Source organism: Zingiber officinale, chromosome 5A (genome assembly GCF_018446385.1).
Source record: "Zingiber officinale cultivar Zhangliang chromosome 5A, Zo_v1.1, whole genome shotgun sequence".
Lineage (NCBI taxonomy): Eukaryota > Viridiplantae > Streptophyta > Magnoliopsida > Zingiberales > Zingiberaceae > Zingiber > Zingiber officinale.
The window spans coordinates 129,552,161-129,624,249 of record NC_055994.1 but is presented as its reverse complement, the minus strand read 5'-3'; the positions used below and the strand labels follow the sequence as shown (position 1 = coordinate 129,624,249).

Sequence of the window (72,089 nt, the reverse complement as noted above, 5' to 3'; positions counted from 1 at the left end):
TTCGGAAGAAACTCATTTACAAGTTAATAGATATAGCAGTGCTTCCCACAAATCGTATCAAACCAAGGAGGAAGCGGTGAGAGCTTTTAATGCTTATAGAGAGAAACAACATGCTTCCTGTTAGAGTGTATACTAAAAGCCTAGTTTTTCTATTAATATTTATTTAGAAATAACGCAATGGTCAAATACCTACATTTATTTGTTAAGTGTAGTTGTTCAATTAATTTATATTGTAGATAACATGGTGTGTGGTGTCACACACAGAAGATCATGTTATCAGTTCTTTATAAATTATAAACAGTTGCTCACGACTAAGATGGAAAGGAACAAACCATTGGAATAGTCGTAGTGTAATTAGGTATTAGTTTATCTTGACTAATAAATTACACTAGTACACTCTAAGTGTATTGAGTAGGACCATTTTAGGTAAGTTCTTTTTATACTGACTTGATAAAAGAACTAAACCTTAGTTATTATGGAAGTGTGTGCTCTTAATCCTAATATAATAACAAACACATATATTTAGTATTTATTTCTTTTACTTATCAATGGATGAGATTTAGCTCGATAAATCAATAAGCCCGATAAGTTGGAAAATGATATTACTTATAGTGTGTGTTGTTGATTATAGAAGGAAACCGTGTCCTAGTAATCTAGGTTGATAATGGCCCTAAGAGGAGCTCATAAGGATTGTCATGTTAAACCCTGCAGGTGGACTTAGTCTGACATGACGATAAGGTTGAGTGGTACTACTCTTGGACTAAGATATTAATTAAGTGAGTTGTCAGTAACTCATTTAATTGGTGGGCATTCATTATCTTAAACACAGGGAGACTAACACACTCATAATAAGAAGGAGCCCAAAATGTAATTTGGGATTGGTGCGGTAGTTCAATAATAGTTCTTTAGTAGAATGAATTATTATTGATGAAATTAAGTTATGTGTTCGGGGCGAACACGGGATGATTAATTTCATCGGGAGACCAAAACCAATTCCTCCTCTTGGTCCCTATCGTAGCCTCTTAATTATAGAGTACTATACCCACCTTCTTACCCATCCTATAGGGGCTGACCAAGCTAGCTTGGAGTCCAAGCTAGGGTCGGCCAAAGGCATGGTTCATGGGTTCAAGAGGTGGTTGGCCCTAGCTTGAACCCAAGCTTAGGTGGCCGGCCCTATTAAAATAAAAAGTAATTTTATTGTTTAAATTTTTCTGATGTGGATTCCATGGTTTTAAAAGAGAGTTTAAAATTTAAATATTTCCTTTTATAGTTTTCTACAAAAGATTAAGAAAAGATTTGAAATATTTCCTTATTTGTAGATTGAAAGGTAGATTTTAATTTTGAGAAAACTTTCCTTTTTAACCATGTTCATGATTTAAAAGAGAGTTTAAAAATTAAATACTCTCTTTTATTAGTTTCTACAAAAGATTAAGAAAAGATTTGATATCTTTCCTTATTTGTAGATTAAAAAGAAGATTTTAATTTTTAGAGATAACTTTCCTTTTGGAAATCATCCACATGTTTAAAAGAAAGATTTTAATTTATAAAATTTCCTTTTTACAAACCACCATGAAGGAAAAAATTATTGGAGAATTTTTTTTTATAAATTTCTGGAAACAAATTAGGAAGTTTTAATTCTTGTGTGAATTAAATTTTCCTTGATTGGGATTAGAATAGTGGTCGACCATATAGTTTGAGAAAAGGAAATTGATTTTTAAATCAATTAAATTTTCTTTTTCATCGCAAAGGAATTAAGGAAGTTTTTATTAAAATTTCCTTATTTGCCAAGACCAAGGAATATAAAAGAGGGGGAAGAGGTGCCTTCATGGGTGATGACCTCTATTCTATTTTTCTCCTTGGGTGTGGTCGGCCCCTCCTCTTTCTCTCTTCCCTTTCTTGTGGTCGAAACCTCTTCATTGGTGGAGTTGCTTTGGTGGCCGGATCAAGCAAGGAGAAGGAGAGAAAGGAAGCCTAGTCTCTAGCATCCCTTGGGCATTGGTGGTGGCCGAATCTATCCATCAAGAAGGACTCTTGGTGGCCGAAACCTAGAAGGAAGAAGAAGGTGCTTGGTGGTTCTCATCTCGAAAGATCGTTGCCCACACAACGTCCGAGGTTAGAAGAGGAATACGGTAGAAGATCAAGAGGTCATTAAAGTTCACAAAGAAAGGTATTACTAGTAATTAATTTTCGCATCATACTAGTTATTTTTCTTTGTATGAATTCTAAACACAAGAGGCATTAGATCTAGTTTTTCGAATTTATTTTTCGAGTTAGTGTTTTCTTTGTTTTTCGAATTTGTGATTCGATTGTTCTTTTTAGTTAACCTAGAGTTATTTAAGGAAATTAAATATTAGCTTTCCTTAAAAGGCTTTGTCTAGGCGGTGGTGGTTGCTCCCATATCCAAGAAGGTCATGTGCCTCGCCATACAGTCCTGGAAGCTAATTTTGGAAATTAATATTTAATGGAATTAATAACATAAGTGGATTTGAATCAATAGTGTTAAGTTCCGCTTGCGATTCAAATCTAAATCATTAAGAACAGATAAGTTAAATTTGGAATCAATGATGTTAAGTTCTGTCTGCGATTCCTAATTTAACTTCTAAAGAACACAATAGGTTATTTAAGGAAAGGTTCGACACTTATACACAAAAAATTTGTACAGTGGAACCGGTACGTTTTCCTAAGATAAACCAACACTTCCTTCACCCCTAGAAGCCAAGATAGTTTGAGCTCAAGTTCAGGATCAACTTTAGCTGCCACTTCAAGTTCTAGTCAAAAACTGAAGCAAAGCGAAGAACTAGCCACGTTAATAGATGCTCAGTTACATTTAGCTAATGAGTATCATAATAATGCATAAAAGAGATCTCAGATTGATGAAGATATGAAAAAGAAATTAGATTCTCTTCATGTTGATGATTAGTAGACTTATTTTAGTTGGATGAATGTAATGAATTGAAAGTATTAGTTATTTTTCTGCTATGGAATTGTTCTTAGAATTGAATGGATCAGTCTAAACTTTACAGTACTAGTAGATTTATTTGAAATTTTTTTGTTGGATGATAGAATTTGTTTACAACATTGAAAGGACTATTCCTAATTTTAAAGTATTTGGTTGGGATGAGTGGATGCTGGTTTTTTTTTGTATGTCATTGAATGAATCAACACTCATATGTTCGAGATTGAATAAGGTCTTCACATTACCTTGTTTTCGAGCGCTTTTGCTTTTATGGGATGGATAAGTTATATACATCATTCTTAAAGTTGCATTAATCGAAAACGATGAGAAGCCCTTCTAATAATGAGATGGATTAATTAAATGGAGGTCCATTAAATAGTCCACTCCATAAGCTGTATCTCTGATTTTTCCTTCCAAAACAGTTACATTTCCATTGTTTTCGTGGGATGGATGGATACTCTTCCAAGAACTGCTTTCAGAATCAACTTTTTTAGAAGGGTTTGATATATTTCTTCGGCTTTTCATATGAAGAATTAGTTGTTAATGAGGGATATGGTTCAACCCACAAACATAAAATGTCAGCACTCTTTTTTCTTACATTCGAAAAAAAATGCAGCAACAATACACATCCATGTTATCAATAAAAATTGAAAAAAAAAAATACAGCAACAATAAACACCCATGTTAAAACAGTAGGATGCATACATCAAAAACAAGTATCTTACACCAAAATAAAAATACAAAATGAAATCCAAATCCAGTCACATATGGCAATCCAATACCATAGTTATCCAACAGTAGCCACATGTGTGAAGAGAAAGACATTATGTTATGCTTAGAAATTCACATGTGCAATCAATAAGACCAAATGCATGCTAAACCAAGCGCCAGTTATTCATCGAAGCTTGTGAAGTTGATCTTGTACTCTCTCTTGGTACTGGAATATCCCTTGCATTTCCTTGGACTGGAGTTGAATAACTCTGCTTTCTTTGATTATGTACGCATTCTCTTAGTTTGGAAATTGTGACAAAGTTTTTCCCTCCTTTCACGATTACAGGATTATTCATAAGCTGCAAAACGAAATTATATACATTGGATTTAAATCAATGACAGTGTATGCAAGTTATGCTAGAAATTGACTAACTATACTATTAAATTACATACATTTATGGTGACCGGCGTGCCTTGTGCTCTAGTTTGCATACCACCATGTGAGGCTAGCCTTCTCACCTATATTCCAATGAATGAAATTTATAATCATAGTAGAAATGAGATTTCAATCCTCCATGCAGTTGATTAGACAACAAAAATGAAAACCAATCTTATAAACCTGCGAAAGAATCTTAAGACATATTCTCAAAAGTATTTACACCATTCAATATGTCGCAAAAAGCAATCTTAAAAATGTCGCAACAAAGCAATCTTTATATATATGGAAAATTGGAAACTTAGTTACCCAAAGCTTTTTCCTTTGTGGTTTAGAAGCCATTGTCGCTCTTGATTGGCTTTGTTGTGTTGGAGGCTCATTCACACTCTCTCTTATTTCTTTGCACGTCCTTTTGTTATGCCCGTCCCCTCCACATTTCCTGCACTTAGTATTTCTTTTAGCTCCATGCAGATGTGTTCCACTAGGCACTTCATCTCTTTCCCTCCTTCTCAATTTAGCAAGTCTGCCCACTTTCTCTATGTACATCGGAGGTAGTGGAGGTGTCAATTCACATTCCGACCAAAGATCAAGACCAGTAATGGGCAAAATAGCATTCTCATAGCATCTCTTGTATGCCTCAATCCTATAATAAAGACTCACATATTGTAGTGGATCTTGATGCTTACACCAAAGAGCACACACCACATGTGGGCAAGGGATGCCAGTCAAGTCCCACTTTCTACAGTTGCAAGAGTTTGTACTGAAGTTGACAATGTACTGACCAGATGGTCCGTGGATCTGAAAGCGCATAGAATTAGCTTGTAGTGGGCTATGTTGTGCTGCCTCAATGTAGATATTTGCCAAAACATTTCTAATTTTAGGACAAATGTCCTTGTCCCATTTCTCAGCCTTGTCTCTATTAAGCTGAAAGCGTACCATCAACAAACTCCTTATATTTTCAAACATCGGAATTATAGGCTTCTCTCGAGCATCCAATATGAGGCTATTGAAACATTCACACATGTTATTCAAAAGTACGTCACACTTAGCAGTAGTGGTGAAATGTGACTTAGACCAATGCTCTACTAGTTTCTTGGACAACCAATCATAAGCCTTCTCATCCATCCGTTTCATCTCATCCATCCTTTGTCGAAAATCAGCAATTGTTGTTGCTTTTGCAGCTATCCAAAGTGCATTTTTAATAAATGTGCCTTTGAAACCATCTCTTTTCATGTTAGAGTGTAAATGTCTAACACAAAAACGATTCTCCGCATAAGGAAATAGACTTTCAAATGTTGGAATTAGACCTTTTTGTTTGTCTGACATGAAAGTCCAGCCATCTCCATCACTAAAGCCTATGTCTGACTCCAATATCTATAAGAATCACATCCAAGTATCCTTTGTCTCTCTTTCCACCATCGCATAATTAATAGGGAAGATATTATTGTTGGGATCTAGTCTAACTGTTGTTAACAATTGTCCCCCATAAGAAATCTTTAGAAAATATCCATCAACACCTATTAAAGGTCTACATGCTTTCTTAAAACCTTCTTTGCAAGCAGAAAAATAGATATATAAGCGCTGAAATCTCGGGCCATCGTCATCCTGAGTCAATTTTAAGATCACCGTGGCACTTGGATCAACAATTTTCAACTCAAGGCAATAATTTCTAATCTTACTAAATTGTTGGGCAATAGTTCCCTGCACTAGCTCAAGAGTTTTCCTCTTAGACAAATAAGCTTTCTTCCTTGAAATGCTTAATTTCAAGCTGGAGTAAACCTGGTCTTTGAATGGTATGACCCCCAACTTCGAGTTCACTTTAAGCTTTTTAACAAAAGTTTTTCCCAACCAATTGGAACTCGCAGTTCTATTACCGACATCCCAAAAACAGCCATTGTGTTCCGACTTAAAAGTCTTTATCTGCCAACAACTATCATGACCCATTGGTGACACATGAATCACCCAATCACATCCTTCATTTCTGCACCGACCCCTAAGCCTCTTCTTATCGACTTTAACGAATCGAACAGCTTTCCCTCGTCTAATACAGTGACTTTTGATGGCAAATTTAGCCTCATCTCTTGAGCTAAAAATCATTCCAACCTTCAAATCCGGATTCTTTGCATCCTTAATTGGGTTAAACAAGGGAAATTTCTGAGATTTATGATCATCACTATCAGAATCCAAATCACTATCTAATTCATCACTGTCAACACAATTATCATCACCTTCTTCATCCTGCATTTGAGCTAAAACATCATTAGGAATACCTCCATGTTCAACAATCATTGTATTATAATTCATTCCAACATCATGATCAACATGAGTATCAAAAATCCTATCATCTTCTTTACAATCATAATCACTATCATGAAAATCATCATCTTCCTCATAATCGACATCCTCATCTGATCCACTTGCTTCTTCATCTGTACCTATTTCACCATTGCTATCATTCTCATCATCAGACTCATATGCTATATAAATCTCCACTTCATGATTAGCTGGGATGTTATCTTTAATTGTTACTAAATCTGCATCAATTTCCAGATATATATAGTTGCTTGAATTAGACCTCATTTTGTGCCAAAACTTAACCCTTTCCAGCTCTTTGAAGCCTAATTCTTCACAATATCCATACAAATGGAGCATTCTGATTTTACTGCTATCTACCCCATCATAATACTCAATATTTCCTCCAATATATTCTTTGGATGTACTCGTGCCCTTCATTGTTCCATTATAATACATTTTCAAACTTACAAATAAATCTTCTCCAACATTACCTATAAATAAATACAAAAATTTAGTCCGGCAAACAATTAAACAACAAATATATAATTTTTTAATAAAAAATAAGTAATACCATAGCCCAGAGTGCAATTCAAGAAGCATCTACTTCGTCTAGCCATCAGAGGTCAATGCAGTATCTTTTCTTCACGTTACACTATAAGAAATAATAAAACTAGTATTAAATTATACCACTAGGCTTTACTAATACCGAGTAAAAAAAACATAACTAATGCATTATTTTAAACTAATCGTCTTCGATAAAGAAAATAGAAGTATAAGCATTATACTAAATTTTCTTGTATATGAGCCTATTACATGTTTATATTTCTAAATGATTAAAGCATAGGGCATACAATTCTCTACCATTAATTAAATCTTCTTAAAACTTTAGAGAAATAATAAATATATACTTCTTAAAAAATGATTGAACTATAAATATATGCCCATAAAACTAGTGTGGTGAACACGATCGTGAGAAGTGTGGCGAACGAGAGAAGCCTATAATGTTCACCACAGATTAAAATAACTAAATTTATCAAACAAGATGCTTCTCTCAAAGGAATTATAGCCTATGATATATACTCACGAACACACTAGAAGTCTGGTGAACACGATCATGAGAATGCAAATGATAAATGTTCGTCAGAAGCGTCAATTAAAGCAACGAAATTGATCTGGGAAAAATTTTCATCAACACTTACAGATAGAGGCCAAACGAGGTTGTCTCCTTCGATTCGTCGGTCGACCACTAGTGGAATTGGAGCGAAGGGGAAGAATCGATTTGGAGAGGAAAGCTAGGGTTTAACGAAGGGGAAGAATCGATTTGGAGAGGAGAGCTAGGGTTTAACGAAGGGGAAGAATAGATTTGGAGAGGAGTGTTAGGGTTTGCGTCGAATGAATGAGGAATCGGGATTTTTAGGGGATTTTTACAAGCACGTGCAGATCACGTGCCGATTTCGTCTCATATTCACGGACAAGTTAACGGCAGGGACATAAGTGGGAACGAAAACAATTTATGAGGGATATAAATGGGAACGAAAATATTTTAGGGATATAAGTGGGAAAACTCAGAAACAATAGGGACATAATAATGTATTCCCCCTCAAATTGACGAAGCCACAGTTGTAGCTTCTCAATTCCCTTTTAAATCTCATCATATCTGGATCAACGACTCTAATTAACTCAGATCTTATCTAACGGCTAGATCATATCAAATTTAGATTAATAGCTCCAAATCTTGATCAATGGCTCTAATCTACCCTCTCTTTAACTTGGATAGACTGGATCATGATGAATGACTCAAATCTCCTTAGATTTTGATTAGATGGTCCAAATTATTCTAGAACTTGATCTCCTTGTTTAAACTAAGATTTAAGCTCACATTAGTCCGATATGATTTAGATCCATGATCCTTTGATGCCTACAAAAAAATATATATCAAAAAATTAGCATCAAATACTGCAAGTATAATATAATTTGCACTTGAGTCTATAAATGAATACAACTCATGAAATATGATATTAACATGAAATTAACACATGAGAAGATTAAAAAGTATGCTTATATGAATTGAAATATCATGGCAAAATGATGATTATCAATGACCTAATACTTTTCAATAAGAATGATCATCCTGACCGTCCTCCTCTAGAATGTGTGACATTCTTCCAAAGTCACCTGCTAAGTGGATTACGCTTTCCTATTCGTACTTTCTTCACTAAGGTGTCTCGATATTTTTGTATTTCCTTGTCTCAGTTGGGGCCAAACTCATTCAGAATTTTAACTAGAGTTGTTATCGTGTTGTATCTATACCGAATTCATGTATCTGTTGTTATTCCATTGCTTCTTCTATCCAAAGAAAATGGAGGATAGAGTATTCTTTTTCTCTTCTTAAGTTGGCCAAGGTCTACTCAAGGGCCTTCCCGCATCACATAAGGGATGAAAACCACAGTTATTTTTTGTCTGACCCCCAGGTTCCGTGTCTTGTCCAACTCGCTGGTAACACGAATTACCCCCACCCAATCATCTAAAAGATTATCACTTGGAGTGGGGTTCTTTTCTTGCCTCAGAATGACTGTAATACCTAAAGTTTGGCAACACTACTTTCTTGGAGGAGGGATTGCTTCACATGTTTCGGCTAAGCCCTTTTTCGACTCTCCTTCCACTCCCTTTTGGTAAGTTCTTCTTACTCTTTTATGAATTTTGATTTCTAGTTAAAGGTTTATCTTTGTTTCTGCATCTGTCACTATGTGGAAAGCATTTCTGAGTTAGGTAATGAGGTTGTCAGACGCCAAATTGGAGGTCTGCTATACTGAAATTATTGACCCAGCCTGGGAGACAACCATTAATAGGAAAGATCCACTTGATCGAGCACCCATCTTGGTGGAAACAACACTCTAGCATCGGCAGGCACAACACCCACACTCTAGGGGGACTTTGGGGTCCCTTTATGAATGACCGAAAAAGGTCTCGATTGTTTGAGTGCAACCCCTCTCTACTGCGGAATCGGGACTCAATTCCCCCCCCCCCCCCAACTCACAAAATTCTTGTGCGAGAATCTTGTCCTGCGGTGGTCCTTCACCTTTGCATGTTCATCTCACGACTCCCCCTGCAGAAATGGTCGATGATCCAACAAATGTTAGTTTTCTGCATCCGCTTGTTCTGACTCCTCTCGAGGCCACACCCCCCACTTCCTTCTTGCAAAGAGACCAAGGGGCTATCTCCTCATGTTCCCATTGGAGCTCGATCTCCTGGCCCCTCAAGCCAGGATGACTACCACGCCCCCCAAGGACAAATAACCCTAGGAGAGTTTCACTTAGGTCTCACCCTTCTTGGCCTAGTAGCGATGATGTGGAAGGTTGGTAAAGCGGTTGTAGAAGGTCTTTCTCTTAAAGCTCTAGTAGAGGGGCTGATAGGATATGGGGCCGATCATATGTCCACGCTAATAGTCTTCAGCCAACAATTCTTGGAAGTATGGTAGCGTCATCGTGAAATGAGTGATCATATAGCCGAATTGGAGACTCAGTTGGATTCTCTGAAAACTAAAGCTTCCCTTGCATAAATAGAGCTGACCCATTTGAAGAACCCGAGGGATGATTTAGCTGTAGAGTAATGGAAAATTCTTCATTTAAGGAAGAGTATATCCAAGGGGAAGTCGTATAGTCTCCAAGTGAAGTATGAGATTGATCGGTTGAAAAGGGCGATAGATTCCTTGGAAACTCAGAATAAGAAGTTGAAGTCTGGGTGGAAAAAAGCAACAAGAGGAGATCAAGAAGCCGAAAACCATGGCAGAGGCACAAGAGGTGAAACTCAAGGCAGCTGAAGCAAGGAAGAATACAACCAAAGGCGTGTTGGGTGCCTGTCAAATAAGGCTTAATCTTTTGGAGGTGGAGTTAGGAGCTACTCAGAAAAAGACTGAGTCCAGCAAAACTTTTACAGAGGATTGGCTATGCAAGTTGGAGTCTTTTCATAGCGAGGCGGAAGCCGTTCTTATAGGAGTGGAGAATGAACTTGGGCAATGTTAGAGGCTACGCACTAAGAAACAAAATCTGCCCAACCATTACATGAGTCCCAACTTTGTGAGTTCGAGACTACCCATTCGCCAGACCATTCAAGTTGAGGCTGAAGCGCTGAAAGTTTCTAAGGTCGAACTACAAACAACTCTTGACCCCCAAAGATACTAGCTAGCAGGCACAACGACTGGACTCTCGAGATATCGCATTGGGAAAGACGCTCGCTGAGCCGCCAAAAAGAATGAATTCTTTCACTCCGAGGAATTTTATGGTATGACCTCCATCTAGTTGAAAAAATAGTCCATTTTTACCAGAAGGAACTTCTTTTGTTATCGCACGATAAGAAACAGACCAACGATATTCATGCCTCATTGATCAAAGGGATAGACCATGGTGGAACTTTTTAAGAACTTGGTTGGGTGATGAGAGATATTCTGATGTTTCTGACAATGAAGACACGCAGGGACAATCGAGTCATGTTCATCTGTAAAGTTGCTCCAAAGTACTCGATTAGCTGTAAGTTTCGAGCTAATGTTCTTCCTCCTATATGATTTCTACAAATGTCCACATAGATTTCTTACATAATATAGTCAACATCATCTAGGTTAAGACATTTTTTTTGGGGGGGGGGGGGGGGTCAAAAAAATAACCATCGATATAATACATTCTCAATCAAAGTAAATCAGGGAACTCTCCTCTTAAACAATCGGGCTTGTTCAGGGTCGATAGGAAGAGTTACTTACTCTAGATAGGCGGTGATAGGTACCCTCTAGTCGGCAAGTGTACTTTGGTTCAAGGTTTATTTAATTTGAGAAATCAATAGGGCCTTCGGTTCTCTAATTTAATAGTATATTGGCTAGTTTAACCAACTCATCTGCTTTCTAATTCTCTATCCGGTGGATATTTTAGAGACTAACATCTCAAAATTGGGACCAAAGTTTCTCAAAAGCATTGCCATAACATTGTAGCCGTTCATTTTTTGTTTCAAAATTTTTCAGTATTTATTGAGCCACTAGCTAGGAATCTGAATATACTATATATAACTTGAGAAGCCCCTACTTGTTTGGTTGCTTGAAGTCTTGTCAATAAGGCTTCATACTCTGTATTATTATTGGACGCTCGGAAGTTGAGTCAAATGGAAAGAGAGAGTACATCCTCTTGGAAGGATATTAATAGAATCCTTACTCCGCTACCTTACCGAGCAAATGAACCATCGACATAAATCTTCCACGTCTCCTCGACCACCCTGTCGGGTATTTCAGTGAGGAAATAAACAAAGGCTTGAGCTTTGATAACAGTTCTCGACTGATATTGAATATCATATTCACTTAATTTGATGGTCCATTTGATCAACCTCCCAGACTCCTCTAAGTTGGTTAGCACCCGACCCAAACTGCTATCTGTGAGGATTCAATTGGGTGAGGAAGAAAATACAATCTTAATCAACGAGTAGCCAAGGTCAACCCGAATGCTAACTTCTTCAGGTTGGTGGCCTATTTTCAGCATCTTTTAGTAAGTGACTAAAAAGTATATTGGGTGTTGTACCTTATCTTTTTGCCATAATAAGACCACAATGACTGCTCCATCAGAGACCGACAAGTATACCTACAACATTTTGTCCACTACTGGATTGGAGAGGAGTGGGAGTCGAGATAAATATTCCTTCAACTCTACAAAGGCTTGATCATAGTTTTCATCCCATTCGAATTTAACAGCATTCATCAATACCTAGGAAAGTAGACTCTGAGTGACTAAATGAAAAATGAAACAAGACAATGATGTGATGCGACCGACTAGTCGTTGTATCTCTCTAAGATTATGAGATGGTAACATATTTTGAAGAGCTTGAACTTTCTCAAGATTAGCTTCAATTCATCGTCCAATAATGATGTATCCTAGAAATTTTCCACGTTTGACCCCGAAGAGACATTTGTGGGGCTATACCTTGAGGCTGCACTGTCTTAGAGTGCAACAGGTTTCCTCAATATTCGAGATAAGGGTTTTAGCTCATGCATACTTGATTAATATATCATCCACATATACTTTCACATTCTTTCCTATTTGATGCTTGAAAACATGATCCATAAGCCGTTGATAAGTCTCCCTTGCATTTTTTAGACCAAATGACATAATAGTGTAACAAAAGGTTTCGTTATGGGTGATAATGTTGGTGCATTTGACGTCTAAGGATTTGATGTCTGACAATATGTTTAATGGAGTTTGGTCGAGGTTGACTTGTTAAGTGTGAAGTCTAGTCAAGTCAAGGTTGACTAAATGACTGACAAGTGGTTGACTAGATGACTAGCAAGGTTGATAATATGTTTAATGGAGCTTGGTTAAATTTAAGCAGGTCAAGGTGACCTGATAGTTGATAAGAGGAAAACTCATTGGGGAGGTAACCCTAGATAAATAGGAAAATCCTATGGAGAGGTAACCATAAGTCTTGGAGGAGTGGACTATAAGTAAAAGCCCTAGTGAGTGAAGTTAGATGGTGAAAGACCTAATGAGTGAAGTTAGGTCATTATGAGTGAAGCTAGGCCTTAGTAAGTAAAGCTAGGTGGTAAAAATCCTGGTGAGTAAAGTCAAACAATGGAACCCTTGGGGGAGGTAATTCTAGGTAGTGAGAAGTCTTAGAAGAATGGACTCCAAGCATGTGTGATCAGATGGTTTCTGGTCAACTGCGCATGGTTGACCAGACCATCGGATTTTGGTAAACCTAAGTAAAGTTTTTACCAATACATTTTGCATTACTATTATTGCAATTGTGTTAATTTAGTATTACAGGAAAAGTCTAAGTGGATCAAATGATCAGACACTGAGCAGAGAAAGTCCAAACAAGTCTAGAGGACCTGATGTTTGGTAGGTGAGTTAAGGTAAACTACTGGAGGTAGTGAAGTGAAGTCGTGTCCCATTAAGGACAAACTTTAGGTGCTGATCTAACTAAAGAAATTGACAGAGATTTCTAAATTGAGATCAAGATAGTCCTTACTGTCTTCATATTGCATATTATATCTGTTCTAAACTCTATTTTTGCAAGAAAAATGTTGTGCTATTATACTAACATTGTTTTGTAAAACTTGGTGTTCCGTCGAATGAAAGTAAGGTTCAGTCGATGGATCTACGAATTGTTCCATTGATGGAATAGAGTGTTCAGTCAACGGATAAAGCTCATCCAACATATTAGATCAGAGCATACAAGGAAAATAAGGCTTAGTTGACTGAACAACTTGATTTATAAGATCCGATGGACCGGATTAAAGCAAATATGGAAGGACAGAGGTCCCATCAACGGATCAAGCGGATAAGTCGATAGAACAACTTGATTTCAAAGATTACATAGATCGGATCACAGCACACAAGAAAATATCAGAGATCTGTCGACTGATATATCATTTAGTTGACAGAAAATATCAGCCAATGAAACAATTTCTTCATCAACTGAATGAGGGTTATAAAAGGACTCTAAATTCGAGTTGATTATCACTTCTCTATTCAAGTCATTTGTAACTATGCTTATTCCATTGCTATACGTGCAAGCTCTACTCATACGACGCCGGAAAGTTCACTGACAATTGTTACTCAATACTTGTTAGTATAATTGTATTTAAATTTCATTATACTTGTGCCTATACTTTCATTTACATAGTGGATTGCTTAATGAAAGCGGTCGAGGATTGCGAGCCTTGGATTAGAAGTCACCATAGGCTCCGAACTAAATAAAAAAAGACTTGTCTTTTGTCTTTCTTTCTTACTTCATTTTCGCTGCAAACTCTGTTTTTAACTAAAGAATTTTTTTTTAAAAAAAAAAAGCAACGAGATTCACCCCCACCCCACCACCAACCCCACGCGTGCCCTAAAAGATCCTTCAGATAAGACTAACCATTTTTTGATCCTCTAGAGCTAAAGGAATTTCGTGTGACTTTGGTAGACATCTAAGATGCATATGAATTCACAACCATAAGTCGATTATATCAATTAATCATTACATGGAAGTGGATAGCAGTTTTTTGGGCATGCTTTGTTATAATCCTGAAAGTCGATATAGATCCATCACTTACCTCCAAATTTAGATGATAATAATACCACATTAGATAACCAAGTCGAGAACTGGACTTCTCGTATGTATTCAACTTCTAACAGTTATCAGTTTATGCCTGAATCATCTGGTTTTGTTCAGGTGTGAATTTTTCCTTTCTTTGCCAAATAGGTCGAGCTTCAGGAAGCGTATTCAGTTGATGAACCATCACTGAGGGAAAGACACCTATAACTTATTTAGTCGATCAAGCGAAGACATCGTGGTTGCACGAGAGATAAATAATCAATGCTTCCTTGAGTTCTGAGTCAAGATCTATGGCAACTCGGGTGACTCCTCCTAGTTGGTTAGGATGTATTTACACCTCTTAGTAATAATCCTGATTGGTTTATTGGTGTCTCCTTGGTAACTTGAAATAAATTATTATGGGTTAGTCAACCCGAATTACATCAATATAATATTTCCTGACTTCCAATTGATTCTCCTTCACTTTCCTAATTTAGTTATCTACCAAAAATTTTATCTTTTTGTGGGAAGTAGAAATTGTCATCTGGAAGGTGCTCAATACTGGTTTCCCTAATATAACATTATAAGCAAACTCTATATTTACAACGAGGAAAGGTGTGCATTTGATCCTTCTCACCGATTCCTCTCCTAGGGAGAGAGAGAGAGGCGAATTTGGCCCATTCATTGTACTTGATATCCTATGAATTTGAAAAAAGATGTGTTCACAAGGCATAATTTTTTTCCATCCAATTGTAGTTAGTCAAAGGCTTTTTTAAAAATAATGTTAATAGAACTACTAGTGTCTATGAACACCCTCTTTACTATATAGTTGGCAATAAGAGACTAAATCACCAAGGCATACTCATGAGGAATCTCCACTCTTTCCAAATCACTAGGCTCGAAGCTAATCATAGGACCATTAGTTGTACCACGATCCAAGCTAACCATGTAGCTCTTTAATTGGTGACCATGAGCCTTTGGAGCTCGAGTGTAATCGTCATCTGTTGGATCTCCCAAAATTATATTTACCATTTCTAAGGGATCAACTTTACTTTTGCCCTTCTTTTCCTCGCCCTTCTCTTGACCCGATTCCTGTTGAGGTCAGGAGATGACACAAGGTTGCTCAGGAGAGCGAGATTGTGGCTAGAATGATGCCAAGTGTCTACCTCTTGTCTAGTGTTACGACGACGATGGTAAGACTCAAAAGATCTCTTAATCAATTGACTATGACCAACTTTTTGTTAGAGTGTATACTAAAAGCCTAGCTTTTTGTAAACATTTATTTTGAAATAAAGAATCACATTGGTCAAATGTCTACATTTATATACTAAGTGTAGTTGTTCAATTAATTTATATTGTAGATAACATGGTATGTGGTGTCACATACAGAAGACTATGTTATCAATTCTTTATAAATTATAAACAGTAGCTCATGACTAAGATGGAAAAGAACAAACCATTGGAATAGTTGTAGTGCAATTTGATATTAGTTTATCTTAACTACAAAATTACACTAGTACACTCTGAGTGTATTGAGCAGAAACATTTAAGGTAAGTTCTTTTTATACTGACTGAATAAAAGAACAAGACCTTTGTTATTATGGAAGTGTGTGCTCTTAATCATGATATAATAACAAGCACATATACTCAATATTCATTTCTTTAATTTATCAAAGGGTGTGATTTAGTTCGATAAATTAATAGGCCCGATAAGTTGGGAAATGATATTATTTATATGGTGTGTTGTTGATTATAGAATGAAACTATGTCCTAGTAATCTAGGTTGATGATGTCCCCAAGAGGAGCTTATAAGGATTGTCATGTATGTTGGAACCCCAATATTGTTTTGGTGTGATCAACAAGTTAAGTTAGGTCCTGTGTGTTTCTAACCTTGTGTCTAAGTGTGCAGGAGCTTAGGAGCACAAGTAGTCGAGTGGAAGATGCAGCTAGCAAGAAGGATGACACGCGGTGCGTTCGAGGGATGAGGCGTTGCGGAAGAGTACACCGGCGGACGAGAAGGAAGCGTGCGGTGGTTCCGAGGGACAAAAGTCAGAGCGGAAGACTGCTCGAAGAGCAAGAGACGCAGCTAGCAAGAAGGACGGCACGCGGTGCGTCCGAGGGATGAAGACTGTGGATGAGTACGCCGGTGGACAAGAAGGAAACACGCAGCGATTATGAGGGACGAGAAGCCAGAGTGGAAGCTCACTTGAGAAGACCGGAAGTTGGGTTCGGGTGAGCCCTTTTCCGGATGTCTGAGATCACCCAAGCAAGTGGATCCGGAGTTGAAGACCCGGACCGAGGCGACCAGAGCCGGAGTAGAGGACCCGGACCGAAAAAGTCAATCGGAGTTGACTTTTGGGTCTGGGGCGCCCGAAGCTGACCGGGGCGCCTGGAACATATTGGGGCGCCCGGAACGTACCGGGGCCCCCGGAGTTGACTTTTTCACAGATCGGGTCAAAACTCGATCTGAACGTTGGGGGATAAAGTTTTATCCCCCCAAGGGCGCCTGGAACCGTAAGGGCGCCCCGACCAAAGTTATAAATATAGTCTTGGTCCAGAAACTTGATAACAACTCAGAGCAATTCATTTCCAATGCTTGTACGCTTCAGTTTTAGATTAGGTTCTTTGTTTTGCGCTTTCACTGCTGTAAGAGGTTTCTCCACCTGAAGGAGATACTAGTACGACATTCCTTGGATTAACAACGTCCTTGGTTGTAACCAAGTCAAATCTGGTGCCTCGTTTTTCTGATTTACTTTCTACTTACTTTAATTTACAAGTGTTAGTTTAAGAGTTCGAGAATGGTGTTTTTGTTTTTATTTTACAGGATTATTCAACCCCCCTTCTAGCCGGCCGCAACGGTCCTACAATGTAAACCCTGCAGGTGGACTTAGTCCGACATGACGATGAAGTTGAGTGGTACTACTCTTGGAGCCAGATATTAATTAAGTGAGTTGTCAGTAACTCATTTAATTAGTAGGAATTTTATATCTTAAACACAGAGAGACTAACACACTCATGATAAGAAGGAGCCTATATAGTAATATGGGATTGGTGTGGTAGTTCAATAATAACTCTTTAGTGGAATGAGATATTATTGATGAACTTAAGTTGGGTGTTCAGGGCAAACACGGGAAGCTCAAGTTCATCGGGAGACCAAAACCAATTCCTACTCTCGGTCCCTGTCGTAGCCTCTTATTTATAAAGTCTTATACCCACCTTCTTACTTATCCTTAGGTGGCCAGCCGAGCCAAGCTTAGAGCCCAAGCAAGGGCCGGCCAAGACATGGTTGGATGGGTTGAAGTGTGGTCGGTCCTAGCTTAAACCCAAGCTTAGGTAGCCGACCACAATAAATTAAAAGGATTTTATTTTTTTAAAATCTTTCTTATATAGAAGCCATGGTTTTAAAAGAGAGTTTAAAATTTAAATTTTTTCTTTTATAGTTTTTTACAAAAGATTAAGAGAAAGATTTGATATCTTTCCTTATTTGTAATTAAAAGGAAAATTTTAATTTTTGATAAAACTTTCTTTTTTTAACCATCCTCATGATTTTAAAAGAGAGTTTTAAAATTTAAATCTTTTCTTTTATAGTTTCTATAAAAGATTAAGAAAAGATTTGATATCTTTCCTTATTTGTAGATTGAAAGGAAGATTTTAATTTTGAGAAAACTTTCCTTATTGTAATCATCCACATGTTTTAATAGAGAGATTTTAATTTATAAAAGTTTCCTTTATAACCAACCATGAAGGAAATTTTTAAAGAGAAATTTTTATTTTTAAAATTTCTGGAAACAAATTAGGAAGTTTTAATTTTGTGTTTGAAACTTTCCTTATTTGGAGGAATTGAGGTGGCCGACCACATTGATAGAGAAAAGGAATTTTTTTAATCAATTAAATTTTTCTTTCTATGGCAAAGAAAATAAGAAAGTTTTTATTAAAATTTTCCTTATTTGCCAAGACCAAGGAATATAAAAGAGAGGGTATAGGTGCCTCACCTCATAACAACATACATCTAGTATTCCTCTCTTCTCTTCCTTGTGGTGGCCGACCCTCCCTCTCTTCTTCCTCTTCCCCTTTTCTTCTTCCTTGGCCGGCAGTATCAACTCTCTAGGAGACCCTTGGTGGCCGGATTTTGCTTGGAGAAGAAGTAGAGAAAGGAGGCTTTGTTTTTTTGCATCCCTTGGAGCTTGGTTGGTGGCCAAAGTTCTTCATCTCTAGGAGATTGTTGTTGGCCGAAACTTGCAAGGAGAAGGAGGCTTGGGTGGATTCTCGTCTCGGTAGATCATCGCTCACACGACGTCTGAGATAAGAAGAGGAATATGACAGAAGATCGTGAGGTCTATAAGCTGTAAAAGGTATAACTAGTTATTAGTTTCCGCATCATAACTAGTTCATCCTTTTATTTAGATCTTGAAATACCAAACACAAGAGGCTTATGAATCTAGGTAATCGAATTTATGTTTTCGATTTTATATTTCTTTTGTTTTTTAACCTTGTGATTCGATTGTTCTTTTTGGTTAAACCTAGGGTTACTATAAGGAAATTAAATATTAAATTTCGTTGAAAGACTTTTGTCTAGGAAGTGGTGGATGCTCCCATACCCAAGAAGGCCTAGTGCCTCGCTATGTTTAACCTGGAAGTCAATCTCTGAAATTAATATTTAATTGAATTTGTAACATGGGTGGATTTGGATCAATAATGTTAAGCATCGTTTGCGATCCAAGTCTAAACCTCTAAGAACAGATAAGTTAAATTTGGAATCAATAATATTAAATTCTATTTGTGATTCAAAATTTAATTTTTAAAGAACACAATAGGTTGTTAGGAATGGTTCAGGACTTGTACAAAATTTTTGTACAGGACAACCAGTACGATATTCCGAGTAGCAACCAACACTTTTCTCTGGTCGACTATCAGTATAGTTCCTTGGCATATTGTTAACATTCTCGGGTGGAGTGAGTATTCCACTGATGAAAGTCACAATAGAACTCTACCATAAATCCCTGACTTGAGCCTGAAGTAGGTGTTAGATCGTGTAATTCGCTAGGGGGGGGGGGTGAATAGCGATTTTAGAATTCGAAAAGAAGATTGAATGTAACGATCTAATTTTCCTCATTAGGAGTTCTAAAAGTTCTTAAAAATATTTAGAAATATTCTAGAGATTTCTAGAAATTTTTAGAGTATTTTTATGTAATTTTTGGAGGTCGTTTGGTATTTTTACTAAACAAAGGAAGTTTCGACAAAAAAAATATCCAAGCCAAGAATTGAATCCACGACCTTTGACTCGGTCAAAACCCGGCTGACCAGGTGGGCAAATGGATTTTTCTGTTTAGAAAAGGTAGAGAATTTATTTAAGATAGTTAACAGAATATTGGATTATAAAAGGGATAAGTTGATCTTGGATTTGTCTGTTTAGAAAAGGTAGCGAATTTATTTAAGATAGTTAACAGAATATTATAAAAGGGATAAGTTGATGTTGATTTGTCTATTTAGAAAAGGTAGCGAATTTATTTAAGATAGTTAGCAGAATATTGGATTATAAAAGGGATAAGTTGATGTTGGATTTGTCTGTTTAGAAAAGTAGCGAATTTATTTAAGGAGTTAACAGAAATATTAAGTTATAAAAAGGGATAAGTTGATGCTCTGTTTTCCGGTGACTTAAACCATTCTCTCCTTCTCTTCTGCGTACGATGGCGGAGCTCGGGCAAAAAATGAAAGGGAGTTAGGGCGCCATCTCCGGCGGTCGGCCAAGGTCCTAGAAGCTCTTTTTGTTCGGTTGTGAGTCCAAGAATCAAGGTAAGTGCTTCTCACCTGCAGTAGGAGTAGTTTCGGACCTTTGTTCTTCTTGAATTCGAAGCATAAGAAGCGTTTATAGTGTAGATTTTTAATTAAACCTATAGTGCAGATTTTAATTAAACTTATAATGCAGATTTTTATGTAAGCTTATAGTGCATATTTTAATTAAGCCTATAGTGCAGATTTTAATTAAGCTTATAGTGCAGATTTTAATTAAGTTTATAGGTGCAGATTTTAATTAAGCATATAGTGCAGATTTCAATCAAGCTTATAGTGCAGATTTTTAATTAAGCCTATAGTGCAGATTTTAATTAAACTTATAATGCAGATTTTTATGTAAGCTTATAGTGCATATTTTAATTAAGTCTATAATGCATATTTTAATTAAGCTTATAGTGCAAAATTTTAATTAAGCTTATAGTGCAGATTTTAATTAAGTTTATAGGTGCAGATTTTAATTAAGCCTATAGTGCAGATTTCAATCAAGCTTATAGTGCAGATTTTTATGTAAGCTTATAGTGCAGATTTTAATTAAGCTTGTAGTGCAGATTTCTTAGAGCTTAAAATGCAGATTTCTTTAGAGCAGATTTCTTTAGAGCTTGTAGTGTAGATTTCTTAAGAGCTTATGGTGCAGATTTCTTTAAAGTTTATAGTGCAAATTTTTTGTGGAACTTATAATGCAGTTTTTAAAGAAAAAGATTATATTGCAGTTTGGTTAAGTATTATAGTGCAGAATTTATGTTTGCATAGTATGCAGAAATAGTATAACATAGAATGTAGAATCTTGATTAGAATAGTATGCAGAATTTTGATTAGCATAGTATGCAGATTTTTGTTTATGCATTTCAAAGTTAGAATTTGTTTAAACATTTCAGTTTTTAAAGAAGCATTCTTTTATTAGAAGTATTAACAAGTATAAGAAAGATAAAGAAAAGAAAGAAAAAGGCCAAGACCTTAAGTAGATCCCAAAGTCAAGACTTTAGGGATTTTGGCACACAAGGTGCTCGTTAAAATGCCGAGGCATTATATATTAGAAGTATTAAAAGATAACAAGTATTTTACTTTTATCAGTGACACTGTGCTGGACTCTCAATTGTCCTTGGGTTGGGCTCCCATAGTCGTCCCTAGGTTTAGATAACCTAGTAGTAACGGCACGACCGACGGTCGACGGTCGACGACCAGAGGGTCGCCAAATGGGCCGCCAAATGGGTCGGGTCGTTACAATAGTAAACCCTACTAGATTCGGGACCAGCTCTCTCGGGTCTAGTTAGGGATGGGCGCATAGCAAGTACAGTTGCCGGGCCCAAGAAGAAAGTTGATTATTATTTTGAAGTATTAAAGTATAAGTTTTCAAACAAAAGAAATAAGCTTCACATAAGTTTAAAATTCAGCAAGTTTAGCTTTCTTATATACTGACATGTTGTTTAGATTTGCTTATATGTTTAGTATTTTAGTATGCTATGTTTCGTTTGCTATTAGATGAACATTCAGTTTCTAGATTTCTTTCAGCTTACATGCATACTCGAGTTTTGTGAGTTAGATAGCGCTTACTAAGCAATTTTACTTATAGATGCATTTCCTCTTACTGCAGATAAAGGAAAGGAAAAACTATAGTAAAGGAAGGCGACAAGGAGGTGCGGATGGATGTGTGATGCCTGGACTATAGAAGCCTTGGGATTTAGCATAAGAATTTATTAACAAAGAGTTGAGTAGAATGTATTAGATGAGTCATTTAGTCTTCCGCTGCTAGTTAATTGTATGTTTTGAGTTCTCCGAGAGTTTTAGGAATTTCTATCAACATGTGAACAAGGATAGTTAAGTAAAGTTAATAGTCCAGTAGCCCTCCGCCCTCACAGACCAGTAGTGAGGAGGGTGGGGTGTTACATCGAGTACGTAGCGGAGTAATCGAAAATAGAACAATGTTAACACAAGTAATTTTTTACTTAGTTTGGAGCCTTCGTCGACTTCTACTCCAAGGTCCACACTCGTTGAGTACTTTCGTTGGACAATCCACTAACAATTCGAAAGAGTAGTTACAGAATGAAAGTACAAGAATGCTAAAAGAAATGAAGTACCAACAATAATTAAGAAACAAAAAAAGACAACACGTTTGTCGGAGAAGCTTCAGTGTCGCAGGAGCACCGCACGACAGAGCAAGTATTAGAAGGCTTTGTTGTCAGTTGATCTTTGCTCTAGGGCTCACCCTCCTTATATAGGAGGCTTCAGACGCCTAGAGTGTGACGTAGCCCAGCCAACCATGAAGCTCCACGTGGCGAAGCGCGATGAGGATAACTTTTGCATTCCGGGTGCCCGGACCTCTGTTTTCCAGCAGCTTCAACTCCCTGCAAGAAAACATTAGTCCAAAGCATAAATGCAAATTATATATCCTGCAAAATAAAGTGTTAGCATAATTTTTATAATTAAACAGAAGTATTAATTAGATTCCATCTCATCGAGACCGGAATCTAGTCAAGATCTCTACTTAGAGTTCCGAAATAGTTCTAAGTTGGATCGGCACCTAAGTTCCCTTCCCGGGAACACGTCCTCACAGTCACTCCCCTCCAGTGACTTACCTTAACTTACTTGTCAGATGTCCGGTCATTCCTTCGACCCGTCTGGACTTCGTGCCAGCTATCAGGTCAGCCCGTCGACCTAGCTGGACTTCGTGCCAGACATCCGGTCAGCTCGTCTACCAGTCTGGGCTTCGTGCCAACTCTTAGGTCGACCCGTTGACCTAGCTGGACTTCGTGCCAAACATCCGGTCAGCCCGTCGACCAGTCTGAGCTTCGTGCCAGCTATCAGGTCAACACATTGACCTAGTTGGACTTCTCCTATACACTTCGTCAAAGTGTTAGATCATTATGAAATTAACTTAACCTACTTTGTCATTCATCAAAACTTGAGTTAGACCGTTAGTACTAATCGTACCAACAATCTCTCCCTTTTTGATGCAATGACAAACTGGGTTAAGTTAGTGAAAAAGATGCAAGTAAAACAATCAATTATAAGGTTTTTTTAAGTTGGTTTATATTTTGTATTTCGTTGTTTTGTTTTAACTAATTTAAACCACCTAACCCTCCCCCTTTGACATTCATCAAAAACGACACAGAAAAAATTGAGCGATTAAGGAAGAAAACGAAAATGCAATAAAAATTTGAATTAAAGTCAGATTGACTCGGGGGAGTCTAAGGTTAAAAATATAGAACATTTTACTTTAAATTTTAGCTTATAGCTTTTTCAAAAAAAAAATACTTTAGAAAGATAACTTTGTAAATTTTAGAGTAATTTTTAAAGATAAACTTTACAAAATTATCCTAATTTTCAAAATAAGCTTTGTAAATATAATTTTCAAAAATAAATTTTACAAAGACTAATTTTCAAATATACCATTTTTACAAATCCAAATTTCAACTCAGTGGATAAAATTGATTTTCAAAGTTTGAAAATTTCAATTTTCAAAACTAAGTAAAATATCTTTTTCAAAACTAATTTTCAAAAACCAAGTAAGATCTAATTTTTAAAACTTTGTAAAATTCAATCTTCAAATTCAAAACTTAGTTAGTTTTTTTTTTAAAGGATTTAAAATATGTTTAAGGAAATATTTTTCAAAAATTAATTTTAAAATAAGTATGAAAACAGTTAATCCTCTCCTGAACCTGACAGTATTTTAAAAATCTATTGAAAATATTTGCAAAAAGAATTTAAAGTAAGATTTTCAAAGTATATATATATATATAAAGAAGTTTTATAAGAAATAAAAAAACTAAGGGATTTTAAAGAGAAATTTAAGTAAAAAAAATTGATCTTTTCCCTGAATTTATTACTCCCCCTGATTTTATTACTCCCCTTTAATTTAATAATAAGGTTTGGGTATGTTAAATTTCATAGCCTTGATAAATTTTTCTACCTAAGTATTTTAGGTGATTTAGAGTTAGTAACACTTACGTTGATAAAGTTTATTATTTACATAATTATCTATATATGCTTGTTATAATTGTTCATCATTAATCTATTATAATGAAAATAATTAACATTAGATTTAGGTGAATTAAGTTAAATTTTAGTTTAAGGTTAAAAATAGTTTGTTACTAATTCAATAGCAGTTAATCATTATCAATAGTTTATTGATTAGCTTTTACTTAATTTAACAAATTAGTACTTATTTGAATAGTTTAAATGAGTTAATAATTTAACTTTTCACTTACTTCATTTTGGATTTAACTTAAATAGGATTAACTAAGTTTAAAGTTAGTATTAATTCAAAGTTAAATTTATTCAAGTTATTAAACCAAGTTAAGTAAGTTTCAATTTAAGTCAACATTTAATTAAGATAAATTATGATTTAATTAAAGTAGTTAACGTTTTAATGTAAAGTCCAATTTGATTTTAAATAATTTAGAGTAGAGTTAATATTTTGATTAGGTTAAATCTAGAAACTAATCAAGTCAACCTTAGTTTTTGAGTAAGGTTAGAGATAATTGAGTTTTAGTTATTTAATTATTAATTATTTAATTAAGTTTAAAGTTTAAGTTAATTGAATTTTGATTAATTACATATTAATTCAAATTTAAGCTTTTAAATTAGGTGTCTAAGTTTTAATTAAGTTTTAAGTTTTAAGTTTTAAATTTAATTTTAAATTAAGTTAAGTTTCAGTTAAGTTAATTTTAAAATGCTTTTTAGGTTAATTTTTTTAAATTAAAATATTTTTTTAAGTTAAAATAAATTTTAAAATAATTTTGTAAGTTAAAATTTTATAAAATAATTTTGTAAGTTAGAATAATTTATTTTTTTTAAGTTAAAATATTTTTTTAAGTTAAAATAATTTTTAAGTTAAAATAATTTTTAGGTTATAATAATTTTTAAAATAAATTTTTAAGTCAAAAATAATTTTTAAAATAATTTTTAAGATAATTTTTGAAATAATTTTTTTTAAAAAAAATAAGATAATTTTTTTAAGATAATTTTTGAAATAATTTTTAAGATAATCTTTGAAATAATTTTAAATTAAAATAATTTGAAGTTGAATTTTCAATTCAATTTGATTTGGTTTAGTTTGATTTTAATTATATCTAATTTTTAGTTAGATTTAATTTAATTAGATTTAATTTAATTTGGTTCTATTCGATTCGACTCGATTTGGTTCGATTTAGTTCGATTCGATTAGATTTGGTTCGATTCGATTTGAATTGGTTCGATTTGATGTCCTTAGTCATCTCACCCGTTCTAGGTTTTCAATCAGGGAATCCTATAATTTTTGTGAGATGAGTTAGATTCAGTTTTAGATTTTGGTTTAACTTTGTGTTAGATGCAGGTTTAGCTTTGGACTCAAAAAATAGGCATTCTCTGGATAAACTTCTGGGCTATGGTGAGTCACTTGGATATCATTAGAATAACCATGCCATCGAGGTTTTCCAAATAGTCTTGTCTACTAAACTTAGTACAAAACCTTGGTCAAAGTAGTTAGGATACGTAAGGAGTAGCTTAATTTTTAGGTTATAATAATTTTTAAGTCAAAAATCATTTTAAATTTTTTTAAGTTAAAATAATTTTTTTAAGTTAAAATAATTTTTAAGTTAAAATAATTTTTAAAATAATTTTTAAGATAATTTTCAAAATATTTTTTTTTAAAAAAAAATAAGATATTTTTTTTAAGATAATTTTTAAGATAATTTTTAAAATAATTTTTAAGATAATTTTTGAAATAATTTTTAAGATAATTTTTAAAATAATTTTTAAGATAATCTTTGAAATAATTTTAAATTAAAATAATTTGAAGTTGAATTTTCAAATTCAATTTGATTTGGTTTAGTTTGATTTTAATTATATCTAATTTTTAGTTAGATTTAATTTAATTAGATTTAATTTAATTTGATTTGATTCGATTTGGTTCGATTCTATTCGATATCTCACCCGATCTAGGTTTTCAATCAGGGAATCCTATAATTTTTGTGAGATGAGTTAGATTCAGTTTCAGAGTTTGATTTAACTTTGTGTTAGATTCAAGTTTAGCTTTGAGCTCAATAAATAAGCATTCTCTAGATAAACTTCTGGGCTATGGTGAGTCACTTGGACATCATTAGAATAACCATGTCATCGAGGTTTTCCAAATAGTCATGTCCACTGAACTTAGTACAAAACTTTGGTCAAACTAGCTAGGATCCGTAAGGGGTAACTTTGGTTAGTTCCACTAAATCAAATGCACCAGGTCGAAGCCATATCTTCCTAAACATGCATAGATATAGTTTCCCTAACGTACTATCATCCAAAAGTTCATCAGTACCATAGGTCAAGTTAAACTATTGTCCCTTTTTTAAACTAGTCCTAATTACTCTGCCGGGTAGGTTAGTTTTTGGTTGCCCTATCGGGTAAGTTAGTTTTGAAGGTGCCAGCTATTTGGAGCCTCCCCTAAATTATTGATTTTTCTTTTAAGATTTTTGTATGATTACGATTAGTTTTAGTTAAGATTTAATGTTTGATTTTGAATTTAAATTTAAGTTTTAAGTTTTAATTTAATTTTTAAGTTTTAATTTAATTCAATTTAAGTTCTAAGTTTTATTTTTGAATCAATTTAAGTTTTGATTAAATTTTAAATTAATTAAATTGGTCAAATTGTCCTTCTTGGAGTGTATTTAATATTTAAGTTTTTATTAATTATTAATTTTGAATTAATTGAATTGTTTGAATTATATCTCTTTAAAGGTTTGTCTTTTAACCTTTTATTAATTGTTAATTTCGAATTTTCTAGACTATCTTTGTTTAACATGTTATCTTTAATATTTAAGTTTGTTAAATTTAGTTTTGATTTTATCAAAGTGTTTAATTTTATCCTTATATTTTCTTTGCCTTTTAAGTTGATATGATTAGTTGAATTTATTAGATTAGTCTTGTCTTTAAAATTTAATTTTTTGTTAATTAAATTATTTTGGATTTGGATATAATTTTCTGAATTGATATTATCTAGATTATTAAATAATTTATTAAGAAATTTATTAATTTTATCTATATCAACATTGACTTTATCATTTGAATTTTTAGATTTATTTAAGTTTAAATTTGAATTTTTAATATTTAACTTTTTTGAATTTGTTAATTTATTTAAATTTGTGTGTACAATAATATTTTTAATATTATTAGTTGAATTTTTCTTAGAGGTAGAGTCATTCAAATTGATTTGATTATCATTTGAATTTTTAGGGTTATTAATTATTTTTAGATTTTCTGAATTTTCTAAATTAATTAGATTTATTTTATCAGACAATATGCTAGGGGTATTTTTGCATGTATTATCAAATATACTATTTTTAGAAATATTAACATGTATATTTTTTAAACAACTACTAGCAGGGGTATTTTGGTAAATATTACTAATCTTAAGCGCACCCCCTAATTCAGTAGGCTTTTCGATTGGTTTTGACTTGAGTTCAGATTTGATTTTGACTTGATATTCTAATTCTATCGGCTCCTCGTGAAGTTTGATCAACTGGGTCCAAAGCTCATGTGCATTCTTGTACTTTTCTAGTATGCATAAAACATTGTTAGGTAAAATATTATAAATAATTTTACTTACATTTTTGTTTAGTTCTGAGTCCCGAGAAGGTTTTCTCAATATCAGTCAATAATCAAAATTTAGACTTCCTAAAAAAGATTCCATTCTTCACTTCCAGTAGTTGAAATCTTCTTGATCTTATGGTGGTGGTTCGTGGATGCTCTGTCCTTCTTAAATAGACATTGGTATATGCAAAAAAAATAGACAAGAGACAATTTCCAAGACTTTGTCTTGGGATAAGCAATGTGGGAGACAAGGAAATATGCGAAAAAAATATTTTTTTAAAAAATAAAATATTAATAAAAAAAATATTATTACAAATTTTGAAAATTATACTATTTTGTTAATATTGACGAATGGTGAAAAGATGAAAGTGACTTTTTCGAAAATAATTTTGGAGGGAAAAAATGAAAGGCATAAGGATTTATTTTAAACACAAATGATATCTATTTTTCTTTAAAAAGAACCCCCCTTACTCGATTAGTGGTTGCACCAATTCAGAGCGGTACCCGCTCTGATACCACTTGTTGGATTGTGTAATTCGCTAGGGGGGTGAATAGCGATTTAAGAATTCAAAAAGAAGATCGAGTACGCAGCAGAGTCATCGATTCAGAGTCTTCGTTGACTCTTACTCCAAAGTCCGTACTCATTGAGTGCTTTCGTTGGGTAATCCACTAGCAATTCGAAAGAGTAGTTACAGAATGAAAGTATAGGAATGCTAAAATAAATGAAGTACCGACAATAATTAAGAAATGAAAAAAGACAGCGCGTTTGTCAGAGAAGCTTCAGCGTCGCAGGAGCACGACATGACAGAGCAAGTGTTAGAAGGCTTTGTTGTCAGTTGATCTTTGCTTTAGGGCTCACCCTCCTTATATAGGAGGCTCCGGGTGCCTAGAGTGTGACGTAGCCCAGCCAATCATGAAGCTTCACATGGTGAAGCGTGATGAGGATAACTTTTGTATTCCGGGCGCTCGGATGTGCCCTGATCCCTTCAGGGCGCCCGGACCTCTGTTTTCCAGCAGCTTCAACTCCTTGCAAGAAAATATTAGTCCGAAGCATAAATACACATTATATATCCTGAAAACAAAGTGTTAGCATAGTTTTTATAATTAAACAGAAGTATTAATTAGATTTCATCTCACCGAGACCGGAATCTAGTCAAGATCTCAACTTAGAGTTCCGAAATGATTCTAAGTTGAATCAACGCTTAAGTTCTCTTCCAAGGAACGCGCCCTCACAGTCATTCCCCTCCAGTGACTTACCTTAACTTACTTGCCAGATATCCGGTCAGCCCTTCGACTCATCTGGACTTCGTGCCAGCTATCATGTCAGCCCGTCGACCTAGCTGGACTTTGTGTCAGACATCCGGTCAGCCCGTCGACTAGTCTACGCTTCGTGCCAGCTATCAGGTCGACCCGTTGACCTAGCTGGACTTCGTGCCAGACATCCGGTCAGCTCGTCGACCAGTCTGGGTTTCATGCCAGCTATTAGGTCAACCCGTTGACCTAGCTAGACTTCTCTTGCACACTTCGTCAAAGTGTTAGATCACTATGAAACTAACTTAACCTACTTTGTCATTATCAAAACTTGAGTTAGACCGTTAGTGTTAATCACACCAACAGTAGGAGTCGGGGCAATTTCCACTGTTTGTTCCTCTTTTTCCCCCTCTAATTCATGAAATCTAGATTTCACAAAGGGGGAAGGGGAGTCTTCTGATCCAGCTGAACAGATGACACAGAGGCAGGGGTTGACATCTCTTTTCTTTTTGTCGACTGGGCTTCTTTTATGTGGATGTATTTCAATGTTCGAGCCTGTAACCCATCAAAGTCAACTGGAGGCTTTTTCATCAAGGATCGAAAGAAAACCTCATCAATTAAGCCCTATGAGAATGCACTAACTTGCACCTTTGGAGTAATCAAAGGTGCATCAATGGCTATCCGATTGAACCTTTATAGGTACTCTTTTAAAGGTTCTTTGGGCTTTTGTTTGACAGTGAACAAATCATGCAGAGTCTTTTGATATCTCTGACTAGTGGCGAAATGCCACATGAATGCTGCTTTAAAATCTTCCAAAGACCATATGGAAGATGTTGGAAGGTGACTAAACCATCTTTGCACTGAGTGCAATAGAGTTGTTAGAAAAATCCGATATTTGACTTCATCTGTATATTGATGTAGTAGAGAGACATTTTTGAATTTGCATATGTGATTTTTGGGGTCAATTGCATCATTATACTCTCCAATTTACAATGTTTGAAAATGTCTTGATAATTCATCTTGAAGGATATTTTACGAGAAGGGAGGACCCTTAGAGTTATTTACTTTGTCCAACACATACACTTTTTCCTTTAGGGGGTTTCAACGGGGTTTCTCCTAAAGACCCCAAAGATTCTTCTCTCACAACAGAAGTACTGACCTAGGAAAAGAAAGCCTCCTTGGGCGTTTTAGTTTAGTTCTTAACTCAATTTTCTCATAAACAGTGTCAATTTGATCATGCCTAAGAATACTGATGGTCAACTTGTCGATGATTGTACATTGAGGTTGCTTATCTGGGTGATCACCTGTTCATGTGATTTCGTGAAACTTTTCCAAGGAGCCTAAGATGAGAAATACGTCAAGAAGATCAGGTTAGAATGACAATCAGGAGTTTTTCGACGCAGTCACTCAGATACTCAAATAAGTTTTCGAAGAAAAAGAAGTAGAAGATGCATAGAGGAATTATGGTTTGATGTGTTATAAGTGTATGCTTTTTCTCATGAGGGCAAATTACCGTTTATAGGATTGTGTCCCTCCTCCACGTTCTCTTCCTATTCCTAGTTTCTCATGATCGCCCCCATATCGAGAAATGATTATTCATGTGCTTTTATTTTGGGGTGAATTCCTATATTCCCTCTTTTCTCACGATAACATTTACATTGTTCATGTCTTTAATGAATGACGATTTTTTGCTTTAATTTTTGACAACTGGGATCATTTTGGGGGTAAGAAGTCGAGTCTTGGATCTGAGCATCCGAAGAGGAAGTCAGGAGTCAAGAGTAGGAGTTGAGTCTCGAGTTGGTAATGATAAGAGCACAAATGCTTTTAACTTTTGACCACCATCTTAATAAGACTATTGACCTCTCGGGCCACATGACATCTCATAATTTCCTCTTTTTTCAATGATCTTACAAAATCAATATCAATGTGATGATATATACTTTGATCAAAACAATATTAAGATGGTGATGTTTTGACCATTTTTTTATTTTTTTTTTCTAATTTGATTTCACTTTTTTTATAATTAGCTATAAAAACAAGATAGAAAACTAAAAAAAATATTTTTTGCTTTTATTATTTTCTTTCATATTTTATAATTATATATATATATATATATATATATATATATATATATATATATATATATATATATATATTTATTAAAGTTCTAAAATAAAAATTTAAAAATAGCCAAATTTAGAGAATGTAACGATGTAAATTTAAAATAAAACTGAGCTCATGTGACTTTTGATCAAAATTACAAAAACACTTAATTTTATTTAAAAACTATATAAATAAATTAAGGAGATTATTCTGTGTAAATAATATTAATATAATATATATTTTTTGTTTTTTCAAGTAATCAATGATTTTTATATTAAAGTCCTTTATAAAATATTTATTATTTTAAAATTTAATTTAATTTAATTATTTATTATTTTCTTGTAATTAAATATTAAATAATAAAGAAATATAAAAGTATTTTTTATTTTTTTGGGTATCTTTTTTTTTAAATTTCATAATAAAAAATATGAATAATTTTTAGAAGATTATCATGAATATAATGACAATTTTTTAAAAATTGAAATATTTAAGCTTATCAATATTTTTATATGAAATGAAATAATTAATTTTTTTTAAAAAAAATATTCTAAAAATTAGATGTGTTTTTTAATAAAAAAATACGCATCTTTAGGAAATTTAGAAAACAATCTAAAATTCAGAAAAAACTGAATTCTCTTTTCGAAAAATGTTGCTTGCTGCAGACAAAAGTAATTATTTATTTTAGAGTTCACCTATTTTTTAAAAATTTCATGCTGTTGCTTTCCTTCACTTCGCTGTCCTCCCTTTCCATCTCCGTTTCAGGCTTCCAAAGGATCCATTCGTCTCTCCTCGCTCTCGCCCTCTTTATTCCCTCTCTCTACGCTTCTTCTCTGATGTGATTCGAAACCCTAGGATTGATCCCGATCCCATGGTCGCCTCCGCTTCACCGATGGGGAACTCGGGCTCCAACCGCTCGTCGCCATCGTCGTCGCCGGTCGCAGAGGCACTGGGCGCCGAAGACTCTTCCGGACACTCATCCGCCGCGGAGTCTGCGGAGTTCTACGATCGGCGGGTCGGCGATATACTGGTAGGTTCAATTTTCAATCTAGGCTGCTGTTGCGGTTCCTCACCTCAATTGAGATGGCAGACCCAGGTCTTGTCGAGTAGGAGCGAGGAGTACCGGTGGCTGTTTCGTCTTCCTTCTGAAGAGGTCAGTGGTGTTTGTGCGTGTAAGAATTTGCTCCTTGCAGATTGTGGTATTTTTTTAGGTACTCTTTCTGCTTCTTGCCTTCGACAAGTTGGGTACTGGGATATGAAACATTGCGAGACCAGGATTCTAGTTAAATTCTATTGTTCATTGCCTTTTTGCTGTTACTACTTAGTTGATTGCTTAACTTACTGACTACAGGCTACATCGAAAGCATACAAATGGCGTTGAAGTTGGTGGGTTCGGGAAAATTCCACCTCAAGTTTAATAACATTGAATGGCTTGCAAATTTTGTTAAAATTAGCTTCCAGTTTCCATGTATGAAAGATGCCTAGCCACTCTCCATTGCCATGTTTCCCCTGCGCCAATACAAAGTAAATTGACCATATCCTTATAATCCAACTTCAGATTCATCAAGGATATTTCTAATTCCTGACCAGAGGCATATGTCGTGATACATAATTTTGAATTCAGATTACAAGGTCTATATAGATGCTGCTGTTTACTACTTGCCATAATGAAATATGCTTTGTTATCTTCAAGAATCAATCCAGTTCCTCTAGGCTCCATCGTTCAAGGTGATATGAAATGGGCAATCCAACATTGTATTTCATCAAGTTTGGGCCTTAGGAGGAGACCATATCCTGGCTATCTCTTGCTTCATAAAGTGTCGTAGGTTCAAAGGTATCACTACCAAATACTGATCGGATAGGATTTGGAAGAAGGCATAAGTTGGGGTAAGCCTCCTTATGGTATGAAAATATAGACTTTGATTGAGCTGCACCATCTTGAACACTTGCAACCAACTCTTTAGATATCAGTAGGTCAGCTGATGGGTGTTGTGAGTCATTAGTCCAGGCATGATTTTGTAATGGCAGTAGAAAAAGTAGATCGAATTCGAGGTAATAAAATAACCTAAGATACTCAGCAAAAGGGTATTGGTTGAAAAGTATGATCAACATGGCATTGCACAGGAAAAAAGAAGCTCTATTACCAATTCATAATCTAGCCAGCCTCACAAGATGGGGGGAAGTATGATGAAAAGTTTTTTGATAAAAGCTTTTAAATTTAAGTGCTAGTTTAAGTTTCTATGAAGGAGACCAAGCCCTGGTTGCAAATACCTTGTCACTGGTGGTCTGCTCAAGAAATTCGTAGACAAGACCTCTACCATTTCTCTTCCATCCGTTTATCATCATCGAGCATCCTCAGAAGCTCTTTGATAATCAAAGTACAATTTCTGTACATTCTCCTATTGGAAAGAGACCTAGCTCTGAATATATCATCAATTAAACATCTCTACTTCTGAAGTACCACTGTTTCTTGAATTTTATTCAGAGATAATAGTATAGTTCTATAAACTATTACTGAATCTCTTAATACGTTCCTTATAATTTGAATTTTTTTTCTCCATATTTGTGAATTCTTACTGGTTTGGTATAACACATGGAATCGTACAATTTTATATACTGAGGATAAATTATCAGTTTTTTTATCCTCTGGAGGAAGGTGAGAATAGAATCGATCTTTTTTGGTGTAACAAATTGTAATAAATACAAGTATGACAATGACACATGGAGCAACTTGCTATACTCATCTTATATGCTAATTTCATGTTAATGGAAGTGATTGATAGTTTCTCTTGCTATCGTTTTTTTATCATTTTCTATCCACAATGGATATAAGGCTCATCTATAGACATCTTGTTTAAAAGCCTAGTAGGACATTCTATTTGGCATTTTATGTCACCAAGCGTGATTTGACATTCATGATGCTTGTCAGATCATGTAGGATTTTAGAATTACCTTCTTTACCCTCGAGCCAATCTTTGTCATCGAATTTCTAGTTTTCTTTTGTTCTTCCTACACCTTTTGCCTATATGAAGTTTATCAACATGAACATTTGCATATGTAGGTCCTTATTCAAGATTTTAATTGTGCTTTCCAAGAAAATATCCTTCTTCAGGTACTTCTGTCATTACTTCATTTATGTATCTTTTTCAATTATCCAATTTTGGTATGTTATTGATCCGATTAAGCTAATCATGCATATGCCATGGTTATCTTGGTTAAAACAACTAATTATATTCCAGTATTTTTTGGATTTCCTTCACAGGGTCATATGTATTTATTCACCCACTATATCTGCTTTTATTCAAATATTTTTGGATTTGAGACGAAGGTAAGAAGAGATCCGCTTATTTAAATGCAATTTGAATTTGTGTGGTTCCTTATTCTGATGTTTCGTTGAGCATACAATATGACTCTTTAATTTATTGTTTTAGTATTTGGGTTTCCCCATGAACGTTGCTATGCTCACATTGGGATGTTTGAATCTGCTTGAGCACTATCGATTCACAGTTCACACTTGATGATAGTTATCTGTCAAATAGAGTGATAGTTGTTATCCTATGCACTGCTATTCTTTTGATTTTGGTCCTGTTCCTGGTAAGGTTGCAGGCATGTAAACTTTGTCATCTGGTTGAAGTGTCTGAAAGTTAGTTTTATATGCTAATCTGCTATGGATGACAATATTGAACATATGACCCACTTGACCTCAAATATGATTAATAAAGACAAGACATGACACGACCTGAATGTTTGAATGGGTGACATTTGGGCCGGTGGGAAGCTTCCGTGGGGCCGGGCATTACCAAAAAAAAAAAGAATGGGTGACATTGGATTGAACTGTTTTCTAGGTTAGATTAGTTTTAATAAAAGATTCAATTAATCTTAGATAGATAAAATTATTTTTTGAAAATTATACAATGAATTTTATAGTTTTTATAGATTTGTATTGACACAAATGACACGACCTACTTATAACATGATTAACATGACACAATCCTCTATGCACACCTTTGTAGCTTCCTAGTGTCAAGGCTTGAGAATGGATACTTATCTCCCGCTGTTACTTATTTGGTCAGCTTTTACTTAGCTTCCTGTATCTCTGAATATTAGGTTAATAAGTTTTCTGAGATTTTTTATTTTTCTCTTGGTACATTTTCCTGCATTTCAGTATTTGTTACTAAGATATTTGATTCTGAACATAACTTTTATTGCACAGAAAATGATATCTTTACATGAGGTAACTGCTATTCATAAGGCAAAAACTGTTGCAATTTTTCCTAATGCCATAGAAATTGTTGCTGGAGGGACAAAGGTAACTAATTGTTGGATAATTAAATTTTCAGCCCCTCATTATTTTAGTATCTGTGCAATAACCTTGACCAGTTGAGCAGGTTTGTCCTTTATCACTGTTTGTGTTTAATTATTTGGTTGCTCATAACCAATAAGCAATCACGACCCTGTAATATCTTTTTTTCACTTTTATTTCCTTTTAAGTTTATTTACTTTTAATGGCAGTACTTCTTTGGATCATTTTTGTCCCGGGATGAAGCATATCGGCTTATCACTGATAGCTGGGCACAGCATGGCGGTGACATAAAAACCATGGTTAGCATTCTGTTTTTCTTGTTTTGTCAATGCTTTGATTATGTTCATTGAGGTTCCGACCATTGCTTCCAAGCAATGAGCTACTTCTGGAAAAACATTTCACTAACAGGGTTGGGTTGACCTAAACCCAGATGTCTATGGGAGAGGGGAGGCTATGGTAGAGTGGGGTTTTGGATTTTTTTCATGAAGTTTAGTTGTTTGTTGAAACATTTTTGTTCAATTTTATGTTAGGAACTACATGCTGGTTTAAGTCATTTAGGATTTGATCAGATTGGTTAGTTTGAAGATCTGCCAACAAATTTGGTTTATTAAAAATGCATGTTCAATTATCTACATATTATTTTAATTAAAATAGAACTTTCGCACACCTATGTGCTTGCCTTTGAACAATCTGCAACTGATGATGGGTTTATCCTCTGTTTGCTTTTGTTCCTTTAACAATATCTACAAATATAACTCTTAAATATTTCTTTGGGTGAATTGCATTATTTATCATAGTATTGAAAAAACATCCACTAATAGTGTGTGCCAATACTAACTATCCATTGGCTTAGAATATGCTCAATATTTGCTCTGTTATGTATGTTATGTTCTCTGCCGTGTTTAATTTTTCCCTGTGCAAGGTTGAGACATGTCAAAGCTAAAACTTTCATCTAATAGTACATCTGCTAATAGTGCATGCCAAAGCTTACTATCCATTGGCTTATAATATACTCAGATTTTGCTCTTTCATTATCAATTATCTTCCCTGTGAAGGTTATGTAAGTCTGACTGTAGTAGATTGAAAGTTGAGACATGCCAAAGCCAAAACTTTCTTCTAAATTAGATGTTCAAGTTCATAATTAGGTGGATTAACTATTTCAAGGACATCATGAAACACCTGATAAAAAGAAGGGTGTGTGGGGGGAGGGGGAGGGGGAGAGAGAGAAGACAGAAGGGGATAGATTGAAAAGAGTAGAGAGAAAAGTTTACAAACTTTTCTTTATCTCCTAGTATATCTAGTATTCACCAGATCAATTGGGTAACATTACCCCATCCTTCATATTTCATTCTTCCTTCACATATCATTTCCCAATTATCGTTTTCCTTTTTGAATATTTTAAACTCTGAAATCTGTAAATTTTTCTCTAAATCATCATAATATTTTTTCTCTATGGCACACAATCTCATGTATTGATCTCATACAGAAACATGCTTTATGTGGAATATGCTGTGAATGGAATATGAAATAGTCGACTGCTGAAACAAATTTAAACAGATGAAATACATGAAGTTGCTTTATAAGTGAAGGATAACCTGCTTAGAAACTTGGCTTTTTCTCCTTATTCGTGAGCCAAAAAGTATGTAATTTTGCATGGCAGCATAAAGAATTCCAGCTCAACACAAGTGCATGGACTAAAATGACAAATATATAATGGAATTTATCATTTCTGTGTGCAGAAGCATTAGATTAGATTGTCATTCTTCCATGTTTGTTACTGTCATATGGTCACTTCTTTGGTTCATGCACAACCAAATATCAGAACGATGGATGGTTTTCTCCTTGTCTCGATATTGCTGATGTATAGTGTCCAGTTCCTTTGCTAGTATCACTTTTCCGTTCCTAATATGTAGATTCATGGGGATCTACGTATTTATTATTTTACAGTTTTTATCATCATTTTAGTTCCTGCTTCAGTGGTCCATTGAAGATTTTCTGCAGATTTTTGGAGTTACAAAACTTTCTTTATTAGTAACTCCTTGATTTGTGCATCAATAGTGTTTGTTTTTTCACCATTTCATGACTCAGGATACAAGGTCAGAGGGCAGAAATCAAGGCAATGCCATCCTTTTTGAAAATGTACAGGAATGTAAACCATTGGCAGATGATTCATCATCTTCAAACAGGTTAATCTTGTGAACAGGAACTGATATCTTTCATGATTTTCCATATATCTACTTATTACCTTCTGAACCAGATTTCAGGACACGAATGCCAGAGAGGAATTAAATGCTCTGCCGAATGGTAAAGTTGACAGGGATATCACTGTAAAGCCTCCAGAAATCAAAGAAAAAGAATGTGAACAAAATTTTAACCAATCTTCTTTGGAAACCCCTCTCATTTGGACCATTGAGGATATTGATGCACCTACAGGTGACTTTTATATCATAGCATCATCATCATGAAGTTTTGTTTGTCCCAATCCTTTGGGGTTGGACACATGAATATTATCCCTCCATCAAGCTCTATGTAAAGGACCATATCTCTAGTAAAATTTAAGTTGATCAAATCATCTTTATTACATCGACTAATGTTTGATCTTCCTTTATCATTTACACCTTTTACCAACCTGTTGTTTGCCTTTTAATTACTCCATACTATCTTGTCCTAGGGATTCTTTTACATAAACATTCATGGACAAAAATTCTGTTTGGGTCTTTGGGAATACCGGATCATAGTTTTGTTCTGCATAGTCAATTAGTCATCCTCCTCTCCTTAAGCTTGAATTAAATTTATTCCACTGCAGTTCCAGAACATTTCACTTTTATCGCAGAGTCAAAGTTTCCGGTAAGGGATAAATCATTGTATCAAGTATTAACACTTAACTTTCTTCATATTTCATCGCATTTCCTATTGACATATAAACTTTGGGTTATAGCTCCTTGTCAAGGATTTCTTCAATTTATTTGTTTCTGATCAAGCTCTTGGCTTTTTGAAAGATTTTCATACAAGATGTGGCGACAAGGGTAAAGATTCAACCTATTGGCATTTTTATCTGTTATTATTTGGATATTGTAGTTTATTATCAATCAATAGCTTATATCTTATTTTCATGCACCAGATTTTCAGTGCACTTCTTGGCGTAGGCATGAACTATTTGGGTATATTCGTAATGTTTCATTAGTGCATCCTGTCAAAGTATATCTCGGTACCAAAAGATAATTACTTTTGCTTTGCCACTGTTTCTTATTTATACATGTGATTATAAAGTGCATTTTGGTTGAATCTGCCTTCTGATAATGGCTGTCTTGCTTTCTTGTAATTGTATTTAAGGTCCTAAATTTGGGAACTGCCAGGAGGTCCAAAAATATCGTGTATACAGGAATAGGTAGGACTTCATCCTTCTTGTTAGTCTTTCTGTCTAATAAATGTATCTTTATTGTTCTCTTTTTCCTTTTTTCAATTGTAATAACGGTGTTGAGCAGAGTTCAATAGCAAGAAGTCTTTTATTGAAGGAGTCTTTAAATTTAGTGACAACTAAAATACAAATACGAGATATACACATTCAAGGAGTTAAATAATTTCAAGTGGAAAATTTCTTTATTTATGATTTGTCTAAAACAATCAGGAAGAAATTTTTTCTCTCGAATGATGGAGAACTATCCAAATGATGTTTCAGACATATGCGATGAGGTTGCAGTGGAATAAAGTTTTTCTAATATATATATATTTCAAAATCTTAGCTTTCTCTAGTCTCCCCATGATGTAGGACTTTTGAATGAACCATTTCATATTTCACTCAATTGTTCTTTCTTCTCCAAATACAGTCTCCCATATGTGTTTTGCATCGTTTGAAATCTTATACCTTGTTGAGCGGCACGGTCAAAATATACCATTCTGAAAAATTATCAAAATTCGAAACTACTTGGCACATTGTGCTTTGTCTTGACCACTATTGGGCCTTTGTCGTTCATCTACATATGTGCCTTTATCGGGCTTAACCAAGGCTCACAACATTGTGCTCTTCCCTAACCTTTTCCGAAATAGTGCATCCACAATTGGGTAAATTGCCACTTATATATAAGTTGCATTAACTATTTAAAAGTGCTTGGCACGGGTAATATATCTTGTGTTGTGTCAATCATATCAATGAGTATCGTGTCATACTAACATTCAACATTCTTTGACATTTTATGTTTGTTATTATTTTGATTTTTTGTCACACAATACAATGTTAAAATTGTATAAGAGTTAGGAATATATATGTGTTCTTTTCTTATTCTTCTTTTTCATCTCCTTACTCATTCTCCATCTAGTTCTCCACTAGTATCATATGGGATAGATTTGAACCTAAACAGTGGCGTTCCAGTTAAAGTCTGAAACTCTGGCATGGCTCATGATTTGAACCTTGGTCATTTAATGATTTATAAATAGACAATCTCTTTTATGAAGGTATCATATATGGGATAGATTTTGACACATTTATTAAATGAGTCAACTTCGGATTTGGATTAAATGAGTTGTAGGTCAATTAAACACAATTCAATTATAACTTTCCAACTTGAATTGCCACCCCTATATTAAAAGTGGCCAACATATGCTATAGTTGAAGAGTTGAATCTATTAGAGTAGTAAATGAAAGGGGAAGAGGAATACCAAAGAATCAATAGCTAATATAATAAAAATGATTTAATTATTTGAACATTTTTACTAATGATATAGCTTTGCATAGAGATCAATGTAGGGATTTATGTAGCCAACCTAATAATATGACTGAATGAAATTGTCAATAATGAGGGTTCTAAGGCAGCTTGGTGTATGAAGCTCTAGCCAATGCAGAGTCCCGGGAAGGATCAAACCATATTGGGTCAATTGTACGTATCCTTACCTTGCACTTTTTGCAAGATGTTGTTTTCACGACTTGAACCCGTGATCTCAAGGTCACATGTGCTAAGGCTCCCCTTCATAATGAGGGTTCTATTTTTTTTTAAACATAAATCATGTGATGTTGAGGATTGGACTCTTGAAATTTGCTATTTGAAAATGATGGCCTTGTGTCTACAAATTAAGGATTTTTGTGTGTGTTTCATTTGATAATTTTATGCAAACTTGTTATGTATACCAATTTTTCTTTGATCTATTAAATAGATGTCTTGTTCCATTGTATACTTTGATTGGCCAAAAGCCCGAATATTAGGAGAACAAGATTGACATCTATGTTTCATTTGGGATTAATTTGTCTAGAGAAGCTTGAAACATCATACAAGATTGAGGAGCTTTTGGTTTAGTAGTATGGAATGCCAATAATAAGGTGCCCTCTTGTATGATATCTATAAGTCCTTTCTTATGCAATGTGTTAAATTTCGCTGAAAACTAAGCATCATTCCTGAGATTTTTTTTTATAGTTTACATCAGTAAAACTGCTAATTTTCAGTTAATCAAATTGTATTAATTGTTCAATTTGTGAAATACAGTAAAAAAGTGCACGTTACCTATGTTTATTTTTTCTTTTACTCAATATTTAGACTTTGTTACAAATATCTTGTTTCCCTGTTAGTCTTATGGCAGCAATTTTTCCAACAGTCATTTGGTGATCGAAACATCACAGCATATTAAAGATGTACCTTATGGGGATTATTTTGAGGTTCAGGTAAAGGATTTCATGCTAATATTTCATTTTTCCTATGCTAATCATGGCCTCTCTCCACTTCTCTCTCATCTCATGACTATTTTTTGGAACCATGCTACTGTAGACATAGACTGATGCATTTAAACACCATAAGCAGCCAAGAATTAATCTATTGTTGTTCTATTTTTTTTCCCATTAATGAACAAATTACATATGTTTAACTTCCATGATCCTGTGCAAGAATATGCTATTTGTTTTTTTTTTTCTTTTCTTCGCACTGACGAAACTACTGGACTCAATAGTTCTAGATTTTTATGTTAGTTATTGTATTGTTAATTACATACAAAAATATTAATTCAGTAAAACTACATGTGATGATTTTTGGTCCAGAAGTATCAAAATTTGAAGTGCCTTTTTTAGCAAGAAACATCATGTTTTCAATACGAGGCAGCTTGAAAGGCAGTCCAAATCAATGCTTCATCTTGGAGCTGTTTAAATTGCAGAATTTTATTGAGGTTACCATTATGCACAATTTGACACGTGACCAAAAAAAAAAAAATGCAAGATGGAGTTCTGACTTTATTTTTTACAGTTTTTGTTTTTAGATTGCTAGCACATTAATATCTTGATCAATAGATTAGATGTGAATTATCAAATAACTTTTCTGGTTCATATCTATTTAGTTGAAACCTGAAGAACCAACAAAAAGAAAAAAGGATGAGATTGCTTGATTAAAGAGTACCAGTGTTTTAAATCGCGTAGCGTTGGTTCATAGCGTTTTTGTCTTGTCATCGCGTAGCGTAGATAGCGAAGCGTATAGCTCAAGCTTTTCGTGCACGCAAATGTTTAAATTTAAAAAAAAAACAAAATATACTTATATAAGTAAAATAAAAATAACATAACCTAAAATTAATCATAATAATTCATTACATGTCAAAATATCCCATAACAACAATTTAAAAAGTCTTATAATTAAAACAACATAACCTAAAAATAATCAGTAGCATCCAACTCTATATCACTATTATCATCAATAGTGTCTATGTCGGAAAATTTCCACTATCAAAAGTTGTTGGAATTACTCCTCCATAATTTTCAGCATCAAGATGATTATCTTCAACATCAACAAGACTCAACCTTGCTTGTTTGTCTTTGCTTCCACCTATTATATAAGAGATACGACATTTAAGAATCAATTATAGGTGGAGTAGATATAAATAAATAATTTGCATATGCTTAGTGCTTACTTGAATTTTCAACAACTCTTTTTTTTGAATTCGTAGGAGGAATTTCAACTATATCCTCAACATCTTCGACTCGCTTATCTGAGTCTTAAAGACTTTCAAAGGTAGCCGACGACACACTCACAATAGGATCACTTTCAAATAATTCATCATCTTCAAGCCATTTAGTAGTTACGGGGAGAACTTGACCTTCTTTCTCAGTTATCCATTCATCATCCGAATTAATTTCATTAACTACAATGGGATCAATCTTGTCTCTCCTCCTAATGCTTCTCTCTCTAAGCTTGAAGCTATATTTCACAAACACCAACGCATTCAACTTTGCATGTTCAAGCCTATTTTTCTTTTTTGTATGAATCTAATATTACAAAGAAGAAAACATATATATAAAAATTAAAAATAAACAATGATATGAAAATTATAAAACAATTAAAATTCAAGTAGAGTTAGAAACTTAGAATACTCACCGATTCAAAAGTGCTCCAATTTCTTCCACATCCGGAAGCACTACAAGTGAGACCAAGCACTCAAATTGCAAAGGTAGTAAGCTCGGGTGTCTTACTTCCAAAACGTTCCCACCACGAGACTAATAAATAATAACATGAAAAAAAATTACAAAAATGTATATAATTTTAAAATATGAATGCTAGTATAATTTTACAAGAACGGTTACAAGAAGAAAATTTTACCCGGAATTCGCAACATTCTTGTTCATTTTGCTATTGGAGTTCCAAATTCTCCTTCAGCTTTATTATACAAGTCCAATTGGATGTCTACTTTAAAACGATCATCAGAAGACAACATCCTATCCATGCAAGTATACAATCTATCTCTAACTTCATCACCATCAGAAAATCTTTCTTCATAACGCAATTGCGGGTTCAAATAGTACCCGACCGCGTGTAGAGGATGATGAAGTTGTGGAGTCCATCATGAATCAATTTTTTTCCAAATGGACTTGTATTTTCTATCAACTCCCCCACAATTAAATTTTATTGTCTGTTTTGCCTTATCCATAAGTTCATAAATATATCCCATAGTTGATCTCTCCTCCGAATCAACTTCCCTTAACACACTTACAAGAGGAACAACATTCTTAATACAAAATGCAACATGCGGCCAAAAGTTGGGATCATTAATAATAATTCTCTTCACGACCTTCCCCTGAGTTGTTTGAGATAGTGGTGAACTAACCCAATCTTTGGAAGCAAACATTTGTTCAAGTGGCCTTTTAACCTTATACATACTCTGAAGAGTGAGAAATGAAGTAGCAAAGCGAGTAACAACGGGACGGAGAATTTCTTTATCGTTTGTATACTTTCTCATCAAAGAAAGTATAGTCCTATGACCATAAAGGAACTTCACAACCATATTAGCTTGCTCAATTATGTCAGAAAAAATCTTCAACTTTGCAATATCCTCCAACATTAGATCAATGCAATGCGCCGCACAAGGTGTCCACCAAATTCTATGTCTAGTCTCCATAATTTTTTTCCTCACCTTAATGCAATTCGAAGCATTATCCATGACAATTTGAATTACATTTTCCTCTCCCACCTCATCAACAACATCATCAAGATATTTAAAGATCAATTCCCCATTTTTAATAGAAGCTGATGCATCAATAGATTTCAAAAAGAAAGTGCCGGCGGGACTATTTACCAAAAAATTGATCAAACTTCTATTCTTTCCATCCGTCCAACCATCGGACATAATAGTGCATTCATATTTTTTCCATGCTTTTTTATGCTCCTTATATATTAGGTTGATGCCTTCAACCTCAGCTTTAAGTATCCAAGTTCTTAACTCATACATTGAAGGAGGCTTGAACCCTCTTCCATATTCCGCAATGCCCTCAACCATAGGCAACCAATAAGGATCATTCACAACATTAAACGGAAGCGTGGCAAAGTAAATAAAACGACCAACTCTACGCTTCACATCAACCGGTAAATCTTTTTTGTATGTCGAATTTAGGGTTGTTTGTCGAGGTTTGAAACTAACAAATCCATGAAGGGTACCTTTACCTTTTGATTCACCACTACCAGAACATCCAATTGAATTTCCCCCTACACTTCCAACTTTTGATGATTGCGTACTCATATTTTAGGGGCCTTCACCAATCTCTCGTAACAATTCGGTTTGTTTGCTTTTAGATGCTCTAATTTTGTCAAGTGATTCTCTAATTTCTTTCTTAATATCATCCGGAACACTAACACAAGGTGCAACCCCTTTATGAGTTTGAGCTAAATGTTCCTTCAAGCGAGTAATCCCTCAATTCGATATATGATGACAAAATTTGCACCGAACAGATTTTTCTCCTTCATTTTGATAACAATACCTCCAACCAATATCTTTTTTTTGACAAATTCATAGACATTGCAAATTCTAACTAGACAATCAAAATCCTAGAAAAACAAAAGAGAAAATCAGAACAAATAATTAATTAATTAGAAAAATGGGAATCAATCCAAGCATCTAGATCGATCATTAGATCGATCCAAGGAATTGGATCGATCCTGTGATCGATCGAGACCCTTTCTGTTCGAACAGAAAGATCTGGATCGATCACTGGATCGATCCAGACCCTGGATCGAACAGAAAGGATCTGGATCGATCCAGATGCCCTGGATCGATCGAGTGATCGATCTAGATACCCGACTTCTGGAAATCATGAAATCTTTGCTCCTTTGAGAAAAAAAATGAAAAAACGAAGAAAACGAAAGGAAGGAGAAAAACTTACCTCCAATCGCTGTCCCTCGTCGCCGCTCACAGGTCACTGCTCGCTTCTCACCTTGTCGCTCGCCAATCACAGGTCACTGCTCGCCGCCGCTCACAGGTCACTGCTCGCGGCTCGCCTCTCACAAGTTGTCGCTCACCGATCGCCGCCTGTCGCCTCTGCCCTACCTTCACCTCTGCCCGTTCACGTTTCGACTCGCCTTCGCCCTACCATTGTGTAAGCAATTTGCAATTATAGCGCCCGCTATGGGCCGCTAGGTCATGATAGCGCACGCTATGTGCGCTATCTACGCTTTTGTCCCGAATAGCCCTACGCTTTTGTCCCAAATAGCGTGGGCTATTCAGGACAATCGCTAAACAACGAACGCTGCAGAGCGTTCGCTGATCGTAGCGCGCGATAGCGCGCTATTTGCCGCTATTGAAAACCCTGAAGAGTACACTATAAGTGTAAAGGAATGATTAATTTATGCTTTAAACAAAATGTGGTCAGTGGTCACACTCGGATCATGTTTGAGCTGAGATTTAATTTGCAAATGTTTAGAGCTGATAGTTAATTCACCAAAAAAGTTTCAAATTCTGTTATACCTCATAGAGTCAGTTGAAAATAATGTTTATAATGCATCACTAATGAATACTAATGGTCTGATGCTTCTTGATGATTAATAGCTTGATGCTTGTAAATTTTTTAGGGAATGATAAGATCAAGGCTTGAAATCTCATATCTTGCTAGAGTTTCAGTCTTTGATCAAAATGATATAATTTCAGCATCATATCATGCATGTCGATACGGATCTGATGCTTATTTATATAGTTGTACTATATATATATAGGAAATGATATGTTGCCCGATCCTCGTGCCTGACTCCCGTGCCCGACTGAGTGAGCGGAGTGCCCAGAAGTGTGAGTCAGTTGTGGATGAGCCACACACGGGGAGTTGGGCAGCATATCTTAACTCTATGATATATACTAATATATAATTATATATATGGTACTATATATATAATAGTATAATATCAGTATATATATCACCCTATATAAGAACCAACTAAACAAGGTGCCAAGGTAAAAAAAGGACTCATGTTTAATAGCATTATCTGATGTTTTTTTGTTAGTATTGTCCATTGTGGTGTTAAGTTGTTGGAACTGAGGAGGCATTCAATCATTATCTACTTGCTACTTGCATAAAAAATAACTTGATGGCTGCTGGAGAAACAATAACTTATTGAGCATATTTCAAACAAAGTTAGATTTAAAGGTATATACAAATCTAGTTTGCAATGGAGGGCCTGCTCAATCCTTCTTCATCATTGCCATCTGATAATGAACTTATCAATCCTTTAGATTTCAGAAAATAAAGCAAGCTTCCCCTTCCCTCTGATTAATTTTTCTCAATTGTAAGAAGAAACTTCCAATTGTGTTGAAGAAGAGGAGGTGTATGGAAGAAGAGGCAATGAAGAAGATGTAGACAAAGAAAGAGGTGGAAGAGGCGGCTTAGAAAGAGGAAGAAGCGGATAAAGGAAGACTGAGGAAGAGGCAGCGGAGGAAGAGGAGGATTAGGTGGACTGAGGAAGATGTAACGGGGAAAAGACATACCTTGAAGAAGTTTTGTGGAGCTCTCTAATTTCGTTGCGGAGGAGGAAGGAGTGCTTCTCGTGGTTCTCATGGCCATGTTGGAATGTGTCCTCTCTTGTGCCAATTGGTGGACGTAATGGTAAATTTGGTGTGTGCAACTGGCATGGCTCAGATTATATGAGCAAGATAGTAGTGGCTATAATCTATAAGGTGAGTGAGTTTGGAAGGCAGAAAATTTAAGAAAATGATTAATTTGTTTCTTATGCCATCCCCATCTGATGTGTAGTTTATTCTCTTTTTCTCACCAGATATTTCTGGTCTTATATCATCCTAGTAATACATTTGGAAATGAGCAGCTAATAACTTAATGTTTTAATTTTGCATTTTCACCTGACATACCCATTGAAACTAGTTAATGTTAATGGATTCTCTTATTTCTTTTTTGTAGGGTATGTGGGATGTTGTACAAGATTCTGGTGGAGAAAAAAACTGCACTGTAAAAATATATTCTAATGTAGCATTTTCAAAGAAGACCATGTTCAAGGGTATGATTGATTAGAATATACTATTTTCTTTTTGAAGAGTTATGTTCTATAGGACCAATTCAATTTTAACGCACAGATTATAATAAAATGGGAAGTGGTTACATAACTAAAACTGACTTAAATAAAGGTTGTCACTGGGTTGTTCTAAAACTATATCAAAATTGAATTGTATTGGAACATGAATAAGTGGAAATTTGCTTCATCGTGCGCTGTGACATGTAGTTCTCTTACCGATGATCACATTCAACCTTAAATTTATGTTTGCGAAAAGAGTGATAGCTGTTTGCCTTATCTTCTATCAGTTACTTGCTACTTTCTGTAAGGTTTCTACTCCCTGAACTATTACAGTTTGGCAAATGAAATTTCCTTTTCCACTTTAATTCATGTGTTCTCATCTAACTATAAGGAGTTGAAAGTTTAGTCATTTGTTTTTACAGAAAGAATGAAGAAACTTTTGACCTCTCTATGTTTTTCAGGGAAAATAGAACAATCAACTAGGGAAGAGTGTCGAGAAGTTTATGCTACTTGGATGAGCATGGTAAGTGCTTATTGTTGAAAAATAAAATGCATTTTTGTATTCTTTCCCTTGCTAGAGTTTGGAAGGGATAGAGCTAATCCTCAATGATGATGTCCAGGCTCATGATATAGTGAAGCAAAAGGAACAGAACGTTCCACAACCAGGAGGTTTGTATTTAGACCCCTTAATAACTGCATGATGCACAGATTTTAAAAAATAAAATCTTGCTAATCTGCATCACATGATGGCTGCTTGTGTAAAACAAAATATCATGATCAAAGAAGACTAAATGTTGTAGTACTTTGCATAAATTTGACATTTAGTACCATGTATTATTAGAAATTTAGATGACAAGTGGATCATACATATTTATATGCTTGGCAATTCTGCTTGAATTGGTTTACGACACAATTGCTATTGTGATAACAACAGGAAATCTTGAGCTGAGTAATTGTGTGGTTCCTCACAAAGGCATTGAATTTGAAAGACCTCCTGAGTCAATAGAAAATCCCACGTCAACTTCAAAAATCCTTCTATACAACATCCATGAGATTAGCAATAAACCAGGGATTTGCAACACTGTCGACAAACAATCTAACAAGTATTCACTGCTGATGTCTGTGCTTCATGAATCATGGGAAACCTTGCTTTTATATATGAGAAGACGCAGCTTGTTACCTTTGGTTTTAGCCATAGCATTCATCGTGTTTATCCTACTACAGGCAAGTTATTCCTCAATTCGTTATTTTTCTATTTTGATTGACTGCAGACATTATTCATGCTTCCGGAACAAGACTAATATCTGTTCTATTTTTTTTGTTTTTTAAGTTGAAATGGTTTCCCATTTTAGTCCATTTTTTCTTCTATGCATTCAAAATGTTAACATGGTATTTGGACGATACATATAAACTAAAAGATTCTTCATTGGCCTGTCAACTTTATCAGTTGCTTCATGTATCCCCACATCTCTGAGATAAAGGACATGCAGAATTTTGGAAGATCCTGAACTGTTCAACAAGTTCATGCTATATTTCTGATAAAGACTGTTCTAGGATATAGTTATATAGGCAGTCTTAATTGAACTTGGGATAATATCAGAAGTCAAACCTATTTAGTTATAATGTGGGTACCTTAGTGCAGTATTTACATTCCTCGGTAGATAATATTCTCAATTCTATTTGAATGCAATGGTAGATACTATGTTGTTTCCATTATTAGAAATGCTAGATAGGTTGATTACTTCACCGGTTAATTGATCCTGCATTATTTGCTTTGCAGTTAAACATGATTCTTCTTCTAACAAGAGTTCCTGAAGTACATGTGGTTACTCATGGATACTATAATAGCGAAGCTATTGCATATAATGTTGAGAACGTAGAATGGTTAGAGAAGCGTTTCAATTACCTCAAGGAAGAAATGGCTATGATGGAAACTCGGTTGGAGAGGATGCATCATGAATATGCCTTGTTGAAGTCTCATCTTGGAAGTCTCGAACAGATGAAGGCCAAGTCTCGACGCAGATAAGTAAATTTCATTGTAGCCATGGCAGCTGAACCTCTAACCTAGAAGTTCTCTTCGCTATGAACACGTTTTTAACTTCCATGAAGCCCCTTGCAGTCTGCTGAAAATGCTCGAAAAAAGAACATTATAAAGCGAAAGTATTTCTTTTACCTCATTTGTTCAGCAAACCTCAAGCCTTGGAACATTTCTAAGGTGTTTTGAGTATTTTAAACTCGTGGCAAAACGTATCGATCCAAAAGTCCTACGTTAATTTGCTTTTGATCTCAGGTCATCCACTTCGAGTTCCAACGAGTGGATAACATTAACTCGATCAAGCTCCTTTCCACTTAATTTTCTGTTCTCGAAGTTTGTAGACATATTTTAAACGAGATTCAATTATTATAGCACGCAACAAAAGTCAAGGCGAAATTGATTAAACTAATTAACATTACATGAGAAAATTAATTTCTTAAGAAACATGAATTCATTTTATATTGTTTAACACCGTTTGATATTGAGACAAGATCAGCACATCATAACGTGAATTCTCCGATAGATCGGAGAATTAGGACAACAGCAAAAGCTGATGAAAACTGATTATACTATTAGATAATCAACTTGTACACAATTAATAGCTAGGAAAGAATGGAGCAATTTACGAATCTATGGAGAGCGAAACATAAGCATCAATCTAAATAGGTAGGAAGTCGCTCGGCGTTGCCGGAGAACAACCGCTTCAAGAAGAGCAGCAGCTGCTCTTCTGGTCAACAGGCTGTCCACGAATTTGTACTGTTGGTGGTTTGGCACTGTTCATGGCGGGTTGGCTCGCCATCCTACGATGGACAACGTGTCACTTTGCATTAATTCTCAAGGATGTGATGAGAAATTGCGGATTCAATGTAGCAAAGTAAGACATACCTGCTCCTGATGGCAGCAGTCATGGCCATGAATGCTTGCTCCACATTAGTAGCATTTTTTGCACTAGTTTCCAAGAAAGGGATACCAATCTCATCAGCAAAAGCCTGTTAGATCAGGAGTGGATGAGTCATTGATAATGGATGACCTAATAAAGCATCTGAATGATGACTAACAAAGTGAATTTATTTCACCTTGATGGTCAAACCAGAAACTCAGAAATAATGGGTAGTAAGCTCTAATCTAATTCTTAAAATAAATGAAGATGACATGATCATCTATTCATGGTGAAGCTAAAGCTGGCATGCTCAGAATCACTACAAAACAATAAGATTGTGACAATTCCAAATAACCTTGGCTGTCTCGTATGAAACAACTTTGTTTTCAAGCAGATCACACTTGTTCCCAACCAGAAGCTTATTCACATTGTCACTTGCGTATCGATCAATCTCATTCAACCACTGCTTTACATTATTAAAGCTCTCTTGGTCTGTGACATCGTAGACCACCTATAAATTCAGGGGCAGAGAGTAAGCATACACTAGAAGAAATTTTCACTTGCAAGAGTCACACAATTAATAGCTCGAGGATTAGGATAACATGAAATGAACTTTAATTGAAAAGGATTCCACTCACAATGATACCATGAGCACCGCGGTAGTAGCTGCTGGTAATAGTTCTGAATCGCTCTTGCCCAGCAGTATCCCACTGAAACTCCAACAAACTGTTACTTCAGTACAGATACACAATATGGAACAGCAATTTCAAGGAGAGAGCTGTCTTGATGGTTAAAAACACCAGATGATAAACAAAAATTAAACCACCAACTAGAAAGGGAATTAGTATGATGAAGCTCTACAAGCATGTCATCCTAAGACAAGCATGTCATCCTAAGACAAGCATCTCTCTGGAACTATCAAGCTATTTAAGTCGGTGAATATGAGACACCAAAGATTTAGTACATTGCAAAAAAAAAGTGTGATTATAAGCATCATGATCAAAATACTCACAATTTGAAGTTTAACAGTCTTCCCGTCCTGCTCAACAGTGCGAATTTTCTAGAGAAAAAAAAAATATTCCTCATCGTACACTCTAGTCAAAGCACTGTATTAACTATCTGAAAAATCACCAGTAAGTATACTTACAAAATCAACTCCAATAGTGCTAATGTAACTTTCCAAGTAGGAATCATCCTACAAAAGAAAAAATAGATCAAGGCACAACAAAGCAAGAATTAAATTTTTGCAATCACGATCTACTTTACAAAACCACGGCTAGCATAAATAAGAATTCTACTTCCACATAGCAAAACAATATCAAATTATCAATCCTTGGGTGAGAACCTCAATTATAGATTCATGATCCTAGTGTCACTGCCAAAGTAAACACTATCGACCATCTTGCATAACAATAGAGTTGAGTCATAGCAAGTTGGTACCAATTGTCACAGGATCAACAGTTGTTACTGCTTCAGTTTGTAACAGAGGCTGGTCTGCTATAAGGAGAAGCTTGCAAAAATAAATTACATTATAGGGACTGTATCCTAATTCATGAAAAAGAAGAGACAAGATGTTGGTGTACTAATGGCATTTTTGCTAACCAAATAAATTCTGGCAATGTTTCAGCACACAACTAAATTACTAAAGACTTTAATGCTCAATTCACATAAGTAGAAACAGGAAACAGAGCCAATGATTTACATAGTCCAATTTCTAACAAAAAAGGCAGAAGCTAACATCTCTAAAATCTACAAAGAAAATTTAAGACATCAAAAAGTATACAAGTGAAAAGCACAAAATATAGAAATGTTAATCTTCATGAAAAAATAGATAATTATATTCTTGCTACTCACAGCGAATCTTAGAAGTAGGCATGATTTTCCAACACCTGAATCGCCAATAAGCAAGAGTTTGAACAAGTAGTCACTGCAGAGAAACTTGCAGAACTTAGATTTGTACCAAAGTAAACGGCTTAAGATCCAAAGAAAATCAAGCGATTTTTTAAAATATTAACTATCTAATCATGCCATAGAAAATGAATCTAGCAAGATATATAGCACATAATTTCAACAAATTCCTCAAGATTTTACTCAAGAAAGCAAAAAGTATCTTGGTTCCCCTATATAGGGGACTGCACAAATCAAAAAGCAAAATTTTATAGCAGAGGAACAGGAACATAATCATCACACGGATGAGTCAGATCCATTTACAACCATGAAGGTTGTCAATTTAACGGCACGTGAAGCTCTAGATCCACCAAATTCGGATGGGGACAACGCCGATCTCAAGCAGAAACCCATGATCCAACAGAACATTTATTTACGGAATCTCACATACGAACAGAAGTTCCGATCCATAGGAAATCCCGTCAAAGCCTAAGACCAAATCCTCGACCCAACAGAGAACGAGACTACAACAATTCAGTTTTCCACGAGAGATCGACATTAGGGGTTAGACCGAGGCACTTACTACTCGGGATTCATCGCGGAAACAGGAGTGACTGCGGTGGTCTCCCAGGCAGCGCGGTTCGCCGGAAAAACGACGAGGTTAACGGAATCTGCGATCGAGGGAGATCGGATTCCTGCTCCGCTACTGGGCGGATTGAGAATTGAGATCCCCAGAAACGCGTCGACGTAATAAGGAGCGTCGGGTGATCGAGCGCGAGACGCGCACCAGGATGTTTTATCGACGTCTGAGATTCTTCACGTGTCATCCAGATTCGTGCTCCTGTTGTGTTATAGGTGTCGTCGTGTGGCGGACCGGACCCGTTGACTTTTTAATCGACTCCGGTTTGATTCGCTCGATTTTTATTTCAAACTTAACTGTTGGATGAATTACTTCAATAAATATGAGTTTGCTAACATTTTCATTTTACTACTATATCTTTGTAAAATCATAACATTTTAGCAGTGAGCTTAGCATATGTTTTTTTTTTCTTCTTCTTTTCCTTTCTAGGAAACAAGGCATTAGGTTTTTGATAGTTGCAGCCTTACTGCCTTCGGGACCTTTGCTGCCCGGAATCACTCCACCTTTTGCTTTGGCCCTCTCACCGCCAATGGGAACCGAGCGTAGTTCCATCAGCATCTCAGCTCTCCGGTTGGAGAATCCCTTCTCTCTCAAGGTTGCCCAGGTCTTCACGGGGTTCGGCATCGGCTGTGGCGTCGGCATCGGCGTCGGCCGACCCATATATCTAGGTAAGGACACCCTTTCCTGTCCCCTCCCACCGCTGTCTGATGGGTTCTCAAAGGTTCTTCGAGGCCGAATTTGGTCAGTCATCCGCCGCCTGCAATGGATCGCTTGCTGTTCGATCCCGTAGCGTATGATACAGCGATGTGTCTGTGTGTGTGTTTTTTTGTTAATGTCTTCGTTTGGGACATACCTCAAATTTGTTATTTGCACTGGTGATTTCGTGATTTCAAAATGTGCTCTCTTTGATTGTTTCCCTATTGTTGCCGTCATGGTTCAGCAGTTTTGTCTACTTAGTTTCACTTTTTTATGAAGTGCTGAGCGTGTGAGTGAGGGCGAGGTCTTTGATGTGCCATTGGTGGCACTTGCTGATTATTTCTTTTACTAATTCGTCGTACTTTCAGATTAAAAACGTCCGAACCTGAGATCTGAATCGTCTGAATTCAGTGTTTTTTGTCCTTGCAAATTGCCAGTGGATTTAAGTTCATAAAGACGATTAGCTTCATGCACTAGAATTATGGAACGAAATCCATTTGCGTACAGTGGTTGGTTCTCAGTTCGTTAAGTAATGTTATTCTAAGCATACTAATGAATTGCATAAAAACGTGGAATCCTTTTTGTATCTCGATTTTGGGAGGAACACATTGTTATGTATCATCAGTTACTATTCTACGAATATTAAAGTCAGCAAGCAAACGACGTGTGTTGCAGGTGCAATACCGGCAGTTCAGCAAGTCTTGATGTCTGCTAGAGGCGCAACCGATGCTTTTTCTGGAGTTGGGAGACACGTTAATAGTTCTGTAAGGACAGTTTGTAAGTTGATGTGCATATAGACCTATTTTGTAACAAACAGTGTTTTTTCTTATTTGTGCTCTTTATTAGCTAATGAAGTTGGGCTTCAAGAACATTGAAGTTGGCATCGGATGTGGAGTTGGTGTGGGACATGGCTTTGGTGTAGGTATGTACCTTTGTAGTGTCTTAGCAATAGGAACTTACAATTTGGTTAGAGACCTTGTTCTCATTATTCCGTTAGATTATATATATTTGAGATATCTTCTATCAGATCTTAATATGCTTGACATTTTTTTTAAGCTCTCAATTTCCAACATAGCTTTCTATCTAGTTTTAAATATGTATGTGTGTGTACACTGAAGAGGAGCTTTGACGCAACGATAAAGTTGTTTCCGTTTGACATTGTGGTCATGGGTTCAAGTTGTGGAAACAATCTCTTGCAATGTAAAGTAAGACTTCCATTACCGCATTAGTGGGAACCCACACACACACACCAAACATAATTCTCACCTTCTGATGTGCCCTCGAGAGTTTAGAGAAATCAGATTGATGGTAGAGTTTTTATTTTTGATTATTTTGAGCCACAGACTTCTTTAATTTCTCAGAAAAATGGGAATGCACCTTGTTAATGTGTTTATAATAAGATTTTTATACAATAGTTTTCTTTTCCCACTCTCCTATGATCAAAGCAATATGATAGATCTTTTTATTGTTTCCTTATAACGATGGTGTTGTTACAGACCTAAAATTTGTGAAAAAGCCAGCAATTCTTTTATTTATCTTATGGCAGGACTTGCCTTGAAGCCTGGAGTGGTTAATCGGATCCAAAATAGTTTTGGGGTATTGACTAATATTTCTATGATCATGCATTTTTCATTTTGATGCTCATATTCCATGCTTTGAAAGCAAGTTATCTTCTCAGGAAATGCTGGAGAAGGCTATGATAACTGTAGGCAATGTACCTGTCTTAGCTTCCATCCAAGGTGCTATTCCTAGCCTTGGTAAAGGGGCGGTGACTGTCCCAAGTGGAAGCCCTATTGGAAATGCACAAGTGTCAAGTGGAAGAGTGACGACAGATTTAAAGTTTGGAAATACTTATATAGGACCTACTGAAGAAGTCACGCATAGTTCATATGCATCCAAAGAGCCGCTACTAAAAAAATCGATTGCAAGTCACACTGAAAGGGTGATCAACAGTTTCTTACACGATCCCCTTTTCAAGGATTCTGAGATGGAAGTTAATGAAACGGTAACATGCCTGACATAGAATACTTAGTCTTATACTACTAATTTTATGGTCAATTCCAGTCTACAATTTAGCATGCATATTCTGTATTTTTAAAAATTTAAACAAAATAACTATGCACTAGTGAAATGGTTTGACACTGATTATTTTGAGGTTGTATATAGATAGGACCAACACAGTTTTTTTTCGGTAGATTATAAATTCGATTAGTGCATAGGTTATTGAAATGAAACTTTTGCATTTCAAATATTGCTTCTTAAATGTTTAGTCCTTGAGATGCTGAATTAAGTGCTGAAAACACAACAATTTTATGCATTGCTCTGACACTAACTTTTGTTCATATTCAGGCAGAAAACCTGGACTTGGAAAAAAATGTGCTCAAAGTGGTAAGCCATTGTTTCTTTTCCGTCTTCCCAGAGCATTAGATATGTTCTTCATTGTATCGTAATCCAAAGGATTTGCTCGGAGAGATTTTTTATGATTGTAAAAGTGTGAACTTTTTTTTTACAATCTTAACTAAATCTGTGTACTTTTATCTAATCAGCTGCTGGCACACCAGAGAGTCATCGGAGACTTGATCGAGGAGAATCAGAGACTGCAACAAATACTCGTTGAGGATCTAAAAATTCCACCTTCCAAACTACAAATGAAGCCCAACAGTAAATCAAAGGCTTATTACACATGTTCTGACTGTTTCGAATGCCGAAGAAGAAGAAGAAAGGCCAGATAGGATCATTTTAGATGTAGCATCCAAATTTAATTGTTTCTTTAGCAATTATTCGTCTGGATACAATATCATCTTATGTAGGTCACACAACTCACTGTTAGTAGAAAAGTTCCAACTCTTTCGCATACATATTTTTCTTTCAGCAAGGCTCGATAAGGATCGGTATTGGAGATTTATCTATTTTGAAGTTGTAGAAGTTACACGTGTATTTATGAAAGAATCAACTTATTGATATATTTGTTAAGCCTCTTCTTATTTATGAAACAATCAAATGGTTAATATATTTAACCAGCCTCAAACCAAGTGTACTCTCTAATATCTTAATGCAACTTAATATTGTCTTCCATTTAGTACTTGATACGATTTAATGGTATCTTTGATTGTGTACTTTTTATAACTTAGTAGTTAGTATTATCTTTGATAATATAATTCACTATTTTTTTTATGTTAATTGATATTATTTTCAGCCATACTTGTTGTCCGATTCCTTGTAGAATATTTCATTCCTTGCAAATTTAAGCCATTGGGAATATTTTTTTCGAGATCATGTAAAAAAATAACTATTGGCGATATTAGTTTTATAAAAATAATATTTCAGTTTATAAAAAATAACTTTTTCTTTAGTAAAAATCAAAGGAATATCCTTTTAAAGAAAATATAAAAAAAAAACCCTATCTTTTTTATTTTGCCATTATATTTTTTTAATAAAATATAATGAAGTGGCGTTTTTATATTATTTAAAATGAGCATATCTTTTTACAAGGATAATAAAAATAAGCGTGTTTTTTTTTTGTAATTCGACGTGATAGGTAATACGACTATGGGGTTTGGGTTAATTTTTCCAACCCGACCTTCTATTTTGTCCGGTTCATGTGGGCCGATCAAGCAACTTCTACACTGTTGGAAGTTTTTTTTTTTTTTTTTATTTCAGTGCCACATTTATTACCCACTTTACTCCCTCTTCTTTAATCACACTATTAAAGAATCTTTTTCTCTTGTTGAATCCTCCTTTCTCCCTCTCTCCTTCTCCTTCCCTTTCCCTCTTTCTTCCTTGCCCTGGTCGTCGTTCCCCCTCTTCGCTCGCATCCCGCTCGGGGGGAAACCAGTCTCCCCAAGCCGAGCTATATTTTGTCTTCAAGCTCTCAGGTGAGCGATTCGATCCCTCGCACTATCCTCAGTTGCTCTCATCATCTAGGTTTTCTTCCTGGCAGTTCTTTTTTTTTTTTTTGTTTTTTTTTCGTTTTTTTTTGTTTTCGATTGAGTTGATTGATTGCTTAATATACTGACGTTGGAGCTTTTAGGGTTTGGTGTAGTGAGGATTTACAGATTAGTTTATCTTTTGGATGCTTACTCGATCTCTCTGTCTCGGCGGTGATTATTGTTTAGATTTGCAGGGATAACAGCCGTCGGATTTATGTCCGTCAATCAATCTAGGGTTGAGAGGACCGAGGCGCAGATCAAGAAATCCTCTCGATCGGGCAGCGCCGGCCAGCAAAGGGGATTCGTCGGCAGCGGCGGCGGCGGCGGCTGGAAGGGCGGCGTGGGCGGCGTCTCCGCCCCTCCGCCTATCTCTTCCACATCCTCTGTTCCTCCATCGTCCGTCTCTCCATCATTGTCGACAAGTCGAAGGTGCTGCAGTCCTTTCTTCATCGTTTTTGAATCCTTCTGAAAACCTAGGGTTTCCGAGAGATTGCTTTCGATAGCATCATTTTCCCTTAGATTGATCGCTAACCTTTTTACTAGTGATGTCGTTTATTCTTCTCTTTTAGTTTGGTTCTGTTCTCTGAAGGAGCGTAGTGGCTCTAAGTGACTTCTTTGATTTTGATTTTTGTAGTTTCAAAAAGTCTTTTAATGGACAAAGCCAATCTACGACAAGCCGTGGAAATGCAAGTTCTGAAGCTAGTGGCGCTGCTGCCTCCGCTGCTGGTCATCATGCTCTTGAGAATGGCGCTCAGCCCCAAACTCACTCGCTTGGTAATTTTTCCCTCTTTTTTTTTTTAAAAAAAAATTCTAACTCCGTAGTCATGTTCATAAATATACAAGTTGCCAGAGATTTAGCAGTCAAGTAAGACCCAGTCATCTAGTGACTTAGGTTTTCTGCTTATCGTGGATTTTGAGAATGGCATGTTACTAATACTTCCTAACGTTGATTTTCACAGGATTTTCTGATGGGCTTGACCCAAGAGCTGCAAAACCAGTCGATATGCCAATCCCCAGAAGTGCATCCCGAGCTATTCCTAAGCCACCATCTTCTCAATCCAGTGCTGGGTTTTCCAATTCCCAAGCACCATCTGCACCAGCTAAAGGTTCAACATTGTCTTTTCTGGATTGGCTCACTAAGCTGTTGCCTATATAGTTCTCGTTGATGCATTACCAAAATAAATCTTTAAGAAGAGATATATTTTTAATGTTATTTGTATTTTTGTGTTCTCAGGTGATGCATCCAAGATTACTCTTCAGTTTGGCTCAATAAATCCTGGAATAATGAATGGATTACAGGTAAATAATAAATGTCTTGCTAGTTCAACGATTATCCTGATATTTTTTATTCCTTGGTTCTGTGTTACCTGCATTCATATTGATTATTATAGATTCCTGTTCCTGCTCGGACCAGCTCAGCTCCACCAAATCTGGATGAACAAATTCGCAATCAGGTCTGTTTGTTTTTTTTTGGCATTACTATGATTATTTCTGTACTTGGTCACATGTCCTAGTTCATACTTACAGCTAATTTTACAGTGCATTTTTGCTTGTCATTCTTTCATGTTAAATTACTATTCTATCATTAGTAAGCTATCAAAATTACTCTAGATACCAATACCCGTTCAACATGATTCTTCATGGCACTCCATTTTTTTTATTTTTTTTTGCGATGCGACATAGGAGATGAACATCATCTTTCCCATGAATGAAGCTGTTAAAGCTTCTACGTCATTGTGAGTTTGCCGACACACAAATTGAAGTGTCTAAGTATTCAAGGGAAAGACACCAAATTCCATGTGTTCTCCAATTACTCTCACGAGTCACTTCCATTAGTTATTCTTTATTTAACAGAAATTAAACCAAAAAAAAAAGAAAAATGAAACTGTATGACCTCTCCAAAAGCTTCATGGTTGTGGAGAAGATTGAAGAGATCAGCCAAAATATCTCTTCTTTAATTATGTAGTTGGCAGCTTGATGATGATATAAGGTCATTTGTGTGATTTTTTGTTGGAGGCCTTCGAATCCAATGATCATTCTCAATTTTGGTGCTTAAAGTTACTTGTTCCCCAACAAATGTTAAGAGTAAATAGTCAATGTGTACAATAATATGGAAATTTATTCTCACGTGTTATATGTTATATCAAAAATGACCTTAGTTCTGTCTGTTGGAACATGCTAATTCTAGATTTAAGACTTTCTTCGCTCAATCCCCTTAGGGCGTGTTTGGTTCAAGTTATCATGTATAACTTTAGTTATGTGATTATCAAGTAATCACATAATCAAGGTTATAGGGAATAAAACATAACCTAATGTTGTTTTGTTCAACCTAGGTAATATAACGAAAACTTGTTTGTTTGAAAGTTTTAATGTATAACCTGGTTTAATATTTTACTGTATTACCCTTCGTTAGAAAATCAACTATGCATTTTTTTCTATTTAAACTTGATTTATTATTATTATTATTTTATTTTTTGAGTTTTACGCTTTTTTTCCCCTTTTTTACGTTTTTAACATTTTTTTTACGTTTTTTTTAATTTTTTTACGTTTTTCTTTTTTTTGTTATGTTTTTTTTTACGTTTTTTTCTTTTTTTTGTTACATATATATTTTTCCACTTTTCTCTTTTTTTTTTGTTATGTTTTCTTACTTTACGTTTGTAAAATAAAATATCACATATTTTTATTTTAATTTAATTTTTATAATTTAAAATACAATTTTCATTATACAAAATTTTAGGTGTATTTTTGTTAAAAAATTTCGTTAACCCCGGAATCAAGAAAAACCTCACTTTTTTTGAGGTTTTTTGATTCCGCGTTGCATGCTCCTTTTGCTGACGTGTCGGACATAGATCATTACTCAGGAATCGTCGATTAACTAAACCAAACATGATTTTCGTTGATAACCTTAGATGGATAACCAAGATTATGAAGGATAACCCCCAACCAAATGCACCCTTAGAGGGAGGCTGCAAATTTAATGTGGTTGCATGACCTCCCATCCCCTACACCTCTTCCTCCTTTTTCTTAACTAACAATACCCTCCTCTCTTCTCGTCCTCCATGGCTCTCTTTGTTGTTCACCCACTTATCAATCTTAACAATAATAGCCACATTAATGTGATAGTTGTGCTTGAGTCGAATCATTAATATCTGCTCAACTTTAGGTTCTTCTCTATCTAAATCTGCTGCATTTGCGTTGTCCAAATCTGTAATGTGATAGTCATCTTTTATAAGATTGATTGTGTTAAATGTCTATTTTTTTAATGTAAGGTGCTTTTATCAACAATACCTCAGCAATAATGAATATAAATCATCTATATTGAATTATGTATTCTGCTGATATTCTTATTTATTAATTTTGCAGGCTAGGACTGAATCATTCAGAGCTGCTCCTAAGATGTCTGCGCCTTCTATTCCTAAACAACAGCAACTACAAACCAAAAAGGATGTTGTTGGTGTGCATCAATCTAGTAGTGGGGAATCCCATTCTGTACATGTAAAAAGGGATCTCACTGCTCCTGTTCCATCTGCCCCAGTTGTACCAGCTCCAAAATCATCTGCTCTTCCTATTACTGGAAGTTCTTTTCCCATAGCTATGCCATTTCAACCTCAGCAACTGCAGGTTCCTGCTCAATTTGGCGGCTCCAATGTACAGTTACAATCACCTGGTCTAGCAGCTAATTCAATGCAAATGCCAATAGCTTTACCTGTAGGGAATAACCCTCAAGTTGCACAGCAGATTTATGTCCCTAGTATTCAATCTCATTTTATGCAACAGCAAGCAATGATGCATCCGGGACAAGGTCTAGGGTTTGTTCCTCCAATTGGCCATCCATTGCCACAACAGTTAGGGGGCCTGGGAATTGGGATTAGTCAGTTTTCACAACAGCATTCTGGAAAATATGGCACTGCACGGAAGACCACAGTCAAAATTACTCATCCAGATACTCATGAAGAGTTGAAGCTGGATAAAAACATTGATACATTCAAAGATAGTTTATCTGCTGCCCAGAAGACACTTCCTAATGTAATTCCCCCGTCTCAATCTGTTCCAACATATGCTGCTTCTCATCAGATGAACTTCTTTACCGCCATGCAGCAAACTTCTTACAGCCGTCCTCAGCTTATGTATTCTACTAATGTTCCTCTGGCGAGTGGGCAGATGCCTGCAAGTTCACAAGCTCCAAGACTTAGTTATCCTGTCAGTCAAAGTGGCCAAAAGTTGACCTACTTGAATTCATCCATGTCAAACGCGGTTCCTAGTGGAAAACCTGTATCTTCTGCAGCTTTGCGTGGCTTCTCTGAAGGGGTTAACTTGGATACCTTACCCGTTTCTGCCCCTATGTCAAATGCAGTCCAAGTAACAATAAAGCCTTCTGTTGGTTCGCAAAGTGTGAATGCTGGGGTATTCTTGTCCACACCTTCAGTGGTAATTAGCATGCCTTCTACTAAGACAGAACCATCTAAATCAGTGAAGGCTACTGAAGAGAATACTAATTCTAAGCAAAAACAGACAGTAAGCAAGCCAGATGAACCTGCTCAACAACTTAAATCAGCCTCTGGGCAGTTGAACACTGTTAAATTACTGGTCAATGAAACAACTAGTACTAATGCTGTTCCAGTAGTTTCAACACAGACCGTACAGTGTGAACATTTATCAGTTTCTGAAACTACTGGGGATTCCGGATCAGATTTGGCTGGAAATGATGGCAGGAAAAATGAACCTGTTCAAAGATCTGATTCTTTTAAAAATAACTGGTGGAAGTCGAGTAAGAATGATCTTAGAACCCAACAAAGGCATCAGGTCTGTACCTTAGTTTCCTTCCTTTCTCAATAGTTTGCTTATTTCATCTGCAATTTCGTTGTATTATTGCAGTTGGATGCATTTTCTACTGAAGGAGCAAAGGTATCTCCTACATCCGAAAACACAGTGCTTCTAAACGTGGAAGCAATTGAACAGGTTGAAGTGAAGGTTATGCTTGCTGAGTCTAGTTCTTTCAAAGAAGTGCTGAAGAAGGAAACATTGCAAGATGCTTCACTAGGTTATGCTGATTCATCCAAAGAGATTCCATCTGAGTCTCCTTCCTTATGCCAAATAATTGATGGAATTGATACCAAAAGTATCAATTCTAACTCTAGGGTGGCTAACACCGTTTCAGAGGTTAGAAAAGACCGCATATTAGAAGTAGTAGTGTCTGAGCAATTTAAAGTGTCAGATGATTCATCAAAAGATCCTAATGATTTTGAAGTACTTCCTTCATCCACACATTCAAAATCTTCTGAACAGGTGAATGCAGTTGCATCATCAGAACAAGAAAGCCATGTAGGAAATTTTGGAAAAGTGAGATCTGGTCACTATGATAAAGTGATTGACAAACTTCTAAATGACTCCACTAGTGATGTTGGTAGTGAGATGCAGGAAGAACGGATACTAAATCTACAAAATAGGCCCACTAATGCGTATCTGGATGCGGCTGACTCCGAGACTATAATTAATTCATTGTCAACTGAACATGAAATGAAATCCGACAAAGATATTGATTTAATTGATTCTGGTGTGGCCCGCATGGAGACAGTCAATGTATGTCTTCAACCTCTTTCTGTAGAGCATAAGCCTGAGCTGAAACATTTGGATTTAAATAGTGAATGCAAGCCAGAGTCAAAACCTTTGGATTCATGTAGTGATGCATTGGTTTCTGCAACAGGCTTGGGACAAACAGAGAAACCTTTGTCAGAAATTCCAAAGCCTAAGATTAGTACTGGGAAAAAGAAAAAAAGGGAAATGCTATCTAAAGCAGATGCTGCTGACACATCTGATCTTTACACTGCATACAAGGGCCCAGAGGAAGAACATACCGCCAAAAAGTCAGAATCTATAAATAATTCAACAGTTGTAAAAAATATCACGCAGATTGGCAATCTTAGTAAGGATGCTGCTTCAAATGAGGAAGACATGCACAACAGAGCTGAGTTGGATGACTGGGAAAATGCTGCTGATATTTCAACTCCAAAACTAAAAGCAACAGATGATCAGCCTCCTATTAACGATGCAAGGAAGCAACACAAAAAGGTTGATGGTTATGAAGCCACTAGCCGAAACAAATACTCCAGGGATTTTCTAATGACCCTCTCGCAATATTTTACTCATCTTCCTATAAATTTTCAGACAGGTTCAGATATAACAGATGCATTGTTAGTCAATCTATCAGGCCATTCACCTTCTGCAAGTACAGGAAGGGTCAATGATCGGCCATCAGGTGCTTCTCGAGTAGACCGACGGATAGTTGCCTCTATGGATGATGAAAAGTGGTTGAAACCACAAGTGTCATTTGGTCGTGACAATAGGACAGATTATGGACATGGAAATGCAACTGTCAGTCTTCGTCCTGGGCAAGCTGGCAGTCATGTGATTTTGAGGACTCTTCCTCGGCAGACATCAAATCAAGGAATACTTTCAGGTCCAATGCCATCTCCGGTAGCTCAGGTAGGCTTGCCACGTGGTAATCCAGATGCAGATCGGTGGCAACGCGCAAGAGGTTTAATACCCTCTCCTCATACACCCTTACAAGTAATGCACAAAGCTGAGAAGAAGTATGAAGTGGGCAAAGTTTCTGATGAAGAAGCTGCGAAACAAAGACAACTAAAAGCTATTCTTAACAAATTGACACCTCAAAATTTTGATAAACTTTTTGACCAGGTCAGAGAGGTTAACATAGACAATGCAATGACCCTTACTGGTGTCATATCACAAATTTTTGACAAGGCTTTGATGGAACCTACCTTTTGTGAAATGTATGCTAATTTCTGTTTCCGTCTAGCAACTGTGTTACCAGATTTTAGTGAAGACAATGAAAAAATAACTTTCAAAAGGCTGCTCCTGAACAAATGCCAAGAAGAATTTGAAAGAGGAGAGAAAGAGCAAGCAGAAGCTAATAAAGATGAAGAGGAGGGTGAGACCAAACAGTTCAAAGAGGAAAGGGAAGCAAAAAGGCTCCAGGCCCGAAGGCGAATGCTGGGCAATATACGCTTGATTGGAGAATTATACAAGAAAAAGATGTTGACAGAGAGAATTATGCACGAGTGCATCAAGAAATTGTTGGGTCAATATCAAAATCCTGACGAGGAAGATATTGAAGCATTGTGCAAATTAATGAGTACAATTGGTGAGATGATAGATCACCCCAAGGCAAAGGAACATATGGATGCATACTTTGACATGATGGCCAAGCTATCAACAAGTCAAAAGTTATCCTCTCGTGTAAGATTCATGTTGAGAGATGCAATTGATCTTAGAAAGAACAAATGGCAACAGAGGAGAAAAGTTGAGGGACCAAAGAAGATTGATGAGGTTCACAGAGATGCAGCTCAAGAAAGGCAAGCTCAGTCTAGCAGATTGTCTCGTGGTCCTATCATCAGTAATGTCCCAAGACGTGGTCCAGCAGCTGACTATGGTTCCCGTGGTCCCACTCTATTAACCCCTCCTGGTATTCAGCAGCAGGTTTCTGGTATTCGTGGATTGCCATCTCGCGGCTATGGTATTCAAGATGTATGGTTAGAGGATCGACATCACCTTGAGGGGCGAACTATGTCTCTTCCCCTCCAACACAGATCTGCTGAGGATGATTCTATTACCCTGGGTCCTCAAGGTGGCCTGGCCAGAGGAATGTCTATCAGAGGACAGCCATCAATATCCAATATGTCTAGTGGTGAAATTGCTTCAGTTGTTGGGGAACATCGTCCAATATCATCTAGCACAAATGATACTAACTACATGGCAGAAAGGTCTTCTGGTGCAATATTTGATGAACCAAGCCCTGGTTATCAAAATAATCACCAAAGCAGCAGAGATTCAAAGATCTCAGACCGTACTTTTGAGAGATCTTCTACGGCAATGCTTCCTGCTGGGCGTACCCATGGCACTTCTATGAGCAGCCAATCAACTCCTGAAACAAGAATATTTTCAGAAGAAGTTTTACGAGAAAAATTCATTTCAGCAATTAGAGAGTTCTACAGGTATTCTTCTTTATCATGACCCACGACAGTTATGATTATGATATGTGTTTTTAATATCTATTTACACAATTTATAATTCAAGTTGATCTAGTTTATTATTATGTCTCCTTGTTTATTGTTAGGCAATTTAACTGTGTTGATCAATATCCAATCATTTATCGCCAATATGGGGGGTGTTTGATTGCTTGTAATTAGGAACATGAAATGCAAATGCTGTAAATGGCATCTGCGTCTATGTATTTTCCCTCTTTCCAATTGCAATATTTGTTTTCGCTAATTAGTCTTTAATCAACACAAAGACAAGTCTATTATAATAGTTCCAAGTGTATAATGAAACATCAAGGGAAAATTGTCTTAAAATCCCCAATCACAACTTAAACTTTGCATGCAGTTCTCATGTCAAAAAAACTTTGTTTCCACTCCCTGACCAAATATAATGGATACCAATTTGCCTAATTGCTCCTATTTTTTTAAGGTACAAAAAGTTCAAAATGGGACTTAGAAAATGAGGAAGAAATAATTTCTTATACAAAAGTATAGGTACACGACTTTGTTTATATAGAGAATTTACAATAGAAAGGAAACTAATGAAAAGGAAATTAAATAATAAGGAAACTAATTAAAGCTAATAATTGACAAATGATCATTTTCTATTTTTCCTGATTTGTATATCTTTGATTTTAATGATGATAGGATTTCCAACACTCCCCCTCAAGCTGATTTGTAGATATCTTCCATAGCCAGTTTGTTAGTTAGCTTATCAAATTATTTCTTGTGTTGTCCTTTCCTTAATACATCAACTAATTGTTCATTTATTGGAAGATATGTCATGCATATTACTCCAGTGTTAGATTTTCTCCTTGATGAAACGGTTATCCACCTCTATATGCTTTGTGTGATCATGAAGAAAAGGATTATGAGCTATGGAAATAGCAGCTTTGTTGTCACAATAAACTTTTATAGGAGTTGAAAAAGAAAACTTCAATTCCTCAAAAATTCTTTCGATTCACATTACCTCACAGATTCCATGGGCAACAGCTCTGAATTTTGCTTCAGCACTACTTCTGGCTACCACATTTTGTTTTTTACTTCGCCACGTAACTAGGTTCCCACCAACAAAGGAACAGTAGCTTGATGTTGATCTCCTATCCATAACACTCCCTGCCCAGTATGCATCTGTGTAGACTTCGACTTGAAGATGTCCATGTTTCTTGAATAATAAACCTCTTCCTGGAGTTCCTTTCAAATATCTCAATATCCTATAGACGGCCTCGAAATGTTCTGCTTCTGGTGAGTGCATGAACTGATTTACCATGCTAACTGTGAAAGCGATATCAAGCTGCGTATGAGACAAGTAAATCAATTTTCCTATGAGTCTTTGATAAAGGTCCCTGTTCTTTACTTCTTCAGTTCTAGCAGCTTGTAACTTCAAGTTAGGCTCAATTGGAGTCTCAACCATTTTACATCCTAGCAAACCTGTTTCTCCAAGGAGATCAAGAATATATTTTCTTTGATTAACAAATATACTTTCCTTGGACCTTGCAAATTCCATTCCGAGGAAATACTTAAAGGCTCCTAGATCTTTAATTTGAAACTCTTTTGCAAGTCTCCTCTTTAGGTCTACTAATTCTATTTCATCATCACCGGTTAACATAATGTCATCAACGTAAACAATTAAAACAACAACTTTACTCCTTTTTGAATGTTTATAAAATATTGTGTGATCGACTTGACTCTACAAAAAGCCATAACTAATAATAGCCTTTCCAAAGCGTTCAAACCATGCTCTTGATGACTATTTAAGTCCATATAATGCCTTGTTTAATTTGCACACTTTTTCACTGCCAAGTTCTTCTCAAATCCTGGCGGTAGACTCATGAACACCTCCTCTTCTAGATCACCATTGAGAAATGCATTTTTAATATCAAATTGATGTAGAGGCCAATCTGAATTTGCTGCAAGAGATAATAGAATTCTGATAAAGTTTATCTTAGCAACTGGAGCAAAAGTCTCTTGATAGTCAATCCCATAAGTCTGAGTGAAGCCTTTAGCCACTAGTCTAGCCTTGTACCTTTCAATGCTTCCATCAGCTTTACATTTTATTGTAAACACTCGTTTACACCCAACTCGTTTCTTGCCTTTGGGTAGATCAACTATCTCCCAAGTGCCACTTCTCCTTAAAGCATTTATCTTTTCCATGACTGCTAAATTCCAACTCGGATCATCCAACACTTCCTGTATATTCCTTGGAACAAACAAGTGTGAAATCCTAGAAGTGAAAGCTTTATGATTTTTTGACAGTCTTTGGTAGGAAAGATAATTTGCAATAGGAGGATTAGTGCAATTTCGAACACCTTTTCTAATTGCTATAGGAACATCAAGATCGAGAATAGTAGGTGAAGAATTAGACACGGTAAGAGGAATTAAAGCTAGAGTTGTGATAGGGTTACCTGAAATTTCGAAGGTACCTGAAATTTAGCTTATAGTCCGTGATTTTAGACATTGCAGGTACCACATGTCAAATAAGAGAAGAATCCAAAGGAAGATCTAAACCAACAAGTACAGATAAACCCACGTGCGCTTAGGTGCTACTCGCGTTGAGGAAAGCAGGGTGATAGGTTAAGGTTGGCAGCAATGATCGATGGAGGCCGAGATTGGGCGACGTTGGTGATGATTATGATGACGCGTATATGGAGAGCAACGACGGTGGTTGCCGGGGATAGGGCTAACGGAGTGGTTGCTCGGCGGTTGGAATCTAAGACGACGACATCATGGAAGGAGAGTCAGCACCCGATGCGGTGGTGGGTTAGCACAGGAGCAACCTTGTGCGTTGTGCGCTGGGGAAGGGGAGGCACAGTATCCATCGGTGCGACGATGAGTAGCAGCTGACTTCTTGTGTGGACAGAGGAGGGAAGGAAAGAGTGTTAGTGAGGAGGTCGTGGTTGGCCGGTGGAGGCGCACATGCGCGGGTGACGGTGTAATTAGGCTACTTAATGACAATTAGTTAATTGGGAGATATATTAACTAATATATATGATAATATGGTAATTAATATATAAAGATAATAAATATAAAGTATAAAATAATTGAGTTTTTATAATTTACACTTGTAGTTACTTTACATCTTTAAAAAAACAGAAAAACTAATTTGTGTATTAAATTTTTAGTTTTGTTAATTTAAGGGTGACACTACAATAGTATAATGAGATCTGAATTTTTTTTAATGAGCTGAATAGCATATTTAATTTTTTTATATTTATATTTTAAACAAAAAAGTATGAACATGATGCTATCACCATACATTTAGATTTATTTGTTTAACTTACTTTGAATTCATTAAATTATTATTATTAAATTGTAGATATATTCTCTTCCATAGTTATTTTCTAGATTTAATATTTTCATTTTTGTTTTTTTATGCTAATGTAACTTTGATATTGTAAATGGAAATTGTGGCCATTTGAAGTCACAATTGCCTTTGCAGCTTAAGGTCCATTTGCAAATTGACTTGTAGCTCGCTAGTCATTTCCAGTCAGCCAAACGCTTGCAATAGGCCAACTGCTGAAATGCTTTCAGCCATCTATTTGTTGACAATCAACCAACCTTTTGTGGATCCAACCATTGTATGCTATGTTCATCAGATGATTTGCTACATTGGATTACATGTTGCAGTAATGCAAGAGTTTATACGTCACTATGCTCTGTTCATCAGACAGATGATGATCCTGTATTTGGATTACTTGTTCTTTAAACTGAGCTTATCTATTTTAGCCCTACTAACATATTCAGGAAAATCAAGTTCTGGTCTATAACATGTTCTCCTCCTGATAAATCTGAAGTTACAATTTAGAAATATAGAAAAGGGAAAAAGCCATGTTGCTGCATGCAAGTTGAGACAACATAACGGACAAAAATGTTAGAAATGAATAAGGAAACAAGAAATAGTCTTACCAGAGGTCATAGTGCCCAACAGTTTTAAGCCTTTTGCAATTTCTGTTCAACCATAGAGATAAAGGTTTGGTCAAAGTGTAGTAGTTTCTAGGTCTAGTTCTGGGACCCAATGTTAATCTAACATATCTATCTTCCCAATTATTCTTTGGAAGATAAATAATTGAATTTTCTGCTTATTTGTTTGGGGTGTTTTTTGACTTTGTTCCTTAAGCATGCCCAATTAACACATGTATCTTATTGTAACCAAATTGAAGTCAGATTGTTTGTTTTAGTCATCTATTTAGTTGGAGCAGCCTTCAATTTTTCTGTTTCCAAAAACCTACCTCTTTTAGTTCATCAATTTTCATCTTTAGAAAACTTCAGTGTTTTTAACTAGTATTGCTTATGATTTTCATTGGTTGTTCAGTGTTTGAGGTTGTTGTATTATTCCTTCAAAGGTGCCACATAGGACCGCTTGCCTTTTCTTTATCAAACTCTTTTTGATCTCGAATTACTTCTGATATAAAACACATATTTCCTGCAGTGCCGAGGATGAGAAAGAGGTTGCATTGTGCATCAAGGAATTGAATGCTCCTGACTTTTATCCTTCTATGATATCATTGTGGGTCACCGACTCCTTTGAAAAGACAAACACAGAAAGGGATCTCTTAGCAAAGCTGATTATCAACTTCTGCAAATCCAGAGATAGCTTACTTAGCCAGGCACAACTACTCCATGGGTATGAATGCAAGAATGAAAATAATTAATATGCATTTTTTAAACCTTCTTTCAGTTTTTCACAAACCATTGTACATTATCATCAGGTTTGAGTTGGTCCTTTCTTCGTTGGAAGATGCTGTTAATGACGCACCACGAGCAGCTGAATTTCTTGGTCGTTTATTTACCAAAGTTATTTTACAAAATGTGGTGACTTTGAAAGATATAGGAAAACTGATACAAGAAGGTGGTGAAGAACCAGGGCAACTGAAAGAAATTGGGCTAGCAGCTGAGGTACTTGGGAACATCCTTGAGAGCATAAGGTCAGAAAGTGGAGATGCGTTTTTGAACGAGATCCGAGCAAGCTCCAATCTTCGGCTGAAAGACTTTCGACCACCTCATCCATTAAAGGCTAACAAGTTAGATGAATTTCTTTAGGTTTGTTCCTCTTAGAGTGAAAGATGATACTATGTACAAGGCAGTTGCTCATGTATGTTGTTGGAATCCCGAGTATTATTATTATTATGATTATTATTATTATTTATGCATGCATTTTAGTCGTCTTCTAGACCAGTGACATTGGTCTAACCATGGCTCTGTTTGGCATCCTCTGAGCGCCGTTGGTTCGATCATTATTTGTTAGGGATGTCCTGTGTTTCAGGTACTCATGATTATTCGATCTATTTAATGGGTTCAGGTATTCAAGTGGATTTGAATATGAATAGTGAAAGAATTCATAGAAGCTCTGTTTTTTTAGTGCTTCTTTGCTTTCTCCGTCTCCTCCAGTCATGCATTCATTCATCAGGTTTGTTTGCATATTTCTGCTAAATACTGGAGCATTTATACTTTGAGACCAATTTAGAGCATTTTCCATGCAAGTTTTTTTAAAAGTTCGTAAAGTTAAAAAAGCTCAATAAAAAAAGTTTTAATGATAAAAGGTTTGTAAATTTTAAAAAGAAAAAAACCTCAATAAAGAAGTTTTAATAAGTGTGGAGATGAATTTTGAAGTTTTTAGTTAAGAATGGATTTTTTAAACCTGTGTTTTTTTTTGTTTTGTTTTTTTGAAGATTTAGAGATGGAGCTATTAATTATTAAAAAATTATTATTACATGTTTAATTTTTTAAATAATTAAAATATTTTATTTAATGATCAAAGTTATACGTTTTTTTTTTAAAATAAATATATTTGATAAGTTTAAAAAATATAAATGATTATAATTAAATTAAAATTCATAAGTTAATTAAATATTAAATTAAAATTATAAATTAAATTAAAAATCATAATTTAATTAATTTATTAATTATAAATTATAAATAAATTAAATTAAACATCAGAATTAATTAAAATATTAAGTAAAAATTATATAAAAATATTAAATGAAAAAATAATAAATAAAGATATGTGATTTTTAACGTAGGGCATGTAAACAAATTGTATTATGAGTTTTTTAATTATAGAGCAAACAGTAATTTTTTCACTTTTGATATGATATATTAAAAATAAAAAAAACTAATGGAAAAAAATTTAACTATCTAAGATGCCGCATATGCATCCATCAATATCTGTTGGCATAATTACCTTCGATACTGGAGCATTTATACTTAATGAATTAAGTAGACCAAGCGGATTAAACTTTATACTTAATGAATTGAGTAGACCAAGCAGATTAAACAAACACAGTAATTCAATAACTTTAACAATTTAGTGACCAAACAAATAAGCATAGAGGAAATAAGATGATCAATGCCCCTCGGGCTATGGTGCGGCAAGGAACTTCCGCAGTTAACTCCTAACTGTGGCGCATAATTTGGATTTTTCTTTTTTTTTTTATGTAGTAACTATTATCTATTATATATTTTTATTTAATCCCTTATTTGGAAAGTATAATAATAGGAATTTCTCATGGTCATCTCCTTGGTTCCCAACCGCTAGTTTTGTGTCCCTTGTCCCACTTGTCCAATTCCCCACCAACCCATTGCGCTTGAAACCTACAACTAGTCAAATGCATTATCCTCCAGCAACTCTTCATATTCCCCAAAAAAAACTCGCAACTTTAGCACTCCTTTCACTTCAATTTTTATCCTTGTGAAAATTGATTCGACTCGTGAAATCACCCGTTGGAATTGTTATTTCATTTATGAGACCCACAAATAACAAGTTATTTCCAATTTAA

General features: G+C 35.5%; 4 protein-coding genes across 5 annotated transcripts; 3 read left to right on the top strand and 1 right to left on the bottom strand.

Moving 5' to 3' along the window:
* Positions 1-31,863: 31,863 nt before the first annotated feature.
* Positions 31,864-49,361, top strand: LOC121981753 (protein VASCULAR ASSOCIATED DEATH 1, chloroplastic-like). Its single transcript, XM_042534456.1, has 18 exons — positions 31,864-32,172; positions 32,233-32,295; positions 34,204-34,254; positions 34,405-34,470; positions 35,356-35,451; positions 35,655-35,744; positions 37,534-37,631; positions 37,703-37,878; positions 38,252-38,292; positions 38,384-38,471; positions 38,567-38,653; positions 38,779-38,833; positions 41,029-41,095; positions 47,078-47,174; positions 47,651-47,712; positions 47,810-47,858; positions 48,124-48,413; positions 48,970-49,361. Exons 1-18 carry the CDS (start codon positions 32,014-32,016, stop codon positions 49,213-49,215), a joined length of 1,881 nt encoding a protein of 626 aa, XP_042390390.1. The 5' UTR covers positions 31,864-32,013; the 3' UTR covers positions 49,216-49,361.
* Positions 49,362-49,639: 278 nt separating this feature from the next.
* Positions 49,640-52,758, bottom strand: LOC121981751 (GTP-binding protein YPTM2-like). Its single transcript, XM_042534455.1, has 8 exons — positions 52,575-52,758; positions 51,959-52,031; positions 51,252-51,299; positions 51,117-51,164; positions 50,743-50,814; positions 50,460-50,615; positions 50,110-50,213; positions 49,640-50,024 (listed from the first exon to the last, which is right to left on the bottom strand). Exons 1-8 carry the CDS (start codon positions 52,586-52,588, stop codon positions 49,928-49,930), a joined length of 612 nt encoding a protein of 203 aa, XP_042390389.1. The 5' UTR covers positions 52,589-52,758; the 3' UTR covers positions 49,640-49,927.
* A 282-nt stretch (positions 52,759-53,040) lies between these two features.
* On the top strand, positions 53,041-56,300 carry LOC121981750. The gene is made up of 7 exons (XM_042534454.1): positions 53,041-53,299; positions 54,003-54,091; positions 54,174-54,249; positions 54,874-54,923; positions 55,006-55,332; positions 55,677-55,715; positions 55,874-56,300. Exons 1-7 carry the CDS (start codon positions 53,161-53,163, stop codon positions 56,057-56,059), a joined length of 906 nt encoding a protein of 301 aa, XP_042390388.1. The 5' UTR covers positions 53,041-53,160; the 3' UTR covers positions 56,060-56,300.
* A 729-nt stretch (positions 56,301-57,029) lies between these two features.
* Positions 57,030-70,463, top strand: LOC121981749 (eukaryotic translation initiation factor 4G-like). 2 transcript variants are annotated; one of them, XM_042534452.1, is made up of 10 exons: positions 57,030-57,202; positions 57,451-57,685; positions 57,891-58,030; positions 58,216-58,362; positions 58,491-58,555; positions 58,648-58,710; positions 60,620-62,059; positions 62,132-65,268; positions 69,743-69,937; positions 70,023-70,463. In XM_042534452.1, exons 2-10 carry the CDS (start codon positions 57,471-57,473, stop codon positions 70,351-70,353), a joined length of 5,733 nt encoding a protein of 1,910 aa, XP_042390386.1. In that variant the 5' UTR covers positions 57,030-57,202; positions 57,451-57,470; the 3' UTR covers positions 70,354-70,463. The 2 variants fall into 2 exon arrangements, with proteins under 2 accessions (XP_042390386.1, XP_042390387.1); XM_042534453.1 differs by having other exon boundaries at positions 57,443-57,685.
* The last annotated feature ends 1,626 nt before the right edge of the window (positions 70,464-72,089 follow it).

Coding starts and splice junctions, on each gene's coding strand:
- LOC121981749 (XM_042534452.1), top strand. CDS start 57,471: ATGTCCGTCAATCAATCTAGGGTTGAGAGGACCGAGGCGCAGATCAAG. Junction 58,556..58,647: donor GAATAATGAATGGATTACAG/GTAAATAATAAA, acceptor TGATTATTATAG/ATTCCTGTTCCTGCTCGGAC. Junction 58,711..60,619: donor ATGAACAAATTCGCAATCAG/GTCTGTTTGTTT, acceptor TTAATTTTGCAG/GCTAGGACTGAATCATTCAG.
- LOC121981750 (XM_042534454.1), top strand. CDS start 53,161: ATGGGAACCGAGCGTAGTTCCATCAGCATCTCAGCTCTCCGGTTGGAG. Junction 53,300..54,002: donor CGGCCGACCCATATATCTAG/GTAAGGACACCC, acceptor CGTGTGTTGCAG/GTGCAATACCGGCAGTTCAG. Junction 55,333..55,676: donor AGATGGAAGTTAATGAAACG/GTAACATGCCTG, acceptor GTTCATATTCAG/GCAGAAAACCTGGACTTGGA.
- LOC121981753 (XM_042534456.1), top strand. CDS start 32,014: ATGGTCGCCTCCGCTTCACCGATGGGGAACTCGGGCTCCAACCGCTCG. Junction 35,745..37,533: donor GCGGTGACATAAAAACCATG/GTTAGCATTCTG, acceptor TTCATGACTCAG/GATACAAGGTCAGAGGGCAG. Junction 41,096..47,077: donor GGGATTATTTTGAGGTTCAG/GTAAAGGATTTC, acceptor TCTTTTTTGTAG/GGTATGTGGGATGTTGTACA.
- LOC121981751 (XM_042534455.1), bottom strand. Junction 51,300..51,958: donor GCCTACTTCTAAGATTCGCT/GTGAGTAGCAAG, acceptor TTTCTTTTGTAG/GATGATTCCTACTTGGAAAG. Junction 50,214..50,459: donor TTTCATACGAGACAGCCAAG/GTTATTTGGAAT, acceptor CTGATCTAACAG/GCTTTTGCTGATGAGATTGG.